This window comes from Schistocerca americana, chromosome 1 (genome assembly GCF_021461395.2).
Source record: "Schistocerca americana isolate TAMUIC-IGC-003095 chromosome 1, iqSchAmer2.1, whole genome shotgun sequence".
Lineage (NCBI taxonomy): Eukaryota > Metazoa > Arthropoda > Insecta > Orthoptera > Acrididae > Schistocerca > Schistocerca americana.
The window spans coordinates 240,568,104-240,640,192 of NC_060119.1; positions in this window are offsets into that span (position 1 = coordinate 240,568,104).

Below are 72,089 nucleotides of genomic sequence, written 5' to 3' on the forward strand. Positions count from 1 at the left end.
CAGCGTCGATAATAGTTTGGCATCTCCGAGGCATGCTTCAAACCAACTTTTCAGCGTATTCTCGTGAAGAAACCGCCAAATGCATCAATTCGCGTTGACAGTTGTTTAAAAGTGAATTTTGCTTCCGCTTGATGCAATGTTAAGAATGGATTTCCCAAATAAAGGTTCATAATCATTTTTTTCCACGTTTGGAATCACTTTACCCATTGAGCCACGTTCTTCGAACCATTCACGTATTTAACCAATTTATAGCCTGTTATCCACTTTGAACAAATGATTCTGATTTCTCCAAACATTTAGACGCCGTGGTATGACTCATTTTCGGACCTTTGGGTGGCTACAAAGAAACACAGCCTCAAGACGCGACAGGTAAACTGCACTCATATCTTTTTTCGTGTATTTCAGTCGAGAATTCAGAGTAAACTAGTAGTTTATGGACATTTATGAAGGTAAAAGACTCCCTTTATGGGCTATGAATGCACTAAGGCGGTATCTTTTACCGTATGTGTTTAATGCCGATCTCGCTCGTATTGAATAGACTGTACAACAAAATTATTGAAGAGAATAACACTTCCCAAACTCCGAGTCTACAGAAAAAAATAGTCTTTACCATCATGAAATATATAGGTGGACGACTGACAAAGTGGAATACCTGCTTCTAATAATGCAAAAATCGCGATTAGAACAACAAAATAACATTAAAACACAAATTTTGCATAAACATTTACGAACAATCGGGATGTTATAAGGTTTAAAGCCACAACTATGTTGCAAATTACATAGGTCAGACGGGTAGAACATTCGCTATGACGACTTTGTAAAATGCTCATGTGATTGGTTTTTGGAAAATAAACGAACAAAGTAAACCAATTAAATCTCCTTGAACAGTATGCCATTTCCCCCAAATAAACCTACAGTTTTACACGAATAAACTGTTTTTATTATACGCAATATCTTTTTGATTGAAATTTTTTTTCGTTTCTTCTGATTTTCATTACATCTGTGCGAATACAACATTGTTTTAAATAATGTATTATCTGTACTTTGTTTCCACTAATCCTCAGTCTACGTTGTTGTATAAATAGCATGACCATGAGTACCTCAAAGTAAAGGAGAAAATAATATGGTACACTGATATACTTACTGGACTTGGCTCAAAAGAATTTCTTCAGATTCTACACAATGCCTTTATCCCGGACAAAGTATGCTACGATTCTCATCAACAGGGGACAACTGCAGCTGGTGACACGATTTGTGCTGGACATTGTGAGTGAAGCAGTGTGCAGCTGAAATCTATTAACAAGCTGACTGTCACTGGAACTGCTATTCTTCTATTGCAGGGTTGATTTTTTGAAGGTCGGACACCATATTGCTTGCATTGCAGAGACCTTAGTGTAAGAAGTGTCATTCGTGTTCAGGCTTGCTCCCTTTTACAGTCAGTTCTTAATTTCGATCGCACACACAATGAATCCCTTCATAGACAAGGACACCCCGCTGTGCTTGCGTGCTGTGACAAAGATCATTGCGAAATGCGCGCCACTTTCTTGAATCCGTAAGGAGGCGTGGCGCATATCTGACTGTTGCACTGAAAAAGGAAAAAAATCGTGCTATATTCTACTAGCGTTACCTTCAACTGCAGTGCGCAGTGGTTACATGGAAAATCGAGGTCAGTGAAATGTAAAATGTGAACTTGTTTGTGCCAGGCAGTTCAGTACGAGTAATTCGCTGAAAATGTACTGCACAGCTGGCGCTGTATCTTCCTTTTACGTGATCGTCACCAGTGAATGTTTTAACATTCAGGGGAAGACAGTTCAAAGATCGGAGGACGTCTGCAACTAGATCATAGTATTTACTTACATAATTTTATGTAACAAATAATAACATACCACACAATTACACCATAGTAATAGTAAAATAGTAAAACAACCAACATACCAGCGTTCCTGTTATGGACAGCTTGACTTTTTTATTTTAATTGCGTACTATTTTATGGGTTTTTATTTGAATGACGCACACATGGTGGTTCTGAAGATGTTACTCACGTCATCGGTTCATAGAAGGCACATAAACGCGTTGGAAATGTATGGTTATTGTTCCAATTTTGCTTCATTTCTTAGTTAATCATTTAGTTCTGCTGCAATACCTGCAAAGTTAGTTACCATTACTGAGTGTGTTCAACAGCTGCTGCCAGAACGCAAGAATGCTGTTGACCTTCTTATACACATCTTTTTAATCAAGTTGGCATAAATGCGAGGAAGAAACGTTTTCAACGCAGATGGATAGGTCTGTGTAGATAGAGTGTTCCTGTTACATTACTTGAATGCACATGTTTTATTCAGAGCAGAGGGTATGTATGTGTTGGGCCAGAAAAGCACACAACGCTTTGTAATTTGTGGCATTCTCTAGTAGTTTGAAGAACAGAAAATAAGCACAACGATTTAGCAACTAAGTGCGGTGTATCTGCTTGTATTGGAGGAGAGCGGAAAATTATGACTGATCAAAACGTGATTGCAGATGTCATAAATTCCACCAGATAGGCAGCGGCTCTGCTACAAACTTGGAAATGGAAACAGTGGAGATAAATATTGCGTTTTATATCAAGAGAAAGGGTGATTCGTTGTGTAAGCTGAACAAAGATGCAGCTTGACTTTCGATGCAAGTGCAATTTACAAACTGTAGTTTATTCAGGGAAATAATGTAACTGTTAACACAGAAACGAAACGAAACTGAAACTGTGTTCCTTCTGACTTTCTTTTTACGATCTTCCTTGACACGTCCTCACCGTTGATGTATGTACTTTTACCGGTTCACAGATGTGTCAGTTGTCCAAATATCTGAGACGTAACACGGGTTGCCGAAGTAGTAGGGGCATAGGCCTCTTCTCAGTAGCTTTTCCTGTGTTAACGATAACCATCCAATGTTATATCTGCTAATTTATGCTTCGTTAAATTAGTGTCTTATGTCTTATTCGTAACACTTATTAAGTGAGATAATTCCACCCAGTCAGCCTTTGAACTGACGAAACTATCTCGTATTACGTAGTTTGTTTTAGGAACTGTTTAGTGTGATGCATTTCAGAAGAAACGATTGAACTAATAGCTGCGTAAATACAATGAATACTATTCTATGATTTTCCAAGTGGCGTCACATTGGTTCCATACGAGTTTCGTGGCGAATCAGTCTCCCGCAATGAAAAGCCGGAGTTTTGGGTATGGCACACTGAATTTATGAGGAAATTATGTTCCAAAAAATTAATTTTATTGCGTGTATGTGATGGCGGTAGTTGAAATTCATTTGATTTCTTGGTAGCAATGAACAATTAATTCAATACATGTTATGTTTTCAGTCGTTTCACAGTGAGGACGATAATTTTACTACTTCACCACTCAGGCATGATTTCATTGTTAGCTATTTTAAATTAGGCAGTTGTTATAATCAAGTACTTTGCATGTGATCTGTTTGTCTTGGTATGTCATACATAGGCCCAGAAAAAGATTGAAATATGGAAATTGTGGATCTCGGAGGGTGCGTGTAGTTGCAAAATGGTTGGAAAATGATTGTAAATTCACACAGCTCCTATTACAGCCAAGAAATAACAACAAAAGCATTAGATATCTTTCTACATTAAATACAAGTATGTTTGAATACTAGCCACGACGACTTGAAACCTGTATGATGTGGATGAATATCTAAGGAAATAAAAGAAAGTGACCATTTACGGTGCTATTCATCTTATTAGAATAGTCGCATTTTCCCTATGTGAGTTATGACTAAAATATCAAGATTACCTAACGCCGGTTCTGATAAAAAATGCTCATAAGCGATCAGTTGCATGACGCAGCATGGAACGTGATGGGGCTGTGGAAGTTGCAGTACTGAGACAAAGCGCTGTAGCCAATTTAGATGGTAATTACTAAAAAGAAATTGGTAGAGACCACTGTGCATTCCAGAACTGATTAATGTTGTCCCTTTAATTGTCATCGAAGTTCACCATATCCCAGCTGTCTTCTTTCTCTTCAGCGGTGAACGTGTATTTCTACCACTTTGTCAACCCTGTAGCTTTCCGTATCCTTATACAGTATTTTAGTGTATTGTTCCCTTCCATTTCACCTGTTAACTTTAGCCTGCCATTTATCGCTCTTCTCCGGACTAGTCAATATTTTCCATACTTAATTCTGTATGTACCATTACCTTGAATTTATGTTTGTTCTGATGTTAAAACACTAAAGATGTTGCTGTTGTCGTCTTTAAGTCCGAAGACTGGTTTGATTGGTTTGATGCAGCTCTCCATGCTATTCTATCCTGTGCAAGCCTCTTCTTCTCCTAATAGCTACTGCAACCTACATCCTTCTGAATTAAATGGGCCTAAATTTGCCAGATTTGAACGTAATAACATGTAATAATGAAACTAAAACGTTAGTTATAGAGTATTTTTTTGGTAAGGGTGGGTGATCAATACTGCTTCTTCAAATGCTACCCGGTATGGGTGTTGCAAGTTCGTCGTAGAGATTTAAGCCTGTGGTCTGTTTTTCTCGGAAGGTTCCCACAACCAGATGTTGTGTATTCCGCATTTCTCGGCAGCTGTAGACAAAACACTTTCCTGCAACAACACGCGTAAATACCGCGGACGGGCGCGGATATAAAACTTTACGTGCCCGGTTGCGATGCTCTCATCACGGTCCGCAGATTTTACTGCGCATATTCGGCGAGTGGTGGTGCGTATTCTGTGAAAAGCGTTGGCCCGCCACAGGAATGTAGTCCGGCCGCGTAGGAAATGCGCCATCAAATATTCATACGGGGCCGGGCGGCCGTGTCGAGGTCAGGTAATGGTGATTGAGTGATGGCCCGGTAAATTATACGGCCGCAGTGGTCTGGTGGTCGCTCTTTTTTTTTCTTTTCGGGAAAACCCCGTCATGCTTGATAGACAGTGTGGGAGAACAAGGTACCGTCTATGTGATCGGCTGATCGACCTGTCTCACGAGTGGGGACTTTTTATTACGGCTGCAGCGCGCTCCATGTCGGCAGTCCTCGTTTTCTGAAATTGCTTACATCAGTCACAGTCGCTGCTTACCGGCCGTCGGTCGAGAGATTCCTTTTTGGCATTTTCCTTGACGAAGCTGGTAAGAGAGGCGAAGCTGCAGGGAATTTCTGTTCGGTTTGATTAACTCTGCGACTGCCCTAAACACCTGTTTGGACGCAGACGATGCCTATGATAAGAGGTGTGTGAGAGAAGTGATGAGATTGATTTTTTATCTACCAAAACTTTTATTTTCTTCAAACAACGTCCCCTTCAAAGGATTTCCTTTCCGAAGCTATACACCAGCGGTGTCATTGTTCCCTGTCTGCAGCGCTGGAGGGCGCCTTTACATGTCGGTCACATTCTTTTGAATATACTCCAGAGTCTCAAAATGATGTTCTATAGGATATTTTTCAATTTTGGGAAAAAAAGTCGCAAGGACTCGGATCAGGTAAACGGGGGCCCGTGGAACAACAGGAATATCTTTTTAGGTCAAAAATTCCGTGGTGGAAGTAGCTGTGTGACATGGGAAGTTGTCGTGAGGCAACATCCACTTGTCTGCAATGTCCGGTCTCACTCCATTCGCTCTTTTCTTGAGCCTTTCAAGGATATCTCTGTAAAACACTTTGCCGCAAATTTGTCTTGGAGGAACAAATTCTGTCGGATCTCACAAGAGCATGCACACATTTGTCGTTTTTGTCTTTTTTTGAAGTTGAGGGTTTCCCTGTGTGAATCTCATCTTAAACTGGGTGTTCTGACATTGGCCTCTTGTTAACAATGTCAGCATATTCTCAAGAATGAGCAGCTTTAACTCCGCTAATACTAGGCAGAAACCCAATCTGCATTTGGATCGCACTTCCTTGGCTCTTGTGCAGTATACTGCTGCATCGATTTTCAATAAACTGTCACAAGGGTTTCAAAGATCTTAGCAGTAATCCAAACGCTTTCAAATCGAAACTGAAGAGTTTCCTCGTAGGTCACTCCTTCTATTCTGTCGAGAAGTTCCTTGAAAAATATAGCTGATTCCTGTGTCATACTGTTGATTGCGTTTACATGAACTGATGGCTTGTCTTATTTTTGGATTCACAAACATTTTATTTTATCTGTTGCTACTTTTATGTTGTGATTTTATGTACCGACAGGTTCCATGACCTAGGAAATTTGCTCCTCAGTTTCGTCCTACGGAACTGGACGTGTAAAACAAAATAACAAAAAAATAAAAACGGATTGTCGGCCTTCCAAAAATTTTTGTGATAGCGAAAAACTTGTGCTCGTGATATTGACTGTTGCCCATAGGCCTGTTTCAACTTTTCAAAGGTCACACTCGTGTATTCCCAAAGTGTAACAAAAATTTTGATGGCACAACTTTGCTCTAAATTTCGCTGTTCCATTTTTGTAACACTAACAAAAACACAACTTCACTGGCGCTCCCAAAAATCACGTGATGGCGGTACAGACCTGAAGCTAGGACTGAGCATCTGCAAGGGATGAACACATCGGTCTACGCAAGTAGAACACCACATAGCGTTGCCAGACCGCTCGTAGTCTTGTCAGAGTCTTTACTTTTCTCACACATCTCGTATGGGAGACAAAGCTGTAAAATTTTTGAAACAAGGACACACGATAAGGCACGGTGGTAAGATTACTGACCAGAAAGGGAGAGACTCAATACACGTGGAAGGAGACAAAAGTAGTGTCTGTTCTTGGATATCACTCTTATTCACTGGACAACCTATTAACGTTAGAGCGATGTGACACAGTAGTTAAGACGTTGCACTAGAGATACGAGGTTCAGACCCGTCTCCGGCCGTCCTGATTTAAAGGTTTCGACGATTTCTCTGAATTATTACTGACTTATACCTCTATGGTTCTCTTGAAATTCCAAATTTTCTTCCCGGCCCTTCTCCGTGCCAGCTTATCTAATCTAATTATTGACTGACAATATCTAATCTCTCGTCTTCGTGTGTTAACAGGTAATTTAATGTAATATGATGTGTACAATCTAGTAAGTTATTTACTTTTTTAAACTACAAATTCAGTCACAGACTACAAATATTTATTAATCAAATTATTAATTTCAACGAACGATGACCATCTTCCGAACAGAGTAAATCTAGTATACTACACAATTTGTGTCATTACATACTTTGATGGTACAGTCAATCAGTTATTTACGATTGAGGAATCTGTGGCGAGAAATGCTAATGACTGACGCTGAGTACGTGCTATTCTCGCTTGAGCTAGTAGTTACAGTAATGCTAAATTTGATACGTAAGCGTTAGTAAACCTGTACAGAATGATCGTTAACATTCTTTGAAAATGTACACTACTAGGCATTACCGGATTTCATATTTAGTTGTAAAAAATTTATAAAACGATGCTTTTTAGAAATTCACTACCCTTTCCGCGTGTCTGATGTGTCAAAAGACAAAGGAAATGGCCGGCCGCGGTGGTCTCGCGGTTCTAGGCGCGGTCCGGAACCGTGCGACTGCTACGGTCGCAGGTTCGAATCCTGCCTCGGGCATGGATGTGTGTGATGTCCTTAGGTTAGTTAGGTTTAAGTAGTTCTAAGTTCTAGGGTACTGATGACCACAGCTGTTAAGTCCCATAGTGCTCAGAGCCATTTGAACAAAGGAAATGACATACTTCTAGAAACGAAAGCGACGTAAAGAAAATAAAGCAGTAAAAATTCAGTGATCTACGCAGTAACCTGAGAAATGGTATTCCTTGGGTTTCGCGCGAAACTTACAAATAATTCCTATTGAAGAGCAGACGGAAGGAAAAAAGTACCATACGTCCTTCGCACACACTCAAAAATATTTTCGCTCTCATGTTATGAGTAACAACTAACCGTCTCATATTTTGTATCCGTTGATAAAACGACAGTTTGGCACCGTAAGGAAAATCCTCATGTCACAGAATCAAGCAGAGCTGTTTAGCGTTAAAAGGCTGAAGTGTGTTTCTTCCTTGACCTCTCTCGACAGCTACTGCCTTAATTTTCTTTGTGACTAAGTGATTTCTTACGCTAAGTATTAACACTTTCCGCTCTATATGAACCTGATCAGACAATCGACGCTGGTACCCCATTATTGTTTCCCAGGTCATTACCTGCTATCCCCAAACTAATGCTGTCAGTCAGATTCATTAGACGAATTTCACTCCAAAAGACAAGTCACCACCACTTCAGCTTCAATGAAGAGCTGTCTTTCAAAACAAATGTGAGCCAGGGAGGCGTCGAATTTTGACACCAGTAGTAATACCTGCGAGTCTTTCGGTCCCTGTTCATCAAGTTCTTGGTCATCATTAAGGGCGTTAAGATCCGTCTACCATGCAAACAATTAACCTTATTAATGCCCAAACACGTTTCCGCAATTTTTCGCCATTATAAATGCGTGCTTTTATTCAGGTCTTTGTTTCTGGAATTAGGAACTACAGGACTTCCCTTACAAATTATGTATCTTGACATAGTTAACGTAAGGAAGATCTCGACTTGATCTAACATTCTACAGAATAAGACCGGTGCGAACGTAGCGAAACATTTTAGGGCAGTAAAAAAAAAGTTATTTGCATAACAGGTGGACCTGGATTCCCATAAGTTAATGTGCAAACACGGCTGCTGTTAACAAACAATATTTTCATCTGCGTGGAAGGCCAATGCTCTAAACTAATCTTCCTTTTGTAAGTCGGCTGTGATGACCATTTTTTTTTGTGAAGGACGACAGTGTTTGAAAATACGAAGTGTGCCTGTCATGTCTTACAGTCCATTAAGATAGGGAAAAAATCGCACTAGGGCGCCGCTAAGTGCGTAAAGTACACCATAAAACATTACGCGTGGGCCCGCGTCTGCCGAGACGTCATCTGGCGTCTTGAAATAGGCAGATTAATTCGGGACACAAGCAAACATTGCAAGAGGGAGCGGGCTGAGTTGTGGTATTGGAACAATGTCGTAAAGACGAGAAATTTAGGGGCGCCCTTAGCGGATTCTCAGCACCTGACAGCCTTAAAAATACCGGCGGCTCCCTGCGCAGCGTCTAGTCCAGACTGGCAGACGCACGCGCGCCTGCATTTCACGCGTATGACTCACGGAGGTCGCAAATACTGCACCGGCAGTCGCGGGGTTGTCGGAGCAAGGTGAATCTTCTGACTTCTCTCACGTTTCTGTCGCCAACACTTCTTGCCTATCAGTTTCGGCACGGGTCAGGTGTATTATGAACGTATCAGTCAAATACTGATCTGTTCACACCAGAAGTAGAAAGATGTAGATAAGAGGAGTATGGAAGGGGTGGGGAGAGGGAGGTGGAGCTTTTTTCTTTCATAGGGCTTGTGCTATAAAACAAACAACAGTGAAGACACATTTCGTGTCGCTAAATATCTGTCCTTTGTTTCTGTTTCTCTGCTTGTCAGAAGTTACACGCTAATGATTCGGTGAAGTCCTTGAATTAATCTTAGACGTATGTAGGAAAACGTTCCATAGAAGAATTATTAAGTGTCAGGCATCACTTGTGGATAGAAATATACCGTTGTGATTGTCATTCCATCACGTTTTCGGCTTTGATAAAGGTCGGATTGTAGCGTATCGCGATTGCGGTTTATCGTATCGCGACATTGCTGCTCGCGTTGGTCGAGATCCAATGACTGTTAGCTGAGTATGGAATCGGTAGGTTTAGGACGGTAATACGGAACGACGTGCTGGATCCCAACGGCCTCGTATCACTAGCAGTCGAGATGACAGACATCTTATCCGCATGGCTGTAACGGATCGTGCAGCCACGTCTCGATCCCTGAGTCAACAGATGGGAACGCTTGCAAGACAACAACCATCTGCACGAACAGTTCGACGACGTTTGCAGCAGCATGGATTATCAGCTCGGAGACCATGGCTGCGGTTACCCTTGACGCTGCATCACAGACAGGAGCACCTGCGATGGTGTACTCAACGACGAACCTGGGTGCACGATTGGCAAAACGTCATTTTTTCGGATGAATCCAGGTTCTGTTTACAGCATCACGATGGTCGCATCCGCGTTTGGCGACATCGCGGTGAACGCACATTGGAAGCGTGTATTCGTCATCGCCATACTGGCGTATCACCCGGCGTTATGGTATGGGGTAGCATTGGTTACACGTCTCGGTCACCTCTTGTTCGCATTGACGGCACTTTGAGCAGTGGACGTTACATTTCAGCTGTGTTACGACCCGTGGCTCTACCCTTCATTCGGTCCCTGCGAAACCCTACATTTCAGCAAGATAATGCACGACCACATGTTGCAGGTCCTGTACGGCCCTTTCTGGATACAGAAAATGTTCGACTGCTGCCCTGGCCAGCACATTCTCCAGATCTCTCACCAACTGACAACGTCTGGTCAATGTTGGCCGAGCAACTGGCTCGTCACAATACGCCAGTCACTACTCTTAATGAACTGTGGTATCGTGTTGAAGCTGCATGGGCAGCTGTACCTGTACACGTCATCCGAGCTCTGTTCGACTCAATGCCCAGGCGTATCAACGCCGTTATTACGGCCAGAGGTGGTTGTTCTGGGTACTGATTTCTCAGGATCTATGCAACCAAATTGCGTGAAAATGCAATCACTTGTCAGTTCTAGTATAATATATTTGTCCAATGAATACCCGTTTATCATCTGCATTTCTTCTTGGTGTAGCCGTTTTAATGGCCAGTAGTGTAGTATGACCACTCCTTAGTAAATCATCAGAAGTTTTGATCCCGTTACACAGTAACGCGTCAAATGAGCAGACCGAGGTAGCTGCTCACAATGTTGTTGCCGATACCGTGTCGTGATTTTAATAATAATAAAAAGGAATGCTCAAGTGATCCGACAAGGGTGTGTGTGGATCCCGTCCACCGACGAAGCGGCTAGTGGCAGGCAGCTGACACTGGAGTGTTGACTGGTGATGCGTGGAGGCTGGCCGCGAGTGCGTTCACCTCCGGGATAGGGCCGCGACGTGCCTGCCCGCCTGGTCTCGCCGCCGCGGTGACAATGGCCCGCTATTTTCGCTGTCCGCTGACCGTGACGGGGCCGTCACGACGCCGGTCGCAGCTCGCAGGTGCCCGCTGCCGCTGCCGCTGCCGATGCCTCCGGACGCTTCCGGTGCTCGCCGACGAGACGCGCTCTGCAGATGGGCTCCCAGATTGCGGCCGCGGGCCGGCACCGCCACCGCCCTCCTTTCAGCTCCCCGATGCTCGAGATGAGCACCGTTCTTGCCTTCCGCGTTTCTATTGTTGCAGATGGACGTCGGTCACTTCAGAGATGCAATCGGCGTATTGTCTGGAGAGGCCGCGAAGTTGAATACAGAAGGGGGCGAGTTGTAAGAGGATCCAGGCCAATTCGGCGGTCGTAAAGACTGTGCACAACATGGTACAAGGAAGAATGAAAGACAATAGATAGATAGCAAGTTCATCGTGTGTCTGTGCCCATTCTGTTGGGAGAACCTGAAATCAGAAGTGTAGGTGCTTGCAGCAGTGTTAAATGTCCAAATGAATTAATTTATTAAATATTTGATGTTGACCACGTAAAACCTTTATGGCTGCAGACTTTGTACGAGGGTGTGCTGGAATGTAATGCCTCCGAAATTTTATGTAAAATCGCTTCGTTCGTTGTGGTCTTCAAGTCCTGAGCCTGGTTTGATGTAGCTCTCCATGCTACTCAATCCTGTGCAAGTTTCTGCATCTTCCAGTACCTACTGCAACCTACATCCTTCTGTATCTGTTTAGGGTATTCATCTCTTGGTCCCCCCCTACGATTTTTACCCTCCACGCTGCCCTACAATACTAAATTGGTGATCCCTTGATGTGTCAAAATATGCCCTACCAACCGATCCCTTCTTCTAGTCAAATTGTGCCACAAACTCCTCTTCTCCCCAATTCTATTCAATACCTCCTCATTAGTTATGTTATGTACCCATCTAATTTTCAGCATTATTCTGTAGCACCACATTTCGAAAGCTTCCATTCTCTTCTTGTCTAAACTATTTATCGTCCATGTTTCACTTCCATACATGGCTACACTCCATACAAATACTTTCAGAAACGACTTCCTGACACTTAAATCAATACTCGATGTTAACAAATTTCTCTTCTTCAGAAACGCTTTCCTTGCCATTGCCAGTCTACATTTTATATCCTCTCTACTTCGACCATCATCAGTTATTTTGCTCCCCAAATTGCAAAACTCGTTTACTACTTTAAGTATCTCATTTCCTAATCTAATTCCCTCAACATCACCCGACTTAATTCGACTACATTCCATTATCCTCGTTTTGCTTTTGCTGATGTTCATCTTATATCCTTAATCTTTCTTCTAAGATAAATCGTAGGGTCAGTATTGCCTCACGTGTTCCAATATTTCTACGGATTCCAAACTGATCTTCCCCGAGGTCGGCTTCGTCCAGACATTGAGCACCCTTTCCTTCAGCATGAAAATGCGAGACCACACTCACGAGCGCTGCGACACCGACAACAATCCGCAACAATCCGACCCCTTAGGCTCCCTGTCACCGATCACCCTTCACACAGTCCCGACTTGGATTCATCCGATTTTCATCTGTTTCCGAAACTTAAAGAACACCTTCGAGGACTTCACTTCGCTAGTGGTGCAGCGGTGCAATCTGAGGTGAGGTCGTAGCTACGTCAACGAAGTCAAACATTTCTACGTGACGGTATCAGTAAGCAGGTATCTGAGTGGGACAAACGTGTTCTTCGCCAGGCGGACTATGTTGAGAAATAAATGTGAAGACTAAAAATGTTAAGAACGTGTGTTTTATTTAGAAAGATTTACGAGTTTGCACTTTAAAAATTTACAGGCATTACTTTTCGGCACTTTTTTCACTTGTCTACTGACCTGCATGTCGTACAGTGATAAAGTTTTGCAGGTACATTCAGTGGTATATGTGAACACTGTCTGAAATTTATGTTACAAGCAGAATTGGTAGTAAAGAAGTAATAAATTAACACATTATGCCTCATGCTGTTCTTTTATTCCAGGAACATCGAAAACGTAGTAAGCGATAAACTTTTTCCGTTGCAGCGTGGAAAAATTTCGAAAAGGTTTGAAATTATCCTTAAAGTTTCTTGAAAGTCGCTAAATACCCTCATTCTCAAACACTGGATGAATATAGTCTGGGTAATTTGCTCGCCGTGAGCTACGCTGCCTCACGACGTTCACACACAGTCTAACTTTAATGCTTGACTTACAGTGTTAAATCTTTAACATAAGATCATACCTCTTAATGGGCACGTAATGACAAGATTGAAAGTTTTATATTCGCTCAATAATGGAAATCATATTTTAGTTGGCCCTGGAAGGCGTTAAACAGGTAACATGCAAGTGCATCAGGCGATCGTTAAAGCCGTTTAGTAATACAGATTTCATATTGGCCAAGACTGTAGTTTATTTTTTGTTCAGTACTCTGCACGCAGTCTGATCTCCAAGCTTTTCTGTCGGATGTAAGGTTCCATCCTGTCTTAGGTGTGAGTCTGGACGACCAGCACGCCTTCTTCCGATATTTCTGCTATCGGCGTTACGTACATCTTCAAAGTCCCGGGTGTCCAAGCGTGCTTATTTATACACTGAAATGCCGAAACAACGTGATACAAGGGTATACTGCGAAGTAAAATCAGCGTACGTCACAAATAATACTGTCGGCAGAACAATGCAAATCATAGATTATGCTTCTAATGCGCTAAAACTAGGCATACAAGAAATGAAGAAAATAAGCAGCTGTGTTTCGGACTCTACATGTTTTGTAGTTGGTCGCTCACCGCCACCCTGCCCAAGTTGTTGCTTGGGCAAAATGGTTCGTAGTGGAAGACTGGAGGTGCACAACACTTACAAAAGACTGGTGACCTTACTACTGAGATAATTTGCCACACATTGTCGACGCGGTAAATTCGGAATGAGAGACTGAGAGACTACTTACATGATTCTGAAAGAGCTCAGAGCGCTTGTCCTTTTTTTTTTTTTTTTTTAATGGTGCGAGCTTGTTTTGCTATCCTTTTCCTTAGCTCGCTGTTATTTACAATTCTGTCCGTTCTAAGCGATGTGCGCGCCTGGATATTCTTGTACCAGCGTTTGTAGTTTTTCGCTTACTGCCAGAGCCGTTAAGCAGAAAATGACCCATCTCACAAATGAGGCAACAGATGGCTTCCAGGAATGACCTTGAAGTCGCAGTTCGTTTCCACTTGTATGATTAGTTGGAGCGGACGTGCTTGTCGGGCGCAACCTGCTTTTGCGTTTGCCGCTGCCACAACTTGTGTGTTGTTATGAGAGTGTCGGCTGTCTTCATCAGAATTCCAACCTACCTGGAAATGCAAGATTTTTTGAAGGTCAGCGAGAAAGCGAGGATGACAATTTCCTTTCTGTTTCAAGACCTCTGTACAGTGGAGTTCAGTATCTCCTGTATATACAAAAAGATGTCTGTACAATACATGTGAACCTCCGCTAATCTTTGTTTCTCCTGTATGTATACCTACACTGAGTTTTGACAGAAGTGTGAGACACTGGCTACAAGAAGGAATTTGGCGACGCCAGAAATATTTTACTTCTTGACTTAGCCCTATGCATACTTCATTTTACAGATACGGCGTTTGAAAGATGTAAATTTCGCTCGGAAGTAATCTTTAGAACATTTCTCGCGTCGTGTTAGTTTGAATGTCCATGCTGACTTGAACTTTCAGGAAAGCGTTTTCGTGCCGTTCTAGCTGCAATAGCTACGTACTAATGAGTGTGGTAACGGCAGCAACAAAAACTATGAATCGGTATAAAAGGGGCCATCAATAAGTTTCCGTTTCAGGGCGTAGCAGCAGCGCAAATGCAACGTACCTCGACGTCGATGCGCGTATATAAGCACTGACATGCACGCAAGGGGTTAGTGTGCCATTCGTGTTTTTCCGGAGTGCGTGCGGTAAATACCGAAACGTGAACTGTGGCAACTTTATTACCAAATGCGTCCAAACAGGATCAGTGTGCTGTTATTCCCTTCTTGACTGTCGAAACACACATACCGGTAGGTATCCATCGAAGAATGAAGACAGCATGGAACAGCATGTCTGTCGGAAATCACCGTTGTAGAATGGTGTGCCAAGTTTCGTACTGGTCGCCATTCGACACAAGACGCGGGTCGATCTGGAAGGTCAGCCTCACTAAAGCGGGAGCCAATCGAGTACCCATGCGAGTATCGCGCCTTCGGCCACTTAAAAAAGGTCTTGAAGGGTCGACGATTCTGCCGGACGAGGATGTACAGCAGGCAGTTATGGACTTCTTCACGCAACAGGACTCAGTATTTTGCAAAATGAGCATTGTCAGCCTGGTGCGTCTGTAGAATCATTGCCTTAATGCTACCGGAGATTTTGCCTGATTGGCATACCGATTCCAGACCGTACGCCCATCGAACGGGAGCTTTTGGATCGCCCGTTATACTGTTCATTGACAGCTGCACAGGACAACAACTAGTTCCTTGAATAAATACCGTCATGGCTGCAAAAATTTGCAATTAATTTACTTCAGCCACAAACCGTGGCAGGCTGTAAAGGCATGCGAGGAGTTTGCAAAGGAAGCGCACATCTTAGGCTGTCCTCATTCGCAACGCTATCACTGATATTGACAAGGGATCAGTGGTTTTGCCCTAGCCTCTTACAATGTAAACGAGTAAACTATTAGGGTTTCACTGTACGTTTGTTATAGAGGTCGCCAAGAAGACGTGTAGTAGGTGGAAAGTGGAGGATTACGCTAAAGCAATTGAACTGTATACGGTCAAGTTTCCTTTGAAAACATTTTGCTTCTTCGTGGGGTAAAAACTTGCACACAGCATCTCTGGACTCGTTTAGTGGCTACGACTGCCTTTGACTTAGTGTCTCCCACACTTATGCTTGCTCCACAACTTGCTGATAGTCGTTTTGCACGCTCCCATGCTCGTGAACGATACGTTGCGGAAGGACTATTTCTCAAACGATCGCCTTACGACCGCCTCTGTCCATAATGTGCAGCTCCAGAGCATTAAGTGGCCCACCATTTCTATAAAATACGCTAATCAGCTGCGGAAAATTCCGCATGATTTGCGGTTGCCCGTTTAGGTTACAAGGCGGGCGACAGGTCCTCTAAGTGGAAGACTTGCCTGCTAGAAAACTGGACCCGAAGTTTATGGCGTACTTAGGCGTCGGGAGCCGCCGTCAGATATGGCCGGGAAGTGTAAAAATAGGGGGACGCTATGCAAATTGCGTGGGAGCCGGTGTTGAAATATTCCATGAGTAGGCGCGTCGCGCCGAGTGGCGCAGATTTACTGGCTGGTAAACAAATAGCTCCATCGTGCACTTTTTAGTTGGCAGATGGGCGGTGCCGGGGGTTGCGGACATCATATAAAGACCTCGCGGTAAGCAGACAAAAGAGCTATTTGTTGTAATATTGCTTGGAAACGCAACTCTTCTAGAGAACGAGGCTATACTACCACAAACTTATACAACTAACTTTAATACTCGTGTATAACGTTGAACTTCATCAACATCGTTTTCGAATAATGACTGAACGACTTTCAGTTCTGCTTAATGGAATATTTTCGTCACAAAATGTTCTTGATTCCTCAGTTATCATGAACTTATTGGTAACAGTTTGATCTTTAATGCTAAATATATGAGTCGTACAATGACGTCAGAATGTTATACAAATCATCACAGACCAGACTGCATCCATACTGTACTATTTGAAAGAAAAAAAAGAAAAACCCTTGAGCATAATCGTCTCCACCAAAGAATGTAGTTCATCAGATAGCTAATGTTGCTCAGTCTTCACCAGTTGGTGGCTTGTTCTTCGTACATCTTGTTTGCGCTATAGAGATTTAGAGTTATTACTATTACCAAAGACACGGATTTCTCTTTCGATGGAATTATAGTCTTCAAGATTTTTATTGAGCTCTGAACTTAACTGCGCCTTAGTTTTTTGCCTCTCATTTTCGTCAGTTATCTACAGTGTTTGGAGCTCCCTCTGTGTTAGAAATGATTTAAGGCGAGTGTATCTCGTAGCTCATGCACTCTTGATAGATTTCGTACTGGCTTTCATTACACGAGGATACTGAATAATATGAGTATTTTGTAACATACATACTTTCATCGTTTTTATTTATGGAGTGTTCAAATGGTTCAAATGGCTCTGAGCACTATAGGCCTTAACTTCCGAGGGCATCAGTCCCCTAAAACTTAGAACTACTTAAACCTAACTAACCTAAGGACATCACACACATCTATGCCCGAGGCAGGATTCAAACCTGCGACCGTAGCCGTCGCGCGGTTCCAGACTGTAGCGCCCAGAACCGCTCGGCCATATGGAGTGTTGCTCAAGAGCTTCCTAAATGGTGTGCGTGGGTAATCAGTACAATAAGGTAATTGGTTTGTAAAAAATAGAGTGAACGATAATTGAATAACAATCAAACGAAAAGAAATGACGTATCAGTAGTGGGTAATTTCTATTATTATCTTCACCAATTGGACATACAGAATTAAGTACAACTATCGAACTTGCCGCGACTGCAAAATTGACGCCTGAACATAGAGTGATAGACCAGTTATAAAAAGTGGTCCTATTCTACTACCTGAGTTGAATATTTTCGATTATTCCATACAAAATAATTTGAAATGTTGGTCCAAAGGAACATACGTGGATATAAGACTGGAGCCAAGATTTTATATAGCAGATATTTTCATCGAAAACTATTTGCTAACTCTCCGAAAGAGATAAACGGAATGAAATTTGCACAGAGATGTACGCTATGAAGCATTTGTAAGGGTGAAGAATAAAGTCGAAGCAGAAATCGACATGATTCTACAAGCTGTAACCCTCGGCCATTTTCTTCCTGTTACCTGTGTGAACATTCACTCGTCTGCTGAAGTTGTTGCTGTCTGCTCAAATAAGTTTCGTCCAGATGATTCCTTACCCCCCTTTACGGAGAACAGTGAGGATGAAATAATGTCCTCCATTGCAGGTGAAGCAGCGTTTAAATTTCCGATCCTCTTTCCAAGGTCTTCGGCGTCTGTCGAAAGTGGCTCAAATGGTTCAAATGGCTCTGAGCACTATGCGACTTAACTTCTGAGGTCATCAGTCGCCTAGAACTTAGAACTAATTAAACCTAAGGGCATCACACACATCCATGCCCGAGGCAGGATTCGAAACCTGCGACCGTAGCGGTCACGCGGTTCCAGACTGAAGCGCCTTTAACCGCACGGCCACACCGGCCGGCTGTCGAAAGTGACGGACGGATAAAGGAAGGTAGACCGATGAAACCAGAAAATTTCTGGGGCATACTGTGCGGTCGAACGTATGTGTAAATTACAGGTAATGCTTGTAATAAATGTGGGTAAGTGAGGGTTGCTGGCAGGTCGGCCCTTAATGAAATCGCTCCGAGAGCAGAGTGCCCCTCGGACGGTTGCTGCCGACCCTTCAATCCCGCATAATTACCGTTCCTACTACACGGCAAATTGCATGTACGTGGAAGCTCAAATAACACGGCCCCATATCTGCTCGCTACGACTATCGCGGCCGCTTATCTATTCTTGTTGTCCTTTGGCCGTAATAAGCGGGTAAATTTTTCTTGATGGCCTCAGATTTTGGGGTTCGTCCTCTGGCACGGTTGTAATTTGTAGCAGCTTTATAGGGCCTCTTCTGCGTGCTCCTCAGCCTTTTCCGAGCGAGCGCCACCCCTTTTCCCTCTGCTTCCAGCAGCGACGGACGTGTCCTTTTCTGAGGAGCAGCTTTGCACTCGGCAGGGAACGGAAGATGTCCGAAGTCAGTCTGCTCTGATAGTCTCGTTACACCACGTGGATCCGTACTCACCGTCATGTTACGTTTCCAGTTTTGTGCACTTATTTTGCATTTTTTGTTTTCATACCATTTTTCTTAGAATTCAATACTGTATTTTCCTGTTCAATGCGGGATGCACGTGTGTTGCTGCTGGTACATAACGGAACTTTATATTCTTACATTTTAAAATGCTTAGTGCAAGCACAGGTTTTGCTTTTTCAATTCCGCACAAGTACTGTATATCACATTTCTTTTACACAATTTTTTGCTCTCTGAACCTTTTCCTCATACGCATTAAAAAAAATCCTTTAGACCACAAAGTCTTACTACTTTGGCATGCCTAACTTGACTACAAAGTCTTTCTACTCTGAAATGCCTAACTTGATTTGTGGCTGTAGGTACCGGTAACTCTGACGAAAAAAATTTGAACCGCATATTTTGGGATGTGGTACGATAGAACTTTATTTTTTTTACCAGTACAAATGGTCAGAAAAGCGATAAACTAAAGTTTTAAGAAGTCTAAATTTCATAAACACCCCTTCCCCCCCTCTCGCCTGGAAGTTCACAGTACGGGATTTTTATTTTTTTTCTTCAAATCACTCACACTGTAATATACATACATAAAAGTTAAGTAAATAGTCATTGCTAATTGTGTAGCCCATTCTTTCGCAGGAATGTGTAATTTTATTGCTGCTAATAGGGTTTACAAAATCGAAATAGTCCCTTTTAGTTTCACTTTTCTTATGTCTCTTTCAGCAAAAAGTTACGAATTTCCTATGGATTGTCCACTGTATCAGCATCTTTCCTCGGTAATACTGCGGGCACGTCGTGGACTCGACGATGAACTGCGATAGCCGGCCGAAGTGGCCGTGCGGTTAAAGGCGCTGCAGTCTGGAACCGCAAGACCGCTACGGTCGCAGGTTCGAATCCTGCCTCGGGCATGGATGTTTGTGATGTCCTTAGGTTAGTTAGGTTTAACTAGTTCTAAGTTCTAGGGGACTAATGACCTCAGCAGTTGAGTCCCATAGTGCCCAGAGCCATTTGAACCATTTGAACTGCGATATACAGGGTATTCCAGGAGGAGTAGTCAGTATGCAGGTGCATGACAGGAACAACCATTCGAAGCAAAGAAGTCTGGTAAACATGGGCTACAAAATGCATACCTTAAAGGCTATGAGCACGTCTTCATCTTTGCTACCCCGAAAGAAATCTCTTCAAGCCCTTTGCTTTCCATATTTTTAGAGGAGATAGTATGGACCAAGAATGTTCAGCACACATGGGTTCTAAAGTGCATACCTGGAAACAATAAGGGCGTGTTGATTTCCGCTACTGTGAAACACGTCTTCTTCTATTGAGCAAGGGGTCATAACTCATAAGTTACGCATTTTAGAGCTCATAATCTTTTTTTTTGCATCGAATGATCGTTTTCACACACACATACACACACACACACACACACACACACAGACTCGCTTATTCACTCTCTTCTCTCTCTCTCTGTCTCTCTCTCTCTCTCTCACACACACACACACACACACACACACACAGACACACACACACGCGCGCGCGCGCGCGCGCGTTTCTAGACGCTACAGTCTGGTCGCAGGTTGGAATCCTGCCTCGGGCATGAATGTGTGTGATGTCCTTAGGTTAGTTAGGTTAAGTAGTTCTAGGGGACTGATGACCTCAGAAGTTAAGTACCATATTGCTCAGAGCCTATCTCTCTCTCTCTCTCTCTCTCTCTCTCTCACACACACACACACACACACACACACACACGCGCGCGCGCGCGCGCGTCTGTGTGTGTGTCTGTGTTCGTGTGTGATGTCCCACAAGAATTGGTCAATAAAATAATCATGGCTACGATACGAAAACGATCATTCGATGAAAAAAAAAAAGACTAGTGATTTTGGGCTCTAAAATGCATAACTCGGCCATCGTCGTATGTGGATTCTGAAGACTAACCAAGATAGCTGAGTCGGTGCATGAGCCTACCCGTGTGGCTCAATGGGAGGCAGTGGAAGGCAGGTGTCCAGGTTCGAGTCTCAGTCGAGCACAAATGACGAGTTGCTTAATTTCTCTGTTGATATTGAGACGAAGTCCTCGGAGGCCCCACACGGCACGATGTAGGTGTGTCGCCGGGAAGTGCGGAGCGCCAGGGCAGGGCACGGCGGGCCACGTGTGAACGGGAGGGCGGCCGCGCGGGTCACTCGATCCCCATGTGAAGCCCGCGCGACACTGTAAGGCGCTTACAGTTGTGCCCGCTGGCCGGCGCCGCCCGTAGCCCGGCCGACCGGAAACTGGCTCGTCTCCCGTTACAGCCCGCACGCACGCCCCGGTCCGCGGCCCTCATTATGTAAAACCTAGCCCGGGGCTCAACTCTTGCCCGCTTTTTCCCGCGGGCCGCTCGTACGCTCCGTCAAACATCCAGTAATCTGGCGTCTTCAATGGCCGCCGCAGCTGTCATCTCGGCTCGCCGAGGGCCCCAAACCTGTTAGGGGCCCGGCCGCCCGACGTTGAGGAGACGCATACCGCCGTGTTCCCGTCCTACCAGTGTCTATTACGACTCTATCAAGTGGAACCGTTGCGCTCGAGATGGGTCTCCGGGCGCCCTCCGTGACGACGCATTTGCATCTTACCTCTCCCCTTCTCCTCTCCTTCTATTCACGTGCCAGTTATTCTGGTCTGCGTAGAGAGCGGCAACAAAGGAATTGCACTGCTAATACCTGTCTGACGGGCCACTGTCTGGGATCACCACCGCAGCCGATAAGTTTACAATGGACATACTCAACAATTGCGTGTGTTGCGTAATACTTTAAGCTATTCTTCAGAATGTTGTCCAGTCCATGTTGCCGCTGTGAACTTGTTGTACTGCGACGTATCCAAATATACGTAGAAATCCCTTTTCTTTAGTTTATGCTGTTTACTTGGAGAAAAGTTGAGTATATATTGATAATTATTATGTCTTGCCGCCGCTTTTCATTTCATATTTATTCCTAACAACACCAGCTTGGATTGTTATTGTGGTTTTCTGCCTGAAGACTGATTTGATACGGCTCTGTGCAAGGTCCTTCATCTCTGCATAATAATGCACCCTACATCCATTTTAACCTGCTTACTATACTCAAGGGGGTGCACTCAGCCTCGTGATGTCAATTGAGGAGCTACTCGACCGACTAGTAGCGGCTTCGGTCGAGAATACCATCATAACGACCGGGAGAGCGGTGTGCTGCTACACGCCCCTCCTATCCGCATCCTCCACCGAGGATGACACGGCGGTCGGTTGGTCCCGATGGGCCACTTGTGGCCTGAAGATGGAGTGCTTTTTTTACTATACTCAAGAGTATTTTTAACACACAGACCTTCCTCCATTTCCACACTAACTATTCACTGCGGATTAAGGCTGAGCGCTATGAGTCGTTCCCATCTTTTACTCTGGATGACACAAACTTATTACTACATTATCACTACATTAGTGACTGAATGACATCTATGAAGGAAAATATATCCACACAACGTACTCCGCAAGCCACGGTGTGTGACTGAGGGCATATATATGTAGTGTACTAGTATCATTTCGACGCTTCTTTTTCATTTGCTAATGGTAGGCGGTAATAATTTCTGGACTGATCTGTAGACCACCAATTTCAGTATCGCGGCCATTATGCAAAATGTGCGTTGTAGGACCATTCCATCTCTTCCACGCAGTCTAAACAAATTCGTGACAAATCTCGTAGCTCCTTTTTTGTATCAGTTCTTTCTCCTCTGTTAACCCAACTTGGCAGGGATCCCACATCAACGAACAATACCCAAGAAGTGGTCGACAGGGGGTTTTGTACTTCCTTCGGATTATTCGAATAAATCAGAGCCTTGCATATGTCTTCCCAAATAGTGGATATATGTAATCGCTTCAACCTATACTTCTATGTACTCAAAGTCTGTGACTAACGCCACTGGCTGATCATCGATCGTCTAGTCAAATCATGTAGCATTTTGGGTCTGTTTGCGTTTATTTTGTGCTTAGGACCAGCTGTCAAGTTTTGCATCACGTTCACATCATCTGCGTGTTTCTCTGCACTTCGTAACACGTTTCTAACGATACCACTTCCCAGCATACTACTACGCCACCTGAGAACAGTTTCATAGGCTACAGACGTTGTCCATCAGGACATTTCCATCGTCGCCAATAAACTTCCCACCACCCCCCATTCCTTAGTGAATAGAACAACCACAGTAACCCAGCCCTCAAAAGTCATGCTTCATGCTTATAGTCTGGGTAATTTGCTCGGCGTATGCTACGCTGCCTCGACACGCGTACACAGTTTGTATCTCTAATACTTGTATTAAACGTTTAACTTAAGTTATACGACTTTATGCATAGCTTATAACAGCATTTATATTTTTAAAAATGGGTGTGTAGTTATATGAAACACTAAAAATCATATTTTTGTTGTTTCTGGCTACAGTTAGATAGGCAACTTACGACTACGGCTAGATGACAGTTTTAGTCAATTAGTGATATAAATGTGATTTGTGTGATTGAAAGAGATAAGAAAAGAATGATTTAACAGATTAATGCATTGTGGATGGATGACACAGAAATAAGTAGGAGAATCTTGCATGGGTACAGCTGTAGACAATACCTACGTGAGAAGTGTTGATAATGATGAATATGACGATTACGATGACAGCAGTTACCAGAGGGATCGTCACTATACAAATACGCATTTGTCTAAAACATTATAACAGGTGACGCGACGCCAATATCAAACTACTTTAGCAAAATGTTTTCTTAATTTTAAATAACATTATTGGGAAACATCGATCTGACAGTTAAGTAAAATTAGTAAAAAAAAAAAAAAACAGTTTTGATCGCGATCGAGACTGTTTACTAGTTTTAAAAGGTTCTCGCTTTCAAAATGTTACATAATATTGCAGGTAGTATAACTATAGTAGAGTCGGCGAAAGAGGATCCCTTCCAGTTGCCGGCAAGAGTGGCCGTGCGGTTCTAGGCGCTACAGTCTGGAACCGAGCGACCGCTACGGTCGCAGGTTCGAATCCTGCCTCGGGCATGGATGTGTGTTATGTCCTTAGGTCAGTTAGGTTTAATTAGTTCTAAGTTCTAGGCGACTGATGACCTCAGAAGTTAAGTCGCATAGTGCTCAGAGCCATTTGAACCAACCCTTCCAGTTGCAGTGGGCGTGGCTCGATTGCTTCGCGGGCCTACTTCAACCAATCAAGTAAAACGATTTTGTGTACGTCTCTATGGCGACACCTCAGTGTTGTTGTAGCTCCATAGATAACTACTGTTTTCACCTGCAGCCATTTTCGCTTCGCAGTTGAAAAAACGGCAACAACACTGCCAACTGTTAGTAGTTCTTCTTTCCCCAGTCCACATGTAGGGCAGTGTTGAAGAATCGTGCAAGAGTTTTCACTCTCCCTCCCCACGCAGGCAATTCCCTAGTCCGTGCGTCCTGGCGGCTAGTTTCCTTGTACTTCCGTTGGTGTACGTCAAATGTTACTACAAGCGCACATGTTGATTATCCGGAAGTGGGAAATCTGCCTGCTTTGTGTCACTGATTCACATCTGTTTAGTACTGTACGACTCAAGTGACGGTTGTGGAACCGGAGGGAAAGTGCTTTTCGGACAGGAGTGAGAAATTCTGCGGCCATGAGTCAGCCGACAATTTCGGGTGTGGTGGGGGGGGGGGGAGGGGGGGAGAAGGTAGATGGAGCGGGCGGGCGAGGGGAGGAACAGGTTGGTGGCGGGGACAATGCGTCATCGCGCCGCCGTATCGGAGATCATCACTTAATGGCTCCCCACGGTCTTAGGCCAATTTTCTTCCGCCGGTCACGGAGCGAGCGAGCCGCGCGGTATTTTAGGATCTGTAAACAACGAGATGTTATTTATTGAGGTCAGATGGACGCTGATGAAAACTCCGGAGCTGCTGCGCTGCGCGCGAGGCGCTTTGCGACTGACAGCCGGTGTCAACCAGTGTGTCGAAGAACTCTCCGAAGACCGCAGCTTTACAGCAAATGCAGCTTTTGCTCAATGTTTAACATCTTATGAAACGGCATCACCTGTACTTCAGGCATTACTTGGCTTATTCGGTATTTCCAGTCGAATTTCTGCGACAACAAAAATATTGCTAACGAAGTTTTCCGTACATGGGACGACTGAAGCATCCTCTCGTTATCGTCGTCGAAATCACTGGGACTAAATTAGTTATGGGGTGAAGCTGGCCGTGATTTTAGGAACCCACTAGGCATTCCCCTGTAGTGATATAATGCGTTTGGTGCATCACAGAATCAGGACTGCCGGACATGAGGATAAAGAAGTCAGCATTTTACCGTTGTTGAAAGACTGGAACTATCTCTAGTGAAAGCCATAAATCGGATACGTGATGTTAGGCTCTTTCGTTGTGTCCAGAAAAGTCATTAATGTGCAGAAAAGTAATTTAGCTGTGTTAGGCAGATATGATATGGCTTATTCACATTTCAAAAGGACCGTCTGCGCACTTAAGCAGCCTTTGACTGTTACAGCTCGAGGCAGCTGTGCGACGCTGTTGGTAATGCGCTAAAAACAATGGCGCCGACGGCCCCTTATTTAAATTACAGTCAGCAACCTAAAGAAGGAGACGAAGTTTTCCCATGTCAATCATCTTCTCTAATTTCACTCTCATGATGATCAAGATTAATGTATCACGCTTGACAATTCCTAAATGTTGAATTAAACAGAAATTTATATTTCAGTTTTTGTTAATTTATTCTAGTAATACAGGTAGTAGGTACCTAAAATTTCATTCTACTCTGTAGTGTCCATTGCTGTGAAAGTGCTGACGCTTACTCATCGTTTGGAGAAAGTAATGTTTTCAATAAGTAGAGACTGAATGTGGCTATTACTGCTTATGGTTGTCCCTATTTTCAAAATGTATTTCTGTACGTCAATTTCTTACGGTATTCACGTTGAATGGTTTAACTGCAGTTGCAGACCATCTATATTGCTCAATGTATCAACCTTAAATAATACAATCTTCGTAATTAATTCACTGCTTAACGTGTTTGATAGGGGGTGGACATTTAAACCGTTCGAAACGCGTGGCGTGTGGGTTCAGTTACACATATTATTATCAGATCCTATATTTTAGTGCTTAGATAATGCGTGCGTGATTTTGACATTCACGTCGAAGTAGCCCAGTAACAAATAAATCTGAAAAAAATGACACTCTTAACCGGAAATTACCACTTCCAAATCGTTTATCGAGGCTATGCAGCCATAATTAGTTTCAGCTTGTGGGGCTTCGTAGTTCGCCCGCTAGTGACTTCATTTTAATGGCTGCACCAGCAACAACTGTTAATGTACAAAACAGCGAGAAGCGGTTGTCAGAACGGTAAAAACACACATTCCTTCTGGAATCACTCACTTCACTATTGTGTGACTTCAGAATGATCTGTTTTTGTGAGACGATGACAGAACATATATCACGATATCCTCTCACACGAGACTAGTACGTTTGATTAATCTTTCTAGAATCGCTGTGAGAACGGAAACTGAAACGTTTTTGGTATATGTATATAAATAGTTCCGATGTATTCCAACTGTGGTGATAGTGTCGATGAACTCCGGGAACGCGTAGCGGTTGGTTGTCGAGACATTTTGGAATGTGCCGTTGTTATGGATTTGTCCTCAAGTGCGTAAGTGCAGTTTGAATCATCGGGGGTCTTTGATTAAGGTGCTCAGGTAATCCGTATGTCTCGAAATCCGTTGGTTTTAGGACGTTTGTTAGGATTATTTGCCCAACACGATTTCACGAGAACTATGTCCGCTATCAGCTAAAAATTCTGGTTTTAGTTTGCAGACGTTCTCTGTTCCATTTTCATATGAGCCAGAACGACTTGTTACGATCACAGTGGCGCACGTGTCCTTGAATCCGTTCGATGTAGCTACTTGATAACGAATTGGCGGAAATTTCCCGTCCCACGAAGTAGGTCCTTCCGCCGTCCACCGCCGATGCTCGCTTATGGAGTATCGGTGCGGGCCGGGCCGCGCGCTGTATGCACACATATCATGCATCTGTTTGCTTTCTCTGCTGTCCGTCTCAGCCGTCAGCTGCATCTTCTTCTCGCAGCGGGCCTGATCGCCGGGTCACTAAGAATGATATTCCCCAAATAAATAAACAAGTGGCGAGGAGTGCTTAAAACAAACGCTGCTGGCCGGTCAAACCGGCGGCCGTTTGTTTTCGTTGCCCCTGTTGTGACAGGCGGGTAAACCGAGAGAGTGAGCGGGTGTAACTCGCGCGTGGCGCGGCGCAGGCGCCAGTCACTGCCGCCAATAAAAAGCCGGGCGCACCGCACGCCTCCCGCACTTGCAGAAGCGGCACTCACTGAAACCGGGAGAATCACTCTCCGACTGAAATTCAGGAACTACAGGCTGTTACAGCAGTACCTCAATGTATTTTAGTTACTTCTGTAACTAAAGGAAACGAAAAATTTCCCTCTAACTCGCATTTACTTACTTGCATGTCTGAAGCAACAGACATTACTAATTACGAAATTAGTTTGAAATAATTTTGCTGAGTGCCAATATCTTGACAATGGCTGTATTAAGTATAGGTATACTACCAATCAGTGACATGTGAAAACTTGTGGCCGGTTAGGACTGAATCTGGATTTCAGCGAGCGGGCGCCTTAAACGTTTCGGCTATCCGTGCACACTTGCCGAACCGACTCAAAGTTCCATGTGCCACTACATCCTTGTATCATAGTTCCCTACTTTCATGAGGTGATGGTCGCAGCATTACTCTCAGGACATCCGGCTTCGAGTCCCGTTCTTGCACAAATTTTTATATGTCAGTAATAGGTAAAGTATATATACCTAATGTAGCCGATACCAAACTATTTGCAGTCAGGGAAATTTATCTCGAATTAAAGGTCACAGTTCGTAGTAAAAGACGAAAATTCATCGAGTAAAACAGAAGTAATTTCCGCCGTTGCCCAAAGACGTGTCATAGGCCCTCTATTGCTCCTGACCTGTATTAACTACACAGGAGACAATCTGAGTAGCCCTCTTAGATTATTTGCAGATGATGCTGGTATTTACCATCTTGTAAAGTCATCAGATGACCAAAATGAATTGAAAAATGATTTAGATAACATACCTGTGTGTTGCGTAAAGTTTCAGTTGACCCAGAATAAAGAAAAGTGTGAAGTTATTCACATGAGTACTAAAAGGAATCCGCTAAATTTCGATTACGCGATAAATCACACAAATCTGATGGCTGTAAATTCGACTAAATACTTAGGGATTACAATTACAAATAACCTAAATGTGAACGATCACATAGATAATGCTGTGGGTAGAGCAAACCAAAGACTGCGATTCATTGGCAGAACACTTAGAAGGTACAACAGATCTGCTAAAGAAACTGCTTACACTACACCTGTCCGCCCTATTCTGGAGTATAGCTGAGCGGTATGGGATCTGTATCAGGTGGGACCGTTGGATGATACTGAAAAAGTTCAAAGAAGGGCGTCTCCTTTTGGATTATAGCGAAATAGGGGAGATAGTGCCACAGACATGATGCGTGAACTGGAGTGGCAATCATTAGAACAAAGGCGTTTTTCGTTGCGACGGCATCTTCTCAAGAAATTTCGGTCACCAGTTTTCTCCTCCGATTGCGAATACATTCTGTTGGCACCCACCTACACAGGGAGAAATGATTATCACGATAAAATAAATCAGGGCTCGCACAGAAAAATTTAAGTGCTCGTATTTCCCGAGCGCCGTCCGAGAGTGGAACGGTAGAGAGCCAGCTTGAAGGTGGTTCATTGAACCCTCTGCCAGGCACTTAATTGTGAATAGCAGAGTAATCACGTAGATGCAGAACCCCATTTTTCTTATCAATTCTTCCAAGTGAACAAGTGCTCGCTTGTTGCCCAATTTTTCCCCTACTTATGCTCGACCACATAGGGTTAAAAAGAAATGTCTGTTCACTTTTGTCTGGAGGTGATCTACATAAACTATGGTTCAATCCACCCAGCGTTCATGCTAACTGCACGTCTCTTCTATTCGTTTAATGAGGAATCAAATTTTTTGATCTTTTGTCAACACAGCTTTGATGACTGATACTTTTCACTAAACGGTGCCCGTTACCAGTGTTTCTGCGCTATATGTTTTACTTATTGCTTCGAGGCATGCTGCTTTGGGATGGTGGGTCCGTAACTGCATAAAATTGAGGAAAATTTCATAATTTTTTTTTATCAGCCTCGGTTGCATGAATATACACTTTAGTGTTGCAATGATCCGTCCACTCTCAAATAGCACTCCCTGTTATTAACTGTAGCCGGCCGGAGTGGCCGAGCGGTTCTACGTGCTACAGTCTGGAACCGCCCGACCGCTACGGTCGCAGGTTCGAAGGGCATGTATGTGTGTTATGTCCTTAGGTTAGTTAGGTTTAAGCAGTTCTAAGTTCTAGGGGACCGATGACCTCAGCAGTTAAGTCCCATAGTGTTCAGAGCCATTAACGGTAACTAGCTATATAGCATGGTACCAAAAGGCACAAATAGCTTTGTACAAGAAAGCCAAACTATGGGCAACAAATATTCTCATTGACAGGACAGCCTATATGTCTCCTGTTATATTTGACGATGTTAAGAAAATCTAAGATCAAGGTCATATGAATTCGCTTATACAGCATTGTTATAAAGCGGAAAGGAAAATTTGTGATGGATATTTCCTCTCTGTTGTTACAATACTAGAGCCGAAATAGAAACTGTTTGTTATTTCTACATTTTTGTGTAGAACTGAATAAGCATCTGGAGGTATACGCGGACTGACCGTGTGCCCCATTCTTTAGAAACGCCTATTAAGATCTCGGAAGTACAGTTAGTGTGACGCGTTCTGTGTACATGGAAGTGTCATGTATTCTCATGTGTTTTTATTGTGAAGATCGTCTCTGAAATCGATTTGAGACGAGGGGATAATGAATTTGGCACAGAGGTTCCGTATAGACGTTAATTTAAATCGTTGAGACGCTTTGAAGCGAATGCGTTGTTCGTGCTTACAGCCAATGTGTTGATACTGCGTTACCATCAGAAACTGCGGAAATATTCTGTAGGCCTAACTTTCAGAGAAGTCACAGACATAGAAAATCTTCCGATTTGCATCCTGCACGTCCGAATTGACCGTTCAGCAGCCTGTCCGGTAGTGTCTTTCGTGTTGTAATTTTGAAGGAACGTCCGCGGGGGTGCGGTTTCTCTTGATCCTATATAAGACAGGCAACGGAAACGTGCGTCGCAAAGTGATATGTGGGCTTCGTGGAAGCCACGCTTGCCGTTTCTCAGAGCCGCTGCTGATGGCCGCTCCCAGTAGCCGCCGGAAGCGACAGAAGGGGATATCTTTAGAAGTGTGCGCACAGTCATTAATTTTTCACTCTACGGGAGTTGCGGCGGGCAGCTTGTAAAACAGATCCGTTGCTAGACCGAGTGATACGAAACAGCTTTCCGAAGATAACTTCAGAGCAGAGGCGATCGCCGAAAGGGAGCCAAGGCTGTGGCGGTATTTATCAAGGCTCCTGTCCCGTTTCGTCCTGAGAAGACTTGTCAGTGTTTCATCCGGGTGATAATATCGCGGTATATATGAGCCGGACTAGCAGACAAAATAACTACGAGCTCAGGAGTGAGTAAACGTTGTGGGCACCGGGACGTGTTCCCAGAGCTGAGGTCACGCCGTTTCTGTGCCTGTGTTCGCTCCCCCCGACTGTGAATGGATCTGTTCGAGTAACTTACGGTGCAAGCACCAAAGGCACTACGAACAGCATAGGAGAGAATAGCCCTAGAGTATTGCGCTACCCATAATTACTTGGGTGTTACGTACAGGAAAAACTGAATGAACACGAAGCGTAAATTAGTTGCTAGAACAAACTTCAGGCGGACACTAGCAGGCACTACGTGGTGTGCACAAACCAGGAGATTAGGAAGTACAGCTTTATTTAGCTTTGTGCTACTCAGCTACGGAGTGCGCATGTCCTGTGTGGTATAACTCCAGGCAGGCCGAGTAAGTGAACATACCATCATAGGCTGTTTTAAATAAACAGTGAGTCACAAACTACGGCCTAGCTAACATCGCTACCTCTAGCGCCAGGCTCGAAATGAAAGCTAAGAAGGAAACAAATCTAAATCGTTTACATTGACGGTCTACCCTCTCGTTGGATATCAAACAGCCTATCACCGACTTAAATCGAAGAGGAGTTCCCTGCACACAAAAGAAAATTTCAGTAATACACCGCAACAAACACGAGTAGAAATGCGGCAAGAAATATATGTCCGAGACTGATCTATACCAAGAGAAGAACTCCCCCCGGGACACACAGAGGAGGAGTAAATAAGATCTTTGAGCAGACCACGTTCCAGTTACAAGAAGCGAAAATAACATGGACACATGAGTTATCAGGCGATACGGTGCTGCGCGACAGTGGTCAGGATCGTACTACTGTCCCCTTACGCAGAGCGAACTATGTCCAAGGTCCTGCACTAATGAGGAGTTCAGACAATCCTAAATCCTAGACGTGGCCAGCTTTTAGTCCGAAATTTCTTAACGCTGCAATATTACATATATGTTCCTGCAGTTTTTGATTTCACAAATTTTATCTTTACAAATTTCTTCCATTGTTTGTTGTTGTATGCTTTTGACACGATTAAGATGCCTCTGAGCACTATAGGACTTAACATCTGAGGTCATCAGTCCCCTAGACTTAGAACTACTTAAACCTAACTAACCTAAGGACATCACACACATCCATGCCCGAGGCAGGATTCGAACCCGCGACCGCAACAGCTGTGTGGTTCCGGACTGAAAGGCCTAGAGCCGCTCGGCCACCGCGACCGGCACACGATTAAGAAAAAGGATAAATGTAAGTGTAGACTTTCGCGGTCATTGATACAATCAGTAAAAATTTTCTGGGCCCGTCGACAATGCGGTCACAGACCCAGAAGAATTTTATTGAAAAACGGCGAAGTTTATCATGACTGCCAAAACGCCGCTGAAGAGAACAGAGTGAAGCAGGATGGAAATCGGAAACGTTTTTTACTGATCCATCACCGTGAATGGTCTCCAGTGGAGCTAAGTTTCTAGGCTCTGGAGTGAGCTGTCCAGAATACTCTCTTATGCACACCGAACCATGTGTAGACGAACTTTGAAATGGAAAGTTCTGTACTAATTAATATGCTATTGGGAGCAATTTCTTGTCCTGATGGATGTGATATAACGTTGCAGTCATCCTACCTGTACATACAGGGTGCAGCACAAAGATTGGACCAAATCCTCAGAAACTGGACATGGACCTGGATCCATCAACGCTTTATTTCCACTTTGAAACCGGTTTTTATGTATACCGAAAAACTTTGCAGATTTTAGAGGGTCGCCAGAGAAAAATAAACTGCGGATGGAAATCCGTGTCTAAAACCATCATCCACCGAGGCAACAGAGTGTTTAAAATGGTTCAGATGGCTCTGAGCACTATGGGACTTGTGAGGTCATCAGTCCCCTTGAACTTAGAACTACTTAAACCTAACTAACCTAAGGACATCACACACATCGTAACTGAGGTGGTTTGTCGTTGCCTTCCTCCGGCCGTAATAGGGACGACACAACAACACCCAGTCATTTCGGGGCAGGTTAAAATCCCTGACCCCGGCGGGAATCGAACCCAGGACCCCGTGCTCGGGAAGTGAGAGCGGTACCGCGAGACCACGAGCTCCGGACAAGTGGTTGAATACTAGAAAAAAAATCGCAAGTATTCTCCTCCTGATTCTATTCTACTGAAACTCTGCTCAGAAATCATGGTGTAAACAGGCATCATATCAGTATTTGGGCATCAGGAATAGCCAGTCCTAAAGGGTGAAAACCGAGGATGAAGAAGTCTTTTCCGTGTTAATTTGTCGGTATTCAATGGCTAGAAGCAGATACAGGGTTATTGTGTCGACAGCTGCAGCGGATCATCTTATATCCATTTTTATTGGGGGTTATCAATTAACAGTTGCTTTTAAGTTTTACAGAAGTGGCAGATATATCTGTAATGTTTTAAAGTAAATGAAGCATTATGCTTCGCCGGCCGGTGTAGCCGAGCGGTTCTAGGTGCTACAGTCTGGAACCGCGCGACCGCTACGGTCGCAGGTTCGAATCCTGCCACGGGCATGGATGTATGTGATGTCCTTAGGTTGGTTAGGGTTAAGTAGTTGTAAGTTCTAGGTGACTGATGACGTCAGCAGTGAAGTCCCATAGTGCTCAGAGCCATTTGAACCATTTTTTGAGCATTATGCTTCATTGTTACGTTACTTCGTAAACATATTTCCAGACTAGGGTTGATGCAAATCTGCAATACAACGGATGTTCGGCGGCGACAGCGAGAAACTACCGTATAGATAAATGGGGGCACGTCTTGTACACTGCACGTACTCGCATATGTTAAGCCATGAGACGTTATTGTCTCGGCAATATTGTAGCAGTTCTTATGCCACGAGTTTGGCTCTGAGCACTATGGGACTTAACATCTATGGTCATCAGTCCCCTAGAACTTAGAACTACTTAAACCTAACCAACCTAAGGACAGCACACGACACCCAGTCATCACGAGGCAGAGAAAATCCCTGACCCCGCCGGGAATCGAACCCGGGAACCCGGGTGTGGGAAGCGAGAACGCTACCGCACGACCACGAGCTGCGCACTATGCCACGAGTTTCTTGCCCGTTTCTGTCGGCATTGCTATTAGAATAGCATTGATTGCTATTCCCATTTTCTGTAATTACTCAATATTTAAAAATAACGTAAATTTTTTATATTTTTCTTTAAAGAAAAGTTTATATAAAAACGAGAAATTTTAGCACTGATGCTGTGGCTAACTGAGGTTTCGGTTTTTTTACTCAGTTATTAGTAAAATATGAAAAAAAGCACCTGTTATAACCGCGATCAAGCAAATAGCAAAAAATACCGGTTACTCGGAACTACGATACCGGTATTGGTTTTGACCGGTCCGTTTTTCCCATCGCTAGTTGGACATCTGGTTCGTTTGAGAACGCTTTCACGAATCAGCCATGACGACTGGCAGTCGCTGCAGAGCGCCCATCTCTTCGCAGAGCAGGTAGACGGCCAGGAAGCGCCTGCGCGGGCGGAAGACGTGGCGCCAGGCGCTCCTGGAGGCGTGTGCAAGCAGGCCCGGCGGCCGTTATCTGGCGGCTGTGCTGTGCCGTGCTGCTGTTGCGGCGCCAGGCCGTGACAAACAGTCGCCTGCAGCGGGGAGCACTTAGCGCTGCGCCATCTGTCGCCTGCCTGCCTGCCACACGTGGCCCCCGCCTCTCCAGCGGGCGCACACCCGCCCGCTTTAAGAAGCAAGGCTGCTGCCGACTGACGGAGCCGAGCGCCCGGTGAGCCACATTCTAGTGGCCAATCACCTGTATGCACACCTTGTACACGCACATGCGCTGTGATAAAAATCATACACTGCCCAGTCACATTTTACGTGACCACCTGTTACAAAGCCGGCCGCTGTGGCCGAGCGGTTCTAAGCACTTCAGTCGGGAACTGCGCTGCTGCTTCGGTCGCAGGTTCGAGTCCTGCCTCGCGCATGGATGTGTGTGATGTCCTTAGGTTTAAGTAGTTCCAAGTCTAGGGGACTGATGACCGATGTTAAGTCCCATAGTGCTTAGAGCCATTTGAACCTGTTACAAGGCCGAATAACCACCTTTTGCATCGAGCTGCGGGACGCGCAGGGAGAGTAAGCGACTTTCTGGAATGTGGGGCCGTGCCGATTACAGTGACTAGCTGTGCTGAGTTTCTCGGTTCAGGATCCGAGACGCGAGCAGTCCGATCTAGATGGTTTCACAGATTCTCGATTGGGTTTATATGCGGGGAGTTTGATGGCCGGGGAAGTTCGGTAAACTCAGTTTGGTGCTCTTCGAACCACGCACGGACGCTGCGAGCTGTGCGGCACGTTGTATTGTCCTGCTGGTAGGTGCCGTGATGAGGAGGAAAACCAAACAACGGTATGTAGGAGAGGACGTAGTACTCAAGGATAGATGCACACTTGCATTGATCCATTGCGTCTGCCAAAATGACGAGATCACCCAGGGCATGGCCTCAAGCCTGAACCTTTCCGACGATTATTCCAGTTTGTTTGTTTTCTGCCGTTTCACGCCGTACGTACTTACGACCATCTTTTCGATGCGTCAAAAAGTGTGAGCTGTACAGAGAGGCTACTCATCGCCACTCAGTGGACGTCCAGTCGCAGTGATGCCACGCAAATCCCAGCTTTCGTCGCCGATGAACATTTAGTAAGCATGGGTGCATGATCCAGACGCCTGCTGCAGAGGTCCATACGCAGCAACATTCGCTCAACGGTCGTTGAGGAGACACTGTCGGTAGCACCTGGTGGTCAGTTGCGCGTCTATTCGCCCGAACACGCCTCCGCAGCCGTCGTTCACCCGTACTGTCTATGGCCCGTAGTGCACAACACTTGCCCCGGCACCGTGTTTGGATAGCGCCATTTTGCCGTACACGGTATACTTTAACCAAGGCGGTACGCGAACAGTGAACAAAACAGCCGTTTCCGAAATGCTTTCGCCCTTGGCCCGAAAGCCAATGATCACGCCCTTTCCGGCGTTAGATAAATCGCTCCGTTTCCGCATTACGCCAACGACTGCGCGGTTTTCCGTGTCCCCGCGACATACTTTACACACTCTCCACGGCTAGTAGTGCCACCTGACGTCTGTGAGTGCTTATTGCTTGATCACACCGAGGATAGGCGGTTGTCCTATTAATGTGACTGGACCGTGTAGAAACAGCTGTTCTGCCGATCCCCTGCATCCACACCTTCAAATGTACACACTCTGTTACGGCCGATCTCCTGTATGCACACATACCTCAATAATAATGAGGTACCACGGTCGAACAAAATTTTTGAAATGAAAACATTTCCGCTGTCACGCAAATTATTGTTTATAGTCTTCTATGGGCTAATTTCAACTGTTGTGCCATTTTCGAACGGTAATTAACCTAAGTGAACACAAACCACCGAACTGTTCATTCACGGGCGTATGGCGGACGAATAGACAACTTACTGCAAATTGTCATTCGTACGCTGGTATAAAAACAATGTAGCCCCCCCGGTAGCACTGGTGTCAGTATGACCCCATAGGCACATTTGTAAATATAGATTTCTCTTGTTTTCAAAACTATTATTTTCAAAATAAAAGACTTCCTCCCTCAGAGTCATTGTATCCAGTGACGTTTCGGTTCAGTTTTCTACTTACAACATATTAAAATTTATTCACGGTTTTTCGCACTGAGTACCACTGGGGTCAATATGAGAACCAATCTAAATTTCTTTTTTATTTCTTTTTGTTTCTTAAATGCAACATTTATAAAATGAGGATGATGACTGTTATTTCAATACTTCTAACGTATGTTTTCATGTTAGTCCACTAAGATACTGCCAATATATCCTGCGTAAATTACTTGGGACCTTTATGACGCCAGTAGTACTCAGTGAAACAAAAAAATCATGGTATTAGGATGGTGAAAAGTTCTAGCAGAAACGAGAACACGGCAAACTCCGAATCAACTAGAATAAAATTAATAGCCATAGCAGCCTCAGTCGTCAATTAATAACAACAGCAACTGAGTGTGCGTTAAGGCGTTGATTTCGTTCGAGTCAACACAAAAACTACTTTTAAACTGTTGCTATACTGACTGTATGGATCACAAATTGTATTAAGTTTTATTTTTACCCGCCATATCGTGACGGCTTGTTCTCTTTCCCGTCAACTACCGATCGAAAGTGGCTTACTAGCCAAAATTAGCCAATAGAGGCAAATAACCAGTAATTAAAGTGATTGCACAAATGTTGTCAATTCATAATAGCGGAATCTGCTTGTCTGTAATGGTTCTTCCGCTGTATAAATACGTTGGAAACATGCATTCTGCAACAATAAATACTGATATCAATAAAAATAAAGTAACAAACACTTTTTACCCATCAGTTCTCTATTTAACTCACCCACGAAGGTACTGGAAGCGTGATACATATTTGTCAAGTGTCGATGTATACAATTTAGTACAAGAATATTTCTCCATTTTTAGGCTCTCCCCTGAGTATCAAACTGTGGCACCACTATCTGGAATATCTTTGCTTTTAAATAAGAGGTGAGACTTTTGTCTTATCTTCATTGTGTGCTAAGCTTTCTCCCAGTATTTAATATAATACTTCAATCTGGGCTGGGAAACGACTTGTTTTCTTTCATTGCCCGGTCTGCCTCCGTTTTCATCATATAGCTATCCCACAAAGAAGTACTAATAGAGTTTAAGGCCACGAGCAACCTCTTCCAGTCCATTACTGATGACACAAATGTCAAAAGGAAGTTAAAATTTAGTCTTCCCAAGCATCTTGCGCATGAAAATATCTCCTAGATATATCGGTGCCTAGTGATAGTCACAGAGTGTTAATGATCTTTTGAGTCGAGTATTGCAGATTAGTCTACATAAGTAACTGGACATTGAGGTTCGAAGGGTGCTATCACTGTCATATAATATCACACCTACAGTTACAGCTTATAGAAGAGATTACGATTACTTGAAGTACTTTCAGTATACACTTTACGTTTTATGTAAGCTAAATCTTTAGTTTCACTAGCTGATTATTATGCATGTTTAGTACCGTGCAGATTGATAAGTTAATCCAGCTGATTCAGTACAAGGCGCCGCAGAAGTTACAGAAACTTATGGCACCCCTTTCTTCATATTATGAATTCCAATCACCATGTCTGATTACAAAGAAACCTTCACATTTGAGTTCATCTTACCACTTCCAAGTTCTATTTCTCCGTTGGCCATGTGCTTCCAGATGTTAAAGAAGTTAATCGTGCGTTTTTTAGTTACAAACGCTTAAATTACGTAGCAACACAAAATTTTAAAAAATGCAGCAGTTATTTTTTCCTGTTCACGTGATGTCATGCTAAATATATGAAAATGCAGTTGGTGTAATCTCGATTTTAATGGTACCGTACGCTTTATCTGAATTCTGATTCTCTGCCCTGTCATATAACAGGGTGATAGTTTTTAAATTATCATGCTCTTCCTTCACATTTTCGCAGTGAACCGCGTAGCATCTCGAAGGCAAACGGATTACAAGCTGCCTAGAGTAATCTAGGAACTGTCAGCCTCGAAACTGTGCTACTGACAACGGTTTTCTTCTTCGCAATATTTTTTATACACTTGGAGGCAGATGCTTACAAATTTCAGAAATTACTCTTAAAATTTCTTACTGAGTGGGAAATTGTTACTAATGCGGTACTCTACAGACGTGAAAAAATAATTAAAATAGGAACCTTTGTCTGTCCTTTGCCTTGCTATCTGTTCTGCGCCAGTGGATACTGAAAATTCAATCCGTTTGATAAGTTTCTCCAGCCTTGAGAAGTCAGGCAGTTGTTGGCGATATGCCCGTATAGCGCCATTGTGGAGTCTCTTATAGCACATGTGCTGTCAGTTTAGCCAACATTAGGAGGCGAGAACAGTATTAGTGTCATTGTAAATCTGCTGTGTAGAGATCTGGCGTTCTGGGCCCAGAACTCGAAACTCCTGACGTTTATTCACTCCATTTTTGTGGGCATTGCGCTGGTAATATCATTAGTCCGATTCGTGCAACTGCTGCAGTAGAGGTTTTATATAGATTCGTGACTACGTAAATCCGCACGTAGGCAAACAAAGGCGACTGTGTTGGACGCATTAGTCGTGCGTCTCATGCCGAGCAAAGGTATTTAGTCCCACAGCCTGTTCAGACGTGTCCTATGTCACAGATGCTTCTAATTTGTGCGAATGGGAGTTGGCTCGTCGTATTGTAGCACTTGGGATTTTGCCACTACTTCAGCTTTGTGCAGTGTTCTGAAGTTTTTGTTCGCACTGTTTTTCACTTTTTCGCGGATTTCTAGAAGCTTCAGTTATTATGTAACTGTTTTCTGTACCGCGATCTGTGACACATCTTAAATTTGTCTATCTGACTACACACTTATGCATTTACAGCTATTGTTCTATGTACAGTGTTAATTTTAATAACCTATTAAAAAATGAGAATGCCTTGGTTTGCCTTTGTTTCTCTCGTAATCAACAGAACAGTCTTGAAAAATTACTGCCAAGAAAGACTGCTTTGCTTGCTACGTTAAAGGTAGTGTGAAACCAAAACATGTGAACTGAACTGTAATATGAGCTGCTAATAGCAGGTTCAGAAGTGTTTGTGAATGGTTTAGGGAGTATTATTAAATTTTTAAGTAAATATTTTTTAGCCGCCCCTCCCGCCATCCCGGCCACCACCTGTCATTCACACACACCCACACACCCACCCTCCCACACACACACACACACACACACACAAACACACACACACACACACACACACGCAATAAAACACCTTATCTTCAGAGCCGGCCGGTTTGGCCGAGCGGTTCTAGGCGCTACAGTTCGAATCGTGCCTCGGGGATGGATGTGTGTGATGTCCTTATGTTAGTTAGGTTTAAGTAGTTCTAAGTTCTAGGGGACTGATGACCTCAGAAGTTAAGTCCCATAGTTCTCAGAGCCATTCGAACCATTTATCTTCAGACACGTGCATTTCCGAGACACTTCTTTTGTAAGTAACAGGTGGCTGTGAATCAATATTGCTGTTTGGTTTTGTTGCGTTTCCTTTAGAAAACAACCGTTCTTCCTTTTGCTTCTAGACTTTTAATCATATGTTATAAGAGAACTGATTTTGTTTCGGAAGCGTGCCTTTCCATAGTCCAGTGCACTCGACTGTATAGACAGTACCGGCTGCCGAGGCATAAAAAATTCGTACTCGTTTGTTGACTACGTATTTTTGGTTCAGCTGCCTATTTTGTGCAACCCGCAAGCCTCCAGAAACCATGCACGAAATCTTTAAATTCTCTGGTTCGCTATACTCAGACTATTAGTCCTGCACAGAAAATGAGCAGGACCTTTTTGTAGAAAATTTAATGTAGTGATACATATTCGTTGGAGGCCACGGCTGTTTTAAGGATTAACAGTTTGTGTATAGCGAGTGAGAGAATATGAAAATCTAGTGCGTGGTATCTGAAGAGGTTGTGGGCTGCATAAAACCCATAGGTTGGTGCAGCTGAATCACCCTATATATATGTATCCTTTATTTTGTGTTCCTTTCTTTTTTCCTTTCCACGTCCCGGTGTCTGCTGTATGGAAAACTCTGTCCCTCAGTCATCGTCTTGATTATGCATTGAAAAACATTTTATCATTTTCTTCAGAAGAAACGATTCCTGCAAGGGAAAGGTCTTCCTCATCTCGTTTCCATCCGCAGGTCTCAACACATCTTGTAAATTGGCACATCCCTCATGCTCTTCCGAGGATAGGGAACTGCAGAGCGGGGACAGAGCAGTTCAGGGCGCAGATAAATCAGTGATTTTTTCCGGCGAGTTATTCAAGGCATCAGGCAGCCGGACGGCAGTAACGTATACGGCGAATATTTCGCGGAAGAGGCGAGAAGTGGCTCGCAGAAATAACGACGAGGGTCGCTGGGCGTCACGTAGCGATTTCTCTCTGACCTCTGCCGTCCAAGAGCAAGGAGTGTCATAGTGTTCCACGGCCGTCTGTTGAAGCCACCCACAGATCTGACACTGGTGGTCTAATTCGGTTGGCGCGCGCATTTATCAGTAACACAAGCGCTCTGTGTTTCCCTAGTGTGACTATTCAATCATTTCTCTGATATAGCTAGTGTTTTTCAGGATGTTTTCATTAGAATAGTGAGCTCTGATACCATTAATGCATAGCCGCGTCAAATTAAAAATGTTAATTTCTCATCATATTTCCTCATAGTTGTACATGTCGTGTTAACCGTACCTTAACCAAGGGAGAGAGCCTTTCCTTTTAATGCGATGTTTTCCTATGATGCATTTTCTAAAGGCTGCAACAGATTGCCTCATCTCTATATCTAAACTGTGTTACCTGTCGCAAATGAATAGTCTTTACTGACGCAATCGGTTGCGAAATGTTTTCCTGCGAGTTTAGGCATCTATGCACTGTTGCGTTAGCTCTATGTACGAACACAAAGGTGTTGCGTTAGCTCTGTGTACGAATACTAAAAAATCTCTACACTTTTAAATGTTGGTACTCGCTCCATGTGTAGCTGGATACCATATTCTATCAGACAGACATTGACTTTCATTAATGGAACGATATTCAGAATGCCTCCACATAAGAGTAGTGCCTTCTTCTGTTGATATTACGGTAAATTGAGTCGTGACTATCGTTCTGATGATATGAGAGGTCTAAGATTTAGTGCCATTTTAGTTACTGAGCGATCGTTCAGATATTTTTACGAATATTGTATTGTGTTTGGAAAATGCTTAACACAATTGTACATATACTGGGACAAACAGATTTTGAAATAGACTGTCGACAACGCAGTCAAACTGAATCATGTATGAGCGGCTGGGTTATAGTTCTATTTCCATAGTCGCCTTCTTTTCTATCAGGCTCATTAGTAGATCGTCTTACAAGTACGTGCTAATCTAGTGACGAGACGTTCGAATAGCAGTGTGTCCATCGTTGTGAATTTTAATTTGTATATCGTTCGGATATACTGCGTGTCATTTCCATACGTGACACACATAGCTCGTGTTTTATTTATTTATTTTTTAAATTTAGGCTTTTCTCTGCTACTTCAGACTGGTTCATGTGTAGTTCCCGTCTGACATTCGTTGTTGTGTCGCTAGCACCTTTACCGCCAACGGTTTGCGAAACACTGACTGCTCTGGAGTCTGGAGATGACCATGTCACACGATCCACATTTGCGAGAGTTATTCCCTTCTCGGCCCGAATTTAGAGCTTAGCTGGTTCGCCTCAAGTCAGTTATCATCCAGAGTTATCGACGGCTCGTGCAGATAGCAAATATCCTCCACCAGACATTTCAGCGTCTCTGCATTGGCCGCAATATCCAAGCAGTTAATGTTTGAGAGGATATTTAGCAGAGTGCAGCAGAATATTAAGCAGAGTGCAGCGGTATATTTATCAGAGTGTCAGCAGCGGAAGGTGCGCTACTGCGAAACTTCGTGGCAGGCTGGAACTGTGCTCCTGGCCGGAACTCGAACTCAGGACCTTGGTCATTTGCAGATGACGCTCTTACTGGATGAGCTATCCGGATATGAGTAATTATCTACCCTAATAGCTTCAATTCTGCAAGTACCTATTCGTACTGTCCAACTTAAATGTTTTATTCGCACTGGTTTTCGTTGGTGTTGTAGGTACAGCGTGGGGAAAATAAAAGTGGCGCGGACGAGTAGATACGATTTGACGTGAATGTATGCATATAAGATTTTTGAAAACCTTAAAACAGTTACACGAGAGTCGAGAGTCGACGGAACTCATGTAGCAATGTCCATCCACCGCTCTGGAGTCTGAAGATGACTCTTTCATAGAGTCGAAACCGGTCACTCACTTCAATAAAAAATTTAACAAGATTGCAATCAAGGCTGTTTTAAATTTTAATTGTATGCGTGTAACTACACCCCGTGACGCACACACAACACCATGTGTACGCCCACCATGTGATCCTCACAGATTCAGAGCGTAATGCGGGTAGTGTCAGTGTGAGTGGAGCAGTGCAAAGGGGACAGTGGTACTCACAGTGGGGCGGGTGATGTTCATTGTGGGAAGATACGTCGCAACAAAGTAGTGGAAACTCTGTGGTCACTTGTTTTTCAGCAGAGAGTACCATGCAACGCTTAGTCCGAAAGAGGCTTCAGGTGGGCTCTGTTTCGAACAAAGTAGAAACCAACCCGAAACGCGCCCGATCACCAGAAATTGCGGCTACATTTCACCAGAAAATGTTTCCGAGTCCTACCAAATCAATCCGACGACTGTCGTAAGAGGCCGGCATATCACATCGATCGTGTGGACGAATGTTCCACCTGGACCTGCACCTGCATCCGTACTGTCTGTTGTTGAAACATTAAAACCAGCAGATGCTCTTCAACGTCTCCAGTTTCGTGAGTGACTGTTCACTGAGATAACAATGAATGGTTTGGACATTGATTTGCTCTTTATGTCTGATGAAGCCTGGTTTTACCTGAGTAGTTATGTCAACTCGTAGAAACACAGGTTCTGGGCAGCGGAGAATACGAATACCTTCCACGAAACACCATTGCGTGACCAGGAGGATTGGGTTTGATGCGCAGAGCCCGTCTACTTTCATCAGACGCTAACTCCGGCGTGTTACACTGCCAACAATTTGAAACCAATTGTGGCAGCATTAACGGAGGAGGAAAAGAGCTACACTTACTTCCAACAGGATGGAGCAACTTACCATACAGCCGGCCTAACCTTCGAGCACATTTACACAATCTTGATGCCTGACAGAGTTGTTAGCAGGGATCAGTCTGGTCATGGCCGTAGCTGGCCATCCAGGCTACATGATCGGTCAGTGTGCGATTACTTTGTGAGGGGAGCCCTCGTCTAAGGTGTATTCCAACAACCCTCACTGTCTTCAAGAAGTGCAGCGGACGTTTCGGATGAGACTGCAGCAATTCCAGCAGTCAACAACTTGATGACCAGGGCCCAGAAGTGCCAAGATATGAATGGTGTGACACTTTCAGCATCTGCTGTAGTCAGATAGGTACAGTATTTTCTTTCCTCTGCTGTATTTCCTTGTATCCTGGAACTCTCTTCGCCGGGCCACTTTTATTTGCCTCACTCTTCATGAAGCGGCACTAAGATACGATTCAAATCAGTAGCCATCAAGGCAAAATCGAACAGAAGACACTGATTTGTAAAGGACTCAAGAGACTGTTAAGTGAGGCCTAAGATAAAGGATACTTTGTTAGCTTCTAGGATTTGACTTTTGTTTCTGTACGCAGCAGCTATGTTTGTCGGAGGTTCTGCCAGCGACACCTGTGGGGCGGTGCGGGAGAATGCCCCTCTCATTTCGCGGACGCCTTAAATACTGCGAGCGGACGCGGTAATTTACGCGGCGTCTGTGGCGTCGGCCGGTCCGGAATGGCCTCAGAGATAAGGATTCCGCCGCCAGCAGCGGCGATGCGATTTATTGGTCGTGTAATCCGCGGCCGCAGCCTCGGGAATTCGCCCGCGGCGGCCACGCGCCGATCGTCCGCCGATAAACGCGCTGTATATCAATTGGGTTCATTGTTCTCACTTCCTCAAGGTATTGTTCGGGACGGACGCGAAATATCTCCAGCACTTCGGACGGAATTGGGAGTCGGCCACCACGACGCTGCGAGGAGAGGTTTTATAGGCGCCTTTCGGTCATCGCCTCTCTTTCTCGCTCTCTCTATAGAGAGAGAGAGAGAGAGGGAGACGGAGAAGACCTTTTTCGTATTCCGCCACCTCCTGGAAGCCCTCCCGCAGATTTTCCGACGCGAAACATTTCGATTGTGCGCCTCCCTGCCGAAAAACAATGCGCCCGCTACAGCGAGAGGCACTCGTTCTGAGCGGAACAATGGTAACAACTGAGGTGCAGCAGCGGAGCACAAGTGGGAAGGGGAGGGGGTGAGGTTGAGGGGGCGGGGGAACCCAACGACAGGGAGCGCAGGCTGGCAGCGGAGGGACGATCCGCGGGGTCGCGACCTCTCGGAGACCGGCGAGTGCGCCTGGGAGCATGCGGCCCATTGTATTCAGGCCGGCTGGCCAGTGCTTTATTAGATCGAAAAAATAACATATATCGGCGGCGGAAACCGGCCGGCTGGCGTGGAGCAGCGCGCTTGTTCTACCACCTGCAACAATGTGTCTTATGCGCGGCTGCGGAGCACAGACTGCTTGCTAGCGGCAGCAGTCGCCTGCCGGGCCCGCGTGTTTATAGGTGTTTCCTCGGCGCAAGGGGCGCCGTGTAACACACAATTAAACACGCCGCTCTTAAATTAGCATCGAATGGCACTCGCGCTTGCCGTGTGTGAACCGATGTTTTCCAGCCGCTACTGTCTCCACTTCGTTCCGTTGTGGCCGTACAGGATTCCTCCGTGAGTCCGTGTAACCTCTTCGAGACTTCTGTAGGTCCGACAAAATAACGCTGGCCCGGAAAACGTTTACAATAAGCCCGTCGTCTCACGGAGCGTGCTTCTGAGCGTCAACGTCGAGCTGCAGAGTTCAACGAGCTGCTGAACGCTCAGGAACGATGCGACTTGTGCGTACGGTACGCGTACCTCGATGTGGTATACACGATTGCAGCGCTCTCCAGCGGCAGTTGTCGGCTGTATCTGGAACGCATATCGCCTTATTTACGAAATGCACGGACGCGAAAATTCCAGTGTTAGCTCTATTAGAATGCACATTCCCTCCCTCATCCATATGCTAGACACGTCCTGTCTGTATTAAACACAAATAAAAACTTCAGTATAGGTGCACATGTATAAGGCAAAAGGGAAAGTACCATATCCAGAGCCGGCCGAAGTGGCCGTGGGGTTAAAGGCGCTGCAGTCTGGAACCGCAAGACCGCTACGGTCGCAGGTTCGAATCCTGCCTCGGGCATGGATGTTTGTGATGTCCTTAGGTTAGTTAGGTTTAACTAGTTCTAAGTTCTAGGGGACTAATGACCTCAGCAGTTGAGTCCCATAGCGCTCAGAGCCATTTGAACCATTTTTGAACCATATCCAGACAACAAGGACATTGGCTTACAAAGGTTCCATTATGAATAGTACAATACAAATCTGCAACAGATCTCCACATAAGATAAAAGTTATTTCATCTTTCTCACTTTTAGTAGAATCTAAAGGTCATTCTTACTTGACCACCGTTCCTATTTAGTAGCGGAATATTTACAAAATATGAAATACAAAAATTAAATGAATAAAGTGCAAAATATCTTACTGCAAGTAGTGCAAGCTGTCTTGTAGATTAAGCCAATCGAACAAACTCTCTCATCAGAAAGAGCACATTTCTTGAATGAGGAATTCCGCCTTATGCAAGACACCTTTGGAGTTTCGTTTTACCCAGACATGTTTCAGCACTTTTTGTGCTATCGTCAGTGGGTTACTTTATTTCAATTCTTACATGAAACTACTGAATATTTATGTTTATAACTGTAAGTCAGCTACACAATCTACAACTTGTCATGACAGCTTTAGATTGTGTAGCAGACTTACAGCTACCAACCTAAACATTCGATAGCTTCATGTAAGAAAGGAAGTAAAGTAACCCACTGAAGATAGCACAAAAAGTGCTCAAACGTGTCTAGGTAAAACAAAACTCCAGAGGTGTCCTGCATAAAGTGGAATTCCTCTTCCAATTTTCTTAGCAAGCCCGGAAATAAGAAGAACTGCTGCACCATAAAATGAGCACATTAACTTTATGTAACACTGAATATTATAGAATATATAATAAGAAAGCATCGGAACCAATTAGAAAAAAGTATTTGGGTCCAGTGAGACGCGAACCAACAACACATCACCAGGTTTCTTAATAATTTTATGGCGCTACTCATGGCGCGAATGAGTTATTCCTATAGTCATCATGGAGCCGTTTAACTGTGCAGATGTGTCTGCAGTGTGTGTGTGTGTGTGTGTGTGTGTGTGTGTGTGTGTGTGAGTGAGTGTGTGTGTGTGTGTGTGTGTGTGTGTGTGTGTGGTGATACCAGGGACCTAGAAACGACGGAGAGGTTTCGTCCCGCCGTAGCCCTCAGTGGTTCACAACCCCACAACAGGCCACAGCAGTCCACCCACCCCACCACCGCCCCGCAGCGAACCCAAGGTTATTGTGCGGTTCCGCCCCCAGTGGAAATCCCTTGGAACGTCTCATACCAGGCGAGTGTAACCCCAAATATATGCGTGGTAGAGTAATTAAGGTGTACGTGTACATGGAAAAATTTTGGAAATTTGTGGTAAGGTCTTATGGGACCAAACTGCTCAGGTAATCGGTCCCTAAGCTGACGCACTACTTAATCTAACTTAAACTAACTTACGCTAGGGACAACACACACAACCATACCCGAGGGAGGACTCGAACCTCTGATGGGGGAAGCCGCAGCGTACGTGGAGACAGTGTTTGCTCAATAATCGCCTACATAGTGTAACTGACGCGGAATAAGGGGAACCAGCCCGCATTCGCCGACGCAGATGGAAAACCTCCTTAAAATCCATCCACAGGCTGGCCGGCACACCGGACCTCCACACTAATCCGCCGGGCTGATTCGTGCCGGGGACCGGCACGCCTTCCTGCTCGGGAAGCAGCGCGTTAGACCGCGCGGCTAGCCGCGCGTGCGTCTGCAGTGTTGTTTATGGTTTCATGAATCCAAATCAACTACTTAAATTCAGAGACAAAATATGGCAAGCCATCACTTCAAAGACTGTTATTAGTTGGTAAACCCGTTTCATGGCTGTGTATCACTTTGGATGCCAGATCAAGGTCGATCAACAGTCTCTGATGAACACGTGTTCTAACCCCAATGGACTTCTGCGTATGAGTTTACATTAAAGACAGAGCGTTTATCCGTTCACTTCTGAGAAACGTCGACGAGCTGCGGCAGCGGATAACACAAGCAGTTGCCACCATGCATCCACAATTGCTTCATAGGATTTGGCAGGAAAGTGATTACAAATGGGTCATTTGTCATGTTAAAAAAGGTAGCCAATTGAAAAGTTGTAAATAAAACTTGCAGGTGTACAGCGTCCCGTACAGTAACAAGTATTTCTGTAAGTTGTTTACCTTTTTTGCAATTGTTTGGTTGATTGGTTTGAGGGAGGGGACCAAACAGCGAGGTCATCGGTCCCATCAGATTGGGGAAGAATTCTGAAGGAAGTCGGTTGTGACTTTTCTTTTAAGGAACCATCCCGGAATGTACCCGAAGAGATTTAGGAAAATCACGGGAAACCTAAATCAGAATGGCCGTCCGTGGGTTTGAACCGTCATCCTCCCGAATGCGCGTCTCGTGTGCTAACCACTGCGCTACCTCGCTCAGTTTACCACAATTAAAGGTTACTTTTGTGTAACTAATTTATAAACCCCATGCAATTGAAGAAAGAATTGCAGAGAATCAAGATCACACGAGGCTTACAAACGTTGTTCCCGCGCACCAATCGCGAATGCATTCGGAAATTTGCACTGTTGACAGTGGCACACGAAGAAACCTCCGCCACACACCGTTACGGTGAGCTGGAGTAAGACAACTGCGGTCGTTACCCTGACCGACGGGACGGCACATACCGCGCCAAGCACAGTACACGCGCTACCCTGCTGCATGCAAAAAAGCCGTCTTGCGCGAGGTTTTAACGACAGTAGGCTGATCAGCATTCAAGCCGGCCGCAAACTTCAGGAAGGCTGTGATGACTGATAATGACAGGTTGGCAGTAATAAGGCACGCGCGCTATTACGGGAACACGGCGGAGCCAGCGCGACGCAAAAACGGAGGCGAGGCGATGTGGGAGCCTCAGGCTGTTCGGCTCATCAGCGACCTAATGGGGCCTGGAACCCGGCAATTAGTCGGCCGCGTCGCCTCGCGACGAATCGCAAACCCGCGTTGCAGCCGCCGTCTTCGACTCGGCGCCTGTTGGTACTGCCGAACGACCATCCCCGTTCTCAAACCCATTGCCGTATTACAGGACCAGAGTTGTCCCTTAACCTGTGGTGCTACTTGCCCATAGGACAGTCATTTCTCACTGCTTGAGACAGACGTGTACAGCTCGACTGAGGTAGTCGCACAGCTTCTCTATTGAGCTTAAATCCGGGGAGTCTGGTGGCAAGGGGAGTACAGTAAACACATCCTGGTGCTCTTCAAACCACACATGTACAGTGAGATCTGTGTGACATATTGCACTGTCCTGCAGGTAGATTCATTCACACCAAATAACCTAGTAGATAGTGTCGGAAGTTCCATGCTGCTTTTCGTGGATGATGATGTAGTATACAGAGAAGTTGCAATATTAGAAAATTGCAGCGAAATGCAGGAAGATCTGCAGCAGATAGGCACTTGGTGCAGGGAGTGGCAACTGACCCTTAACATAGACAAATGTAATGTATTGCGAGTACGTAGAAAGAAGGATCCTTTATTGTATGATTATATGATAGCAGAACAAACACTGGTAGCAGTTACTTCTGTAAAATATCTGGGAGTATGCGTACGGAACGATTTGAAGTGTAATGATCATATAAAATTAATTGTTGGTAAGGCGGGTACCAGGTTGAGATTCATTGGGAGAGTGCTTAGAAAATGTAGTCCATCAACAAAGGAGGTGGCGTACAAAATACTCGTTCGACCTATACTTGAGTATTGTTCATCAGTGTGGGATCCGTACCAGGTCAGGTTGACAGAGGGGACTGAGAAGATCCAAAGAAGAGCGGCGCGTTTCGTCACAGGGTTATTTGGTAAGCGTGATAGCGTTACGGAGATGTTTAGCAGACTCAAGTGGCAGACTCTGCAAGAGAGGCGCACTGCATCGCGGTGTAGCTTGCTGTCCAGGTTTCGAGGGGGTGCGTTTCTGGATGAGGTATCGAATGTATTGCTTCCCCCTACTTATACCTCGCGAGGAGATCACGAATGTAAAATTAGAGAGATTCGAACGCGCACGGAGGCTTTCCGGCAGTCGTTCTTCCCGCAAACCATACGCGACTGGAACAGGAAAGGGAGGTAATGACAGTGGCACGTAAAGCGCCCTGCGCCACACACCGTTGGCTGGCTTGCGGAGTATAAATGTAGATGTAGATGTAGGAGTGGAAACAAACTGTATGTAGGAGTGGACATGGTCCCCAAGGATAGAACATATTTGTGTTGATCCACTGTGCTCTCCAGAATGAAGTGATTGTTGCAGGGTATTAGCTTTCAGATGTTTCATGCCCGATGGAGCATAAAATGTGTTTCATCTGAAAAGGCCACTTATTGCCACTTAGTGGGCGTCCACTTACGGTATTTGCATGCAAATTTCGTCGACCCACCACTGTGCTGTAAAGGAGCCGTGGATGACAACCGAAACTGTCCTGCTATGAAAAGAAGTGGAACCCCAGACCATCACTCCTGCTTCTCGGGCAGCACGGCGCGTGACCGTCATGATGGTAGCCCACCGCCGTCCGGGCCGTAACCACAGACGTCTTCGCTGGTGACTGGGGCTAAATTCGAAGCGGGACTCATAATCAAGACAATTTTACTGCAGTCAGCGAGATTCCAGGGTGACGGAATCAATGTGTAATCGTGATTTTAAATTCAGAGTCGCTTTAGGGCCAATCCATCCCACAAGAGAGACGAAAAAGGGCGACGATTGGTGGATTTCACCGACCCAGCATTATTAAAGGAGGGTTAAAATATAAGCCAATGACGGAGTGAAGATACAGACTCGTTGCTCTTCTTCAAGCCACTGCGATAGTTTCAAGAAGGGAAAAGATTGGCAGAAGGGTGTGACTGGGGAACAGCTGCTCCGCGACAGGTTGGCAGTAGCGCGGTCTGGCGCATCAGGCCGCTGCCTTCGGCGCGCCTGGCGTTCCTGAGCCGGCGCGGCGTCATAAACAGAGGTGGTCCGGCTGGCGTACACAATGGCGCCGTGGGCGCAACGCGAACACGCCACGGTTCATCACCGCGGCCGCTCTCTCCGATGCTTATCGCCTACCAGGACCACTCCTGCGGCACACGACCTCTGCCCTGAGCGCACCACCTGCCCCTCTTACGCCATTACCTCACCTGCTATCCTCATGTTCACGATAGTATGGTGTCCTGCAACTTCTCCTGACGCTGTGAGCGTCTGTTGGGAAATATCTACTGTGGCGACGCTGCTTCAAACGGCCCCATAGCTAAGACCTTCACAGGTACGTTACACGTCTGTCAAATGAGCAATGATTCGTGCTAGATTGAATGTCTCATTATCAGAGTGGTGAAACTACCGTAGTGTACCGTAGACCACCGCAAGTAAACTTAGACTACCGCAATAGAAAAGCATCGAAGCATTTGAGATTTTATGCTAAAGAAGAATGTGAAAAATCAGATAAGCAGTGAGAAGCTTCTCTGCAGAATCGGTGAGGAAAGGAATATATGGAAAACCCTGACAAGAAGAAAGGGCAGGATGGTAGAAGGTCTATTAAGACATTAGGGAATAACCTCCATAAAAAAATGGTTCAAACGGCCCTAAGCACTATGGGAATTAACACCTGAGGTCATCAGTCCCCTAGACTTAGAACTACTTAAACCTAACTAACCTAAGGACATCACAAACATCCATGCCCGAGGCAGGATTCGAACCTGCGACCGCAGCAGCAGCGCGGTTCCGGACTGAAGTGCCTAGAGCCGCTCGGCCACAGCGGCCGGCTAACCTCCATCGTACTAGCGTAAAAACTGTTAGGGAAGACAGAGACTGTAATAGATCCAGCAAATAATTAAGGACATAGGTCCTAAATACTGCTCTGAGATGGTGGTACAGGAGAGGAATTCGTAGCGGGCCTAGTAATTTTCGTCGGTTAAGATCGTACTCGGCAATGGAAATCTTTTCGTTGGTCCCGCCAATCTAGAAGCATGAACGACGCCTATTCTTGAGTACTTTCACGGCACACATTTTTGCTAACAATGGCTGAATTAATTGTTGCCCGACTCCACCGATTTGCTGACGCTGGTGCTCTTGTCGTAAATATCAAGAATGTTTATTAATGGTGTGCCTGTTTTTTAACTGTCGACATACTTGTCTTATCGTTTAGAATTTATCTAAGTGTGGCGTCTTAGGTGAAAAATGAAGCAGTCACAGTTAGAAGACTTGGTTACATCGCATTGCCCCCTTTCAGTGCCGATCTTGTCTTTTGCTACTAAAATGAGCACAGTATGGATGGTGCTGAATTTTGTTTTGACGCTAACACACTGGATGGTTTTCTCGAAGAAGCTGACAAAGAGACAGACAATGGATAATTTAGTGAAGAAGAAAATGTTGTGTGCACAAATGACAGTGATATAGATTCAGACTTTGAAGCACCAAATGAGAAACTAGGAATCAGAAGAAGAACCCCTGGGAGAGCGTGGAAGACTGAGTTAGATCTTGCTTAGATTGTAAATACAGCGTCTAAAGCAGTAGGCTCTCTACGCAGTTTGAGTGTAAAATATCCTTGGAGTTACAAAAAATTGTAATTAGTGCATTACATAAATTATGACTTCTTTTCCAATAATATTTTGAGCAGTAAAATTGCCATTGTAGGGCGTAAAGCAGGACATTTTGTGCTTACTTGGTATGTAACATACCATTGGAGATCTAATAATTGTAATTAACTAGCACATAGCCTATAAATAATGACTTCCTTTTAATAAAATTTGGTGTAGTGGTTTAGTAGCAGTGCAATATTACCCTACCCTTTAGTGCTGTAGGGTTACAAAGTGGAGCACTAATACAAGGTGTTTCAAAAAGAATATACGTATTACAAAGTATTATTTTGTCCAAACTATCGATCGCTCGGATATTGGAGAAACGAATACATAGTTTAGTTTATATTAATAGCCGCAAGATGTCATTTGTCTTCTTTTTTGCTTGGTAACCGTCATATGTTTAAAATGGCTACTCTGCAGCAGAAATCATTTTTTGTTCTCGAGTTTACGAAGTGCAATTCCGTGACTACAGTGCAAAAACGTTTCAGGTTGAGGTACCAAATTGATCCTCGGAATGGGTGGAACATTCGCAGATGGCATCGACAGTTTCTAGATACAGGATGTGTATGCAAAGGAAAGAGCCCTGGCCGCCCTCGTGTTGCTGAAGAAAACGTTGCACGAATCCAAACTGCTTTCCAACGTAGTCCTTCAAAATCAACTCGTCGTGTCAGTCGGAAGTTACAACTGCCTATAACAACAAGTAGACGTGTTTTGAAACGTGGGCTGGTTATGAAGCCATACAAGTTACAGCTGTTACAAGCTCTGCGTCCTGGTGACAAACGCAAACGTGTGGCATTTTGTAAAGAGATACTTGATGCTATCAACAATGATAACTGTTTCGTACAACGCACCGTGTTCAGTGATGAAGCGACTTTCCGTTAGTGGTCAGGTAAACAAACACAATGTTCTGATGTGGGACCTACAGCACCCACATGGAGACATTGAAGATGTACGAGATTTTCCCAAAGTCAATGTGTTTTGTGCGATATCCCGATCATCTGTTTACAGCCCATTCTTCTTTGATGGAAACACGGTTAACTGTCAACAGTATCTCTCTAAGTTACAAAACTGGTTTTTTCCGAGCCTGCACAAAGACAACTTCATTTTTCAACAAGACGGAGTATTCCCTGGCTGGAGTCGTCAAGTGCGTGAATATCTGACTGAAACTCTACCGAACCGTTGGATTGGTCGTCAAGGAGCTTGTGACTGCATGTCTCAGCAGGGCTCCACGGCTTTGACACCCTCTGACTTCTTCCTGTGGGGTTTCGTTAAAGACAACGCTTACGTACCACCACTCCCACAGAACCTGAAAGAGTTGAAGAACCGGATCCGTACTGCCATAACATCAGTGACGAAGGACGGGCTTGCGCGAGCATGGGAGGAATTTGAGTATCGATGTTCAAAAATGGCTCTGAGCACTATGGGATTCAACTTCTGAGGTGATTAGTCTCCTAGAACTTAGAACTAGTTAAAACTAACCTAAGAACATCACACACATCCATGCCCGAGGCAGAATTCGAACCTGCGACCGTAGCGGTCTCGCGGTTCCAGACTGCAGCGCCTAGAACCGCACGGCCACTTCGGCCGGCTGAGTATCGATGTGATATTGTTCGTGTCGCTGATGGAGGACATATTGAAACATTTGTAATCTGAAATTGAGAGGTTCGTAAATATGTGTCTAAAGTTTCATTTTCGTATGTCTTAAAGTTTAATAAATATATGCATTCCACATACGTATATTCTTTTTGAAATACCCTGTAGCGTTGGTGAGACGAGTGTAATTCCCTCCCTTCCCCGTGCCTGATTTTCTCTCTCTATCTCTCACTCACCGTCTCTCTCTCTCTCTCTCTCTCTTTCTCCCTCTCTCTCTCTCTCTCTTTCTCCCTCTCTCTCTCTCTCTCTCTCTCTCTCTCTCTCTCTCTCTCGCACACACACACACACACACACACACACACACACACACACACACACACACAGTGTGTGTGTGCGTGCGGGCGTGCGCGCTGCTCGCGGATGCAGCGGCGCTTACTGTGCGTGACGTCAGCGGGCGGCGGTGACACGTCCCGCCATCGCAGGCGCCGCCTGCCGGATTCGCCGCGCGTTGTCAGCGCTCGTCACGCCGCGACACGTCGCCACGGGGAATCCAAATACACTACTCCGCCCCTCTCTTGCATTCGTAGGTGTCGGGTCGCCTCGACAGTTCCGACGCGGCCAATAGGATGTCGAAATTTGCATGAGCTCTCCGCGGCAGCCAAGGAGCTGTGACAGCCGCGAATCTTGCATCTGATCGCAAACACGGGTTTACTCGTCTGTGCTGAATGTTGATTGGCAGTTCACCGGTAGCATAGAAGCGTGTGTTTCGTTTATCTTGGAACGATCTGTCCTAAGCCATCTCCAACGAATTTCTGTTACCGTCGGTGTCACCTCGTTTCAAACAAGTAGCAGCAGCAAAATTGTCAAATCGTAGGATTACCTCGTCTTTAGATCGTGGACAGGATTTGCTTGAAGGTCCATAAGTCATACAATATGTGTAGCAGAAATTAAATCAGCATAACACAGGAATTCCTCCTTTACTTACGAGTTCCATCTTTGCCTCGCGACTCTAGGGCAATAAACAAATAAAATCTTTCGCTTTAACTCTTTGACTACCACGATAGGTTATCTAAGCATCAGTCAAAGTTTATTGCTTGTTACTGGTATGTATGAGTGTCCCACTGGTAAAGGCACTATGTCTTCAGGCCACAAGTGGCCCATCGGGATCATCCTACCGCCGTGTCATCCTCAGTTGAGGATGCGGGTGGTCAGCACACCGCTCTCCCGGTCGTTATGATGGTTTTCTGTGACCGGAGCCGCTACTATCCAGTCGAGTAGCTCCTCAATTGGCATCACGAGGCAGAGTGCACACCGAAAAATGGCAACAGCGCATGGCGGCCCGGATGGTCACCCATCCAAGTGCTGGCCAAGCCCGCCATCGCTTTACTTCGGTGATCTCACGAGAACCAGTGTATCCACTGCGGCAAGGCCGTTGCCCCGCTGGTAAGGGGAAGTGTACTAATTGTTAGCAGCATTACTATAATTACAGATTACACCTGTGTGAGTGCTGTCCTCAGTTTTCATTGTTAATCCTCGTCACAGTACTGTTGCATAGAATTAGTTCGCACCTGCAGATAGGCAACCCAAATAACAGATTCACAAAGCGGGCTACATGGCACCTCCCCACACACATCGCGTCAACATCTTGCAAGAATTGACGCCTGTCACATCAGGAACGAAGTCCGTATTGAGCAGCTGTAGTGTGATTTAGAAACTTGGAGAGATTCTCTGTCTACTAGTGTGCGTCTGTTTCCAGCATGTCTTGTAGTTTTTGCCCAATCGTCTTCTGAAACCCTGGAGGTACTCACGAATAATACTGTATAATCTGTCCCCCACTCACCCAGTCCGTTGCAAAACAAACCGGCGGGAAACATCCTTGTCATATTGTCTACTTTGACTAAGACACTAATTAAAATAAACATACATTAATGTTTTTGAAATGAAATTGGTTGTCAAAGAGTTGAAGTATACTTAAGCTAGATGCGAATTCCTGCTTGTCATGTGTACGCCGTTTCAAACGCGTTTCGCTACGTCGAGAGGGTAATGTGATGCCGAACGCAAGATTTACATTACTTCCTCCACGATGTAACAATTTCAAACATACATTGCAAAATGTCCTAAATTTACGAACTGCTTACTACATAGACCCCTCACGAAACTATAAAGTTTGATTGCGCTTATTTTCTACCTATTATTCATGCAACATTGCTGACGTGGGACACAGATATAAAGTGGTTTATGATTAAAATGTACCTAAGGAACTAATGTGTCTGTTATTGAACAACTCACTATTTCCGTGGGCCTTTCTTCTCATGTCGCCGCGCGGGATTAGCCGAGCGGTCTGTGGCGCTGCAGTCATGGACTGTGCGGCTGGTCCCGGCGGAGGTTCGAGTCCTCTCTCGGGCATGGTTGTGTGTGCTTGTCATTAGGATAATTTAGGTTAAGTAGTGTGTATGCTTAGGGACTGATGACCTTAGCAGTTAAGTCCCATAAGATTTCACACACATTTTCAGTGACAGCTCTCTGTTGTTAAGTCCCATAGTGCTCAGAGCCATTTTTGAACAGCTCTCTGCTTGGAACGCACCTCCGTTACAGTCGTTATTTTGAAGGATAGGTATAGATCTGCCACCTGCCGGAACATCATGAAACTGCAGGGGCAGAAGCGGTAATATTCCACGATGTCCCGCAACAAATTTCGCGTTTTGTCACCCGAAACTGGTCGAGAAGAAACATGTGTTTCATGACTTCTTGAACGCTGCTCGTTCGTCAGGGAGCAAAATGGAGTGGAAGGCGTAAAATGGCTGTAATGAAAATTACATGGAGGTGGAAATGACTTTTAACCTGAGGAACGGCTGTTAACGACAATAGGGAGTTTTTGTTGGATTATGACCTAGTGAAAGTGCATAGGTATGCCGGCCGGAGTGGCCGAGCGGTTCTAGGCGCTACAGTCTGGAGCCGCGCGACCACTACGGTCGGAGGTTCGAATCCTGCCTCGGGCATGGCTGTGTGTGATGTCCTTAGGTTAGTTAGGTTTAAGTAGTTCTAAGTTCTAGGTGCTCAGAGCCATTTGAACCTTTTTTTTTTTTTTTTTTTTTTTTTTTTTTTGCATAGGTAACAGTAAGGAACATGGGGAAGAGATATGGATTGTTGAAGGGCTGAATGCATGGAAATAGCCTACGGTCGACCTCTCTCCGCATTGGATATCAAATGGATGAGTACATTTTTACACCGACACGTGAAAGTTTTGAAGCTGACCGAGATAGGGAGAGGCCGCACGTCTTTCCTAGGCAAAAATATTCTTCATCAGCCGCACTAGCTGATCGTGTTATCATGAACCCACCGATTTCATCGAGAGCTGCCGCGTGAATCTGAGACGCGAATATTTTACTGATTACTGCGAAGATCGTCAGGCGGTACGCGCTGGCGCATACGCCAGGCTGCGATTTCCATACAGCGTTGGCAGCCTTCCATCGAGGGCGGGTGTGAGGCTGTCCGTCTTATCGTGACGTGTCACGAGGCCATGAATATGACATGCGACGCACGGTAATGAGCGGTCAGACAAAGGAAATTTTTCTCCCGCCTGATATACGGCGCCCGCTGGCCTACACACCACGTCAGATTTCTCTCGTTCCCGGTATTCTAGGACACGCCATCGGCGAACATTCATCTAGCAGCACAATTTACTTCGTCCTCGCCAGCCCACTGCTATCGCAAAGGTGACGCCAACGCAAAATATTCCTGGGGACCTTTAAAGACCACCAGTCCAATGTCTCGCGGAGGATCTACCTATTTTCTGTTATGTATTTTCCATTCAGATGTTCACATTTATTTTCTCTCTTTTTTAATTACAGCAGTGAATCACTTTTACGTGGCGAAGCAAGCGTTTCTCAACGTATCCCGTGTTTTTTTTTTTCTGGCATAGCCAATAACTACAAAAGTTCATCAATTACGGACTACGTCGAAATGAAAGTTGATTTAAATTTTTAAAAAATCGAAATTTTCTTTAGTTTCAAGGGTTTTATTTAATTCACTATGTGTTTGAACGGTTAAACCATCATCACCGGGTGGAGGGCGTCTCTTAACCGTAAGAATCAGCACACATATCGTCCTTAAATGTGCAAGACGCAACATAATTTCTTGTCCTCGGTAAATGTTTGTTGCAGGAAGTTGCAATGCAAAATACGGTGGCAGCTTGAACTAGTAATTGTTATCAACAGAATGATGTGCATTCGACCTGCCAGTTGTGAACAACCGATGTTAAGTAGTGGACGTGCGGCAATACTGTGTCGACACTGTTCTGTCATAAATCGTAGTGAATCAACGGACCGAATATCTTTGCAAAAATAGACATAATGTCTGAAGGGATAACCGCACTCAGTGGTTTTACAATGTTACTTATAATCCGTCTTTATCGCAAAATGTTTATTCATATGACCGGTTTCGGTTCCTCTAGACGCACCATGTGAAGGTTGCTGTGTGTGTGGACGGATTACTCCTGCAACCGAAATATCAGATCTGTAGATGGTTCTAGAGGAACCGAAACCGGTCATATGAATAAACATTTTGCAATCGAGACGGATTATAAGTAACATTGTAGAACCGAATATCTCTATAAATCAACTGTTCAAGACATTCTCCAGACAATTCTTTTCTTCAAAAAATCATCATCGCTTTGGAACGTAGTTGTTATCAATACGAACGTACCACAGAATGTTTAAGTGCATAAATGCACATGAACGATGAACCCTCGCGTCGCTGTGCAATTTCCCTACACAATTTTTTTTCTTTTGACTTCCGTGTTAACTGCGTGGCGCAGTCAGGAGTTTAACGACAATATGGGTTTAGTTAGCTTGTTTGTCAACCTCTATAGATCTCCTTGGTTGCAAAGGGTGTTCAGTTACAACAGGGTGGCAATTCTCGTGGAGCTGGCAAGATAGATCTACTAAAGTGGCAAGTCATTTCTTTGAACCAATTCTTTTATCGTTCTAACATATTTGTTTATTCAGGTGTCAGACCGAGATCTCTTAAAATAATGTCAGATTCTAGGAAGGACATTTGCCAGAGTCGAATGCTTTCGCTGCCACTCGATTTTCTAACTACTCACCTAAATCATAAATCATCAATACTTTGAAGTAATTCGCTGTCAGTCAAGGACCACGCGTCCTACAATACAAGAGACAAGTAGCAATCAGGAATTTGTTCCTGCCGTTCACTTAAATTCCTCTTAGTTCTTCGAGACGGAGACAGACAGTTTCTATTCAATGCTGTTGCAATGAGTGATGGAAATTGCTACTTAGCTTGCAGCTTCCGTGTGTCCACCAGTGTCTATTACCATCTTCTCATGACTGAAGTGTCTATTGCTTCCTCAGGTGCTGTTGAAAAACGTCACTGCGCTCTTGCTGCTCTGATCACTCTTCTTTGTCTGCCAATCTCTGAGTTTTTATTTCGTTCTACAGTGATTGTGATTGCTTATGGCCCTCTGCGATATCTGTCGGGAATATTCCCTTAGAAGGTCTCCTCGACATGTGGTCCTTTTAATATTTGACTATAATTCTAACTTCCACTAGGAATTCCTCCATTATGTGCATCGGAAGGTTACCACTGGCTCCTGCGCCGTCGACCTTCGTCTTTTTGGCGAACCATCAACAATAATTCTCACTGGCGTGCTTGGTCAGTTGCTGAGCAGCAAGCAGCTGCGTCAAGAATAAAATGTTGAGTGCCTCAGGACTCAATACTTCATCCCGTTTGTCACCCGTCTGTTCCACACGCCAGAAAGCCTGCGTCTGCTTCTAGTCATGTAGTCAAAATTATTAACATTTTCTGATACGACATGTAATTAAAATTATTAACATTTTTTACAGCCATGACGCAACTCTTTAACGAAATAACCGTCATTCAAGCCAATGAGACACACGAGTTGAACGATATCCCAAAAAAGGACTTTTGTTTCACAAGGTTGTATCAACGTTCTGTGCGTTGTACTGAAGTGGAGAAAAAATGGTTCAAATGGCACTGATCACTATGCGACTTAAAATCTGAGGTCATCAGTCCCCTAGAACTTAGAACTACTTAAACCTAACTAAGCTAAGGACATCACACATATCCATGCCGGAGGCAGGATTCGAACCTGCGACAGTAGCGGTCGCGCGCTTCCAGACTGAAGCGCCTAGAACCTCTTTTTTTTATCACACAAAAACAGTAACAAAAATGGGTACAATGAAATGACATAAATAAGGTTACATATAATTGCAGTCATAAATTACAGCATTCAAGGAGTGAGGAATCATATTCAGTCTTTAGCAGTAGCACAATTTAGCACCTTCACTGTCACCTTCAATTGGTGGCAGTTTAGCATGCATATTTTCTTCTTCTGCAGCTTGGGGTTCCTCTCGGCCACCACGGCCGGCGAAGTGGAGAAGACTGTGCAGAAATCATGAAGCATTAAAACAACCGTCTCAGCTTTTCTGGATTGTTTATTAATCCAGTCACGAAATTTTGTGGACAGACGGAGTAGTGTACATTAATGTGCTAAGCATAGATGGGCACCAGGAGATAGCAGCGTGGCACCAAAACTGATGCTGGACTTTTATGTGCAAGAAGGCAGGATGGAACATTTGGCTTCAAGGTCTTGTCGATAACGAGTTCATTAACGGTGGACTACAAGCTGAGATTCAAAGAAGGACGGAGAAGGTAATTGGGCGTGTCCTTTTTTTTAAAAAAAAGGTTTCTGGAATTTGTATTAAGCAGTTTAGGTAACTGACGAAAAACAAAATCTGAGTTGGCTGTCGCGGATTTGAACCGCCGTCCTTTCAAATGCGAGTCCAGTGTCTTTACTTGTTCTCCACCTCGCTCGATTGTTTCAATACCAATACTTTACATAAAAGGATCGGGGAGATACCGGAAACTTTAAGGAGGACAATGTAAAGGGGCATCAATGTTGATAGCTCGACACGAACGTCGGTGCGACACGATTTGAGTTCGGAAATATACAAGCGCAGACAGCGGTAGAGGCAGCGAAAAGCGACGAAGTTTGGAGGACTGCCTTCCGTGAACAGCAGGGCGCCTTGCCAAGGTGCGCTGCAGTGCGGCCCCGTATTTTTGAAGACCCCCTCCCGGTGGGAACGAACCAATTATCTGGATTGCCGATCTCGGGGAATCGCGCCCGCGCGCACGCACACACAGATCCCGGATGCAATGCGGCGGCATCGGCGGCTGCTACTTCCAGCTCGGCGCGCAGTGGCGGCGTAGTCCCGCGGCGCACGTGCGGACGCTATCGCCGCGGCGGAGAGCCGGCGACGGCCAGACGCGGCCTGGGTGGAGATGCGCCGGTTTGGCAGAGTAGCGCCGGGTGTTGAACCCAGGGCAGGGGCAGGCCGGCCGGCATTCCTTCGTGGGCTGCCGACTCGCAGCACGCGGCGTCGCGAATGTTGATGGCTGCCGACGCCGCCTCCGACACCGAGGCCTGGGCGGGCAGAGGGCGGGCTTCACACGGCGCGGCGCTGAGCCGCGGGTGTTGGCCGGCCGCTAATGGGGAGACGGATGGTGGGGTCATCTGGCCGCTAATTGTAATTAATGACGTCTGCAAGGCGAGAGGGCCGAGCCTTCGCTCCCCCGGGGGAGAAGCGGCGCGTCCGTCTGCGCTCTCAGTTGCTTTCCGTGTACTCGTTACGTAAAGCCGTCTATCCGACAGGGCCCAATTGCAATCCCTTTACGTACGCCAAAAGTCTAGCATTAGGTTCTGGGGAGAACTTCTCTCTCCTACTCCCTCTATCCCTGCCGGTCCCTGGAAACGTGTCTACGGTATACATTCAGGTGACAAAATTCAGTGCCGGCCGCGGTGGCCGAGCGGTTCTAGACGCTTCAGTCCGGAACCGCGCGACTGCTACTGTCGCAGGTTCGAATCCTGCCTCGGGCATGGATGTTTGTGATGTCCTTAGGTTAGTTAGGTTTAAGTAGTAAGGGGACTGATGACCTTAGATGTTAAGTCCCATAGTGCTCAGAGCCATTTGAACCATTTTTTTGACAAAATTCATGGGAATGGGATGTCTCCTAACATCGTGTTGGACCTCTTTTTGCCCGGCGTAGAGCATCAACTCGATGTGGTATGGACTCAACAAGTCATTGGAAGCCTGACACTGTGGATCTCGGAATACTGAATTCGTGAACGATTTCCGAAAATGACTGTCCCATCAAGTACCCCGCGTTCAAAGTCTGTCAGTTCCCGTCCTACGGCCATAATCACGTCGGAAACATTTTCACATGAATCACTTGAGTACAGATGGGAGCTTCGTCAATGCATCGCTTCTTATACCTTGGGGTACGCGACACTACTTCCATCTGTATATTTGCATATCGATATCCCATGACTTTCGTCACGTCAGTCTACACGCACCCACCAAAATGGACCTATCGAGATAACAATAAACAAGAAAGCCATTTTTCTTATCCCAAGTGCAGCATTCTAGAAGAAGACAGTTTAAGCAATAATAGCAATTGTACGATCATCGAAACGACGACATCGCAATAATGTGGCTAAGTGCCCCTGAGCCTCACTACTGCCCATCCACACATGTACAATTTTCTTGAATAAGTACAGAAAATCGCAACCTACCTTACACCTGTCGATTGCAAGTCGCGAGAGCGATGGAACTGTATTCACACTGACACACACGGAAAAAAAGAAAGTTGAGCTTGCGCAAATGCCACCATCAGCGAAATATGTACGCTTCACTTGTCGAGCAAAACAACTACGCTTTCATACATGAGGCACATTAAAAGCAATCCATTCCTCGGTTCTGATCATTGTTTACGGAAGATTTTCCGTGGCTGTTAGGCTAGTGCTGGAACTGGAAATCCCCTAATACATATTTCCCTGCAAAATTTCCCTCATTACTAGCTCACCTGACACTTGACTGAGAAGTCTCTTTCTCCACCGTTGCGGGTGCCGTGTAAAAAGTATTCATAAAAAAAAGGACGCCTCTGTTACTTTCACACGCACATTTTCATTTTTCGTTGAAACAATGGGCGACGAACACTGTCTCAGAAATATATTGAAATCGTTCCAGCATCCTACTTCTGATCGAGATTTTCTGTAAGTTTTCCTTGGTTAGCGAATTTCGGAACTAGAAATTCACTCTGAAACAGTCCCAGCTGAAAAGGACGAAGTTCTACAACGCCCACGCTCCCATATGGCGAAAGAAATGTTAAAATGAAAACATAAAAATATATATAGAATGTGGTACAGTGAACAATATTGTCCCATAAATAAGTTAAAAGTACTGTACATACCTCGCATGCTAGCACGTTTTCGGGATATCTGCGTTGATTATCAGGCAAATGGCAGAACTGGAAATCCATTGCCAAATATTGTCAATAGCGTAGTCATCTGTCCCATTCCACTCCAGTACGATTTGGCTGAAGTCAACCGAGTCCCGCAAGCCGAAAATTCCGAACATACCGGCGTGAACACGTGGCCAGAGAATGAGAGTGTTGAAAATAATTTGCAGTATGTATGTTTTTACGTACGATGTTAATATTTACATTACAGTATTGATTCCGCAGTTAACTAACTTCGCCGTCAGATGTCCATATGGCTGTCCATATCAGATGTCTTTGCAAATTTAGACAGCTCTCCAGAATGAAAACTTGGCACGAAGTTTGGACAGCTATGTTTACGTCTGGGTATGGAATTATAGATCTCCGGAATCAACAACACAATGTGAACTTGAATATCATATATTAAGAGAGCTCAGTGGAATATACCGAACACACATGATTAGTAACTACACCTTAACGCCCAATAAGTCTATCTTAAGAGATGATGACTAAAGAAATAAAAAGAGAAAAACGAGCAGTATCATCGAAAATTACACGCTAATGGGCCTATAATGAGTCATTATGTAATTTCTTTTCGCGTATATAAACCTATAGTACGCTGCGGATAGTTTCTGGCAGAGAGGCGGGGGGGTGGGGGGGTGGGGTGGGGAGTGGAGGAACCTTATTTTATGTTGAACAAGATGCCTGCTGTATACCTACTTTACTTTTCAACATACACTAATTGAAACTCAGGAGATGATGATGTTCATGCTGTTATGATCTTGTGGTTGTTATATGGTGTATAGGGACGATCATGTTTGCGAGAAAGATTATCGCTGTAATGGGGCTCTGTAGGAAACGTAAGAGACGCCTGACTTAAGGACAGGAGTGGCAGAAAAATAGGGATTTGTTCTGAAAATGGTAGGGAGGACTATGGATGAGATGAAAGGCGTCTTGTTGTATAGAGATCGCGTTGCCATACCAAAATTGGCAAGACGAATCGATATCCTAGACATTAGCGGGGGTTCGGTACAATCCGCAACGACCTATGGTAGGCGCTCTTGATAACCCCGCCTCCCCTCTCAGCACAGTTGCGCTCTCACACTGAGGTCAGTATAGTGTCGAGCTAGGAACAGCTCTGCCGATTTTGTAGCCTCATCTAAAGGAGTCAGCATTATAGTATAGGACCAACGTGATAGTTAAAGGTTTTGATAGACTTGTCTGTTTAAATGTAGAACATTGAACTTGACGAGAAGAGTTCGTTAATTAGTACATCAAGTGATGCTTTACTAGTCCATGGCTGTTGTAAATTATCCAGTACCCCCGTGGCAAAGAAGTGTGTAAAAGTTAAATAAATATTTTATTCATTTATGTAATAAAGTGAACTAACATTTCATGTATTTTAGTTTGTTGTGACACCTCACTGATCGAATCAAAGAAAGCACGGTTGCGGCTGGACGAAAGTAATTTTTTCTGGTCACAACAGAAGAGCTATGTCGTGATGGACTGAATGTCTAGGAGTTAGCAGTTGTCGCAACTCCGACGGGAGAGGTTGTGCATACATGGACGGGCGGCTGCGGGTGTAGTGGCGCTGCGGGATATTTGGAGATAAAATGGTAGCAGTCGACATACTGGTTCGAAGAATATCTATGAAAAGAATCGGAAGTCGATGAGTTAGTGTTAAGATGCGACTTGACGAAAGCAGCTATTGGCCAAGTGACGACTCTTGAGGATTTTAAGGTGTTTGTTAAACTTGCAAAGCCCAGACACCCAGGCAATCAGACAATAGTGGCATAAGCTGGAAGGAGACGGAAGGGGGATTTATAGGTAAGGCTAATGGTAGAATGATGTAGACCCCAGATTTCCGTATTACGTTTAGTCAGTTTCCTGCTTTAGGTTTTTATCAAAGGTATTGGTAAGTATTTTACTATGAGGAATAGGTTGGCTGAAGTTGAAGGAATGAAAATCGGAACAACGGAGGCGCTGAGCGGTGTTTTAGAGACAGAGGTTTGGCTTTTCTATTCCGATGAATACCGGGGAGCATCCTTGAGGAAGCGGATGGTGATGTACTGGAATAAGTGCAAAGTGCATGTAACACTTGTCTGAAAGTGGAGCCGCTACACCAGCGGTGGTGAGGAGGTGACTTTGAGACGGAGGGGTAGCGCGCTCTTTGTGGAATTGGCGGCGACCCCCGGCAGGAAGGATATCTGCGCGCGCAGGATTTATGGAGAGCAGCGCCGACAAAGCGGCGCCCTCCCCTGACAGTCATCTGTCTTGGCGGCGCTGTCACTCTCACAATTACCTGGCGCGGCCCCTCCCCCGCAGTTCCTGTTGCCAACTGTCCAGAGCGCGAGCTGATATATGGCGTCCGCGGCGTTTCATTTCGGTTCGGGCCCCCGCTTGACTGATGCAGTCCGGGCAGCTCATGTGGAGGAGGAACTGCGGCCGCCTTTCTTACGGAGTGCCCCCGCCTGCCTGGCCGGAATGTGCCTCTTGTACGAGAGCAGCAGCTGCGCGCCCCCTCACTTGCTGCTCGGCCTGCCCAACGACCGTATTGTATTCCCAAACTGCGGAAGAAGGCCGCCGTTATTAATTCTAAGGAAGCTGTGACGTTGAGCCGTACCAGCATGGTCGCCTCAAGGCCCCGTATTAAATCGATCTAAATGCTTTCGATATAGCTACCTGCTGTTAGTGCTACTGGTATTCTCGCGGCAGGGTACCGGACCCCTTCACCCCTTTCGTAAGATTGTTTATTAAATAAATGTAGGGTGAGCTCTTGACTGGTGTCCGCAGCTCGTGGTCGTGCGGTAGCGTTCTCGCTTCCCACGCTCGGGTTCCCGGGTTCGATTCCCGGCGGGGTCAGGGATTTTCTCTGCCTCGTGATGACTGGGTGTTGTGTGCTGTCCTTAGGTTAGTTAGGTTTAAGTAGTTCTAAGTTCTAGGGGACTGATGACCATAGATGTTAAGTCCCATAGTGCTCAGAGTCATCTTGACTGGTTGAGGAACCAGATGTCACTTCATCACCCCGGTTCATACCAAGATGGGTCATCAGTCCTCATAACAGGACGCAGTATTTGCAAACGAGCAGATGAAAACGTCAAAGTACGAAACGTAATCCATGAGTAACAGACTACACGAAATTGTTCGCCATACCTAAGTTTCACTAAACCTTTAGCGATGTCCACAGGTTCACCACGACTACACGAAAACTCGTTTGATGCATAAAAACAAACTTGTAACAGATAAGGACTAGCAAAATACTACCATGGTAAGGCCAAAAACGGGCATATGCAACGAATTTTACCAGAACATACATTTTAATGATTGGATGGTAAAAAAATGCAATTCAGACGATCTTATTTGCAAATCACATGGTTTATCAGTTTAGACCTATGGTTGATTTTGGGTGGCAGCCAAAGGACGCACACAATGCAGAAGATTTTCTGAAGTCACTCTTGTTTGCAAATCACATGGTGTATTAATTTAGTACCATGGCTAATGGTTCAAATGGCTCTGAGCACTATGGGACTTAACATCTCAGGTCATCAGTCCCATAGAACTTAGAACTACTTAAACCTAACTAACCTAAGGACATCACACACATCCATGCCCGAGGCAGGATTCGAACCTGCGATCGTAGCGGTCGCGCGGTTCCAGACTGAAGCGCCAAGAACCGCTCGGGCACCAGCGGCCGGCCACATGGCTGATTTTGGGTGTCAGCCGAAGGACGCACACAATGTAAAATAAAAGGTAAAGTAGACATTCATTTTAAATGACAACAATGTATGCTGTATCATATTCCTTAACCTAAAAATTACTTGTATGTATGAATTCCGGAAAGATAATAATAACAAAAGAAGTGAAGACGCCACAGGTGTGGTGAAACATGTTTGGGTGATAAAACGAAGTAATAATTTGTGTACTTGCAAAAAGGACGGCCCGTTCTTAATTCATTATTATTTTTCTGCAAGCACGGGGATGGAGCTTAAAACTGGAATAGAATATACTAGGTAATATGCTGGTGTGATCAGATGTGCCACACAGTGTCTTCTCTGCCTTTACCATTGAACGCGTATGAAATTCCCAGAGCGTATCTAGGAAAGGGGCAGTCGAAAGAGCACAATGTAGGAAGACAGGCCTGTGCATGTGAGCGAGAGTATGTGTGTTCGTGTGCATGTTTTCCCTAAAGATAGAAGAAGGAAGTGTATCCCGAAAGCTAGCCAAGCTCTTTTGTTTGTGTACCTATAGGATTAAAGAGCTGACAGTCGACTGACCACAGTGTTGGTAGACAGATGTGTGCATGTGACTGTGTTTTTCTGTGAGACTTTGCGTGCATGTATTTTAATACGCATGAAGTATTTTAATACGCATGAATCACTTACATGCTAGGTACTGTTTATTAGTTTCTACTTTTTTTCTCCTAGCCGAGGCAGGATGAGTATTTACGAACTACTGCAGGTGGTGACAGCATATATAAGTCTGTGTGCTGTGAAATAACGCAGTTTATCACAGGGTGTAATGAGTGTAAGTGCAGATGTTTCTAGTGATGACTGAGTACGGTGTACTGAACAACATTACATCATCAGTATTTACGTCATTTGGAGGGTAATATACTAGGCACTAAAAGTTTTATGTTTTAAGATTGGTTCGTACCTCCAAGCCCAAGTGCCAGGAACAAGCCATTATTCCTCATTTCCCCCTGGCGAACGCATCTCGTGGTCGTGCGGTAGCGTTCTCGCTTCCCACGCCCGGGTTCCCGGGTTCGATTCCCGGCGGGGTCAGGGATTTTCTCTGCCTCGTGATGGCTGGGTGTTGTGTGCTGTCCTTAGGTTAGTTAGGTTTAAGTAGTTCTAAGTTCTAGGGGACTGATGACCATAGATGTTAAGTCCCATAGTGCTCAGAGCCATTTGAACCATTTTTGAACCCCCTGGCGAACAGGTCAGGTGGACTCCAAACAGTTAGTGTATACTGACAGGCGTAGTCTGCTCAGTACTGCAGTATGCCTGTGCAGAGTATGCCAGGTCGTTTGTGCCGTGTCTGTGGGAAGACTGTCAGACGCAGATAAAAAACGGTCCAAACACTGACGTATGAGCATATCAACGTACCACACGTAAAATTACCTGCACTTATATCAATTCGCGGTTCTAGGCGCTCAGTCCGGAACCGCGCGACTGCTACGGTCGCAGGTTCGAACCCTGCTTCGGGCATGGATGTGTGTGATGTCCTTAGGTTAGTTAGGTTTAAGTAGTTCTAAGTTCTAGGGGACTGATGACCACAGATGTTAAGTCCCATAGTGCTCAGAGCCATTTGAACCATTTTTGAACTTATATCAATTACACCCTGTTTAGGTAAAGAGTACCACAGCAATATCAATTTTCTCCCGTAACTCCCCATATGTTTCCTCTGCACCGACAATCCACGAACCTCTCGGCTGTCCATTCTCTTCCTCCACCACTCTGATTGAATTGTCATGCTGCTCCCATGAGAACGACTGATTCACCATACGACGACAAGTTCCTTTTCCCAAACCGGTGTCGCCGTTGCGGATGCTAAAAGAACACAGCGTTCTCGTGGAAGTAACCGTCATCTGTAAAATACTTCTTCGCATTCCTCAGCCTTAAGGTTTCGGAAAGCAAAAAGCATCAGAAAATCGTCGACGTCGGCTCGGACAACATTAGCAAAGGTAACCAACCAGATGTAACAGTGAGCAGTCACATAACTTTGCGCCCCATAACAGCCTTCCAACGAGGTTTTAATTAGTGGTACACGGGATCACTTCCTATGCGAAAGATGCATCAAGGGTTGCGCAGTTGAGAGAGGGATTATCAATCAACCCCTATTACATCTACACCTACGAAACTATGCAATTCACACTGAGGTGATTGGCAGATGGTTCACAGAATCACTTTCAGACTCTTTCTCGACTGTTCCACTCTTGCATAGCAAGTGGGAAAATTGAACACCTACATCTTTTCGTGTAAGCTCCAAATTCTCTTATTTTATTATGGTTCAAATGGCTCTGAGCACTATGGGACTTAACTACTGAGGTCATCAGTCCCCTAGAACTTAGAACTACTTAAACCTAACTAACCTAAGGACATCACACACATCCATGCCCGAGGCAGGATTCGAACCTGCGACCGTAGCGGTCACGCGGTTCCAAACTGACGCGCTTGGAACCGCACGGCCACACCGGCCGGCTATTTTATTATGATGATAATGTCTCCCTATGTAGGCGGGAGTTAACAAAACGTTTTCGTATTCAAAGGAGAAAGTTGGTGATCGTAATTTCGTGAAAATATCTTCCCGTAACGAAAGACACCTTTGCTTTAATGACTGCCACCCCAACAAGCGCAGCAATCCGTGTCTCCCCTACTTCGCGATGATCCAAAATGAGCTGCCTTTATTTGAATTTTTTCGACGTCGTCCGTCGTACCTGATAAAGATCCCATACCCCAAATACCCCGAAGCAACACTCCAGAAGAAGACGCACAAGTGAAAGAACATAGTCTCTTTAGAAGATTTTGTGCGTCTTTTTTTAATCCTTCACGGAAGGACCTCACACTTTTTATTGTTCAGTGTCAATTGACACTTTTCGCACCTTAGGTATATCGTGTCTAAGACATTTTGTAGTTCGTTTTGATCTTACTAGACGGCAAATGACAGCTTTATTTGTAATGCACTGGTGTCATTTTTTGTGTCATATGATTGGAATCTTTTATCGAAGCACCTACACCTGGTGAGTGAGTGAGGTATGCTACCTTGCCCGCTTTAGGTGTTCGTGTGAATGTGATCACTCCCAAAGAAGTGATGAAAACATAATGGTTTGTCACATAAGTTGCAACAAGTGAACGCAACAATTCACAATCACACCGTTTTTACTGTGCTCTACTGAAACATACGCTTTTAATGTTTTTGAATTTGCGTTCCGTTTTGTTGTGACATACTTCACACTTGTTTACTTGTTGTTTTCATTTCTGTTAGAGGTCTAGGCGGTATCTCGCCTTGCTCACACTATTCGTTACATTTACTTGCGACGGTAATATATTCTTACAATATCACTCATATTCTATAACAAATGTATAGTACAATTGTCAGGACTACATAAGGAGAACAGACACCTCAATATTATTGTGAAACAAAAAGAAAAATTGGGGCACGAGAGAGGCTTGAATATGGATCTCCCTCTTTGCAGTCTAACACCGTGACCACATAACCACGACGCTGTAGCTCTTCCACCTCGCTTGATGTTGCACATCTAGAGCTCGGACTGTTCACTGTTAGTACTTTGCTTGTATTTTCACAGTTCAGTATACCTTCCTACCGTTTTCATGCTTGACCTCTGTTCAGTTTTTGACGGACTAGCCACTGGGCCGTCTTACCACTAAATCTGAGAGAGATTAGATGGGACGTTTCCCTTGTTAGTGTCTGAACCGACGGCAAACGATCGTGTGCATTCAACGCCTGTTGCCATCAGTGTAGCTCGGAAGGGCGACGCGCCGCTATTGCTCAACTTATCGCGGCTCTACTGCCACGGCAGAATTCCCGTCGCCGCGTGGGGCTGCAGTGGCTCCCTGGTGTATATAGTGGGGGAGGAGACGGGCCTAACTACTCGCCGACCTTTGGCGGTGTTTACCCCGACCGTTACTCAGCGAGATACAGCGCCAGTTTTAGGGGCGCGATACGGCCGCTGAGCTACCTGCGGCAGACATCTCGGGGGCGCCCGGCGCCTCGGCGCGCATTAAGCCGTCTGAGGACCCGACCTGGACCCGCAGGAAAAAACGACACCCCCTTCCCCCTCCTCCTGCCCTGATCACAGTCGTGAAAGGTGCCGCATAATGCCGCCAGTCGGCTCCAAGCCAGCGATCCGGGCACCCCGGCGTTTCTGCGCTCCTGTCATTACTCGCTCCTGCCATCAGGAACCCGCAGGGGTCCGTATTATTTGTAAATAATCGGCCGTAATCTGCTTGTGATCCGAACCTGATGGGGAGTAATAGCTCATCTGCACCATAAAAAAAGAAAAGGTTTACCTCTCAGTTCAGGCCACTCGACACCAAGGAACACCGCTTTTGTACAATTATTAGTCCTGTGGGAATAAAGGGGATGACTCACCGAATTCCACAATCGCTGCGTCGTCGATAGGCAGACAAACAAAAGGTACGGAGCTTGGCTACCTTCCGGAATGCATTTCTTTTTTATAGCTGTAGGAAAAACATGAACGCAAACTCTCACAGACAAACACCAGCCTTTAACATCCTACCAGGAACATAAATAAGTGAGTATTTCTAGGATATTTGCAGGTCTACACCCATCGAGATTACACCTTATCTAGCACATAAGTCATCTTTTCCAAATACTAGTATCAACAGAGCAGTCACTCTGCCTCTCAGCAAAAGCTCTATCAACCAGCTAATTTACAATGAGACTGTGTAGTTTTCGGTCAGTTCTGTTTCTTTCTGAGATATTGGTTAAAGATGAGGAATTTCTCTATCTCGAATGACTTTGCTGTCAATGACGAATGGGAAGTGTACGGTGTTATTTGTAAGTACGTCCGGGATTTGAGAAGACGACTGCTCGAAAACTATAAGTCATGCATAAAATATAAGTGTATCAGCGGAAGGAGCATCTCTTCAAGTTTTAAGTCACATTACTCGTGTTCAGTATGGGCACCGTTTGGATGCGGCGAACGTCAATATGGGTGGAAGACTGCTTGAGTGTACTTGACCCTTTAAGACCCTCAGGCTGCAGTTGTGTACATTAATGTTTACTGTGTATTAGCTGCTACAGAAATATTTGTCCTGAATGGAAATCTCATGTACACATTCGTTAATGTTCAGTCTTTTCACTATGCACAAATGCTGTCACGTCTTGGGCGTCACTATAAAAATATCAAAAGGTGAAAGTAGCAGTATGCAGCAGCTTGTGGCCGCCAGAATACTCAGAATACTCTGTATAATTGAATAATATGATTGTTATTTGAATGGTAATTATTGAATGATCGATTTATTTACTAAAACAGTGAATAGCATGATTATTTTAATCCATAAATAGAAGCCAAGAGTACATGGTATATTTTGATGTATATAAATCTAGCATTAAAATCATCCAAAGGTCACTTAAGAGCATTAGTGCGCAAAGAAAAATTTTTCTTCCACCAAATAAAAATCCGGTCTCAAAGAGTTAATTGAAGTCGCTACAGCAGCATTAGCAGTACGCTTCGTGAATCTGTTCACTGCGTTGCCTATCTGCAGG